Source organism: Ipomoea triloba, chromosome 12 (assembly GCF_003576645.1).
Source record: "Ipomoea triloba cultivar NCNSP0323 chromosome 12, ASM357664v1".
NCBI lineage: Eukaryota > Viridiplantae > Streptophyta > Magnoliopsida > Solanales > Convolvulaceae > Ipomoea > Ipomoea triloba.
This window is the reverse complement of record NC_044927.1, coordinates 544,924-616,238: the sequence shown is the minus strand read 5'-3', so window position 1 is coordinate 616,238 and position 71,315 is coordinate 544,924. Positions and strand designations below refer to the sequence as shown.

General features: G+C 34.4%; 10 protein-coding genes across 10 annotated transcripts in view; 4 read left to right on the top strand and 6 right to left on the bottom strand.

Annotated features, from left to right (window-relative positions):
- Positions 1-5,486: 5,486 nt before the first annotated feature.
- Positions 5,487-7,109, bottom strand: LOC115997934. The gene has a single exon (XM_031237358.1). The coding sequence runs from the start codon at positions 6,855-6,857 to the stop codon at positions 5,718-5,720; it is 1,140 nt and encodes a 379-aa protein (XP_031093218.1). The 5' UTR covers positions 6,858-7,109; the 3' UTR covers positions 5,487-5,717.
- Positions 7,110-19,367: 12,258 nt separating this feature from the next.
- LOC115997901 (protein SCO1 homolog 2, mitochondrial) lies at positions 19,368-22,185 on the top strand. The gene is made up of 7 exons (XM_031237319.1): positions 19,368-19,569; positions 20,493-20,595; positions 20,740-20,818; positions 21,048-21,248; positions 21,354-21,443; positions 21,568-21,700; positions 21,775-22,185. The coding sequence occupies exons 1-7, from the start codon at positions 19,499-19,501 to the stop codon at positions 21,893-21,895; spliced, it is 798 nt and encodes a 265-aa protein (XP_031093179.1). The 5' UTR covers positions 19,368-19,498; the 3' UTR covers positions 21,896-22,185.
- Positions 22,186-24,091: 1,906 nt separating this feature from the next.
- LOC115997900 (TPR repeat-containing thioredoxin TTL4-like) lies at positions 24,092-28,088 on the top strand. Its single transcript, XM_031237318.1, has 5 exons — positions 24,092-24,996; positions 25,452-25,754; positions 26,100-26,295; positions 26,438-26,944; positions 27,626-28,088. The coding sequence occupies exons 1-5, from the start codon at positions 24,404-24,406 to the stop codon at positions 27,779-27,781; spliced, it is 1,755 nt and encodes a 584-aa protein (XP_031093178.1). The 5' UTR covers positions 24,092-24,403; the 3' UTR covers positions 27,782-28,088.
- A 112-nt stretch (positions 28,089-28,200) lies between these two features.
- Positions 28,201-29,844, top strand: LOC116000202 (TPR repeat-containing thioredoxin TTL4-like). Its single transcript, XM_031240234.1, has 2 exons — positions 28,201-28,700; positions 29,382-29,844. The coding sequence occupies exons 1-2, from the start codon at positions 28,221-28,223 to the stop codon at positions 29,535-29,537; spliced, it is 636 nt and encodes a 211-aa protein (XP_031096094.1). The 5' UTR covers positions 28,201-28,220; the 3' UTR covers positions 29,538-29,844.
- A 684-nt stretch (positions 29,845-30,528) lies between these two features.
- LOC115999976 lies at positions 30,529-32,768 on the bottom strand. Its single transcript, XM_031239959.1, has 2 exons — positions 31,902-32,768; positions 30,529-30,996 (listed from the first exon to the last, which is right to left on the bottom strand). Exons 1-2 carry the CDS (start codon positions 32,475-32,477, stop codon positions 30,934-30,936), a joined length of 639 nt encoding a protein of 212 aa, XP_031095819.1. The 5' UTR covers positions 32,478-32,768; the 3' UTR covers positions 30,529-30,933.
- Positions 32,769-32,907: 139 nt separating this feature from the next.
- LOC115999977 (PLAT domain-containing protein 3-like) lies at positions 32,908-33,864 on the bottom strand. The gene is made up of 2 exons (XM_031239960.1): positions 33,655-33,864; positions 32,908-33,579 (listed from the first exon to the last, which is right to left on the bottom strand). The coding sequence occupies exons 1-2, from the start codon at positions 33,733-33,735 to the stop codon at positions 33,109-33,111; spliced, it is 552 nt and encodes a 183-aa protein (XP_031095820.1). The 5' UTR covers positions 33,736-33,864; the 3' UTR covers positions 32,908-33,108.
- A 1,303-nt stretch (positions 33,865-35,167) lies between these two features.
- Positions 35,168-36,212, bottom strand: LOC115998389 (PLAT domain-containing protein 3-like). Its single transcript, XM_031237960.1, has 2 exons — positions 36,041-36,212; positions 35,168-35,961 (listed from the first exon to the last, which is right to left on the bottom strand). The coding sequence occupies exons 1-2, from the start codon at positions 36,119-36,121 to the stop codon at positions 35,482-35,484; spliced, it is 561 nt and encodes a 186-aa protein (XP_031093820.1). The 5' UTR covers positions 36,122-36,212; the 3' UTR covers positions 35,168-35,481.
- Positions 36,213-41,299: 5,087 nt separating this feature from the next.
- LOC116000394 (probable trehalose-phosphate phosphatase H) lies at positions 41,300-44,060 on the bottom strand. The gene is made up of 8 exons (XM_031240474.1): positions 43,834-44,060; positions 43,490-43,740; positions 42,885-43,190; positions 42,630-42,791; positions 42,369-42,516; positions 42,198-42,268; positions 42,002-42,094; positions 41,300-41,784 (listed from the first exon to the last, which is right to left on the bottom strand). The coding sequence occupies exons 2-8, from the start codon at positions 43,724-43,726 to the stop codon at positions 41,686-41,688; spliced, it is 1,116 nt and encodes a 371-aa protein (XP_031096334.1). The 5' UTR covers positions 43,727-43,740; positions 43,834-44,060; the 3' UTR covers positions 41,300-41,685.
- Positions 44,061-66,082: 22,022 nt separating this feature from the next.
- On the bottom strand, positions 66,083-67,872 carry LOC115998735. The gene has a single exon (XM_031238382.1). The coding sequence runs from the start codon at positions 67,660-67,662 to the stop codon at positions 66,355-66,357; it is 1,308 nt and encodes a 435-aa protein (XP_031094242.1). The 5' UTR covers positions 67,663-67,872; the 3' UTR covers positions 66,083-66,354.
- Positions 67,873-69,913: 2,041 nt separating this feature from the next.
- LOC115998716 (acyl-coenzyme A oxidase 2, peroxisomal-like) overlaps positions 69,914-71,315 on the top strand; it is a 4,670-nt gene continuing 3,268 nt past the window's right edge. Inside the window, exons 1-2 of the mRNA XM_031238356.1 lie at positions 69,914-70,491; positions 71,144-71,259. Coding sequence (XP_031094216.1) covers positions 70,019-70,491; positions 71,144-71,259 — 589 coding nt within the window. The 5' untranslated portion in view covers positions 69,914-70,018. The remainder of the gene's footprint in view (positions 70,492-71,143; positions 71,260-71,315) is intronic.

The following is a 71,315-nucleotide window of genomic DNA, read 5'->3' as shown; positions in this document are numbered from 1 at the left end:
AACTCATTGTTTGAAGAACAAAAATTATATTATAGTGTCATTCGATATGATATAACTTTTTTTCTTTTACAAAAACTTTTACCATATGATTAAATTTGTGAATTTTAAATACTTTTACCATTCACCATCTTTTGGGGCACGTAGGATGTCGTTTTGCCATTATGATAAATGGTTGTCACTCAATTATAGGTGTTTTGCATTTGTACTATAATAATGTTTATAGAGAAACGATAAAACAATTGTTTTTCGTTTTAGGCCCACGGTTTGTATGGACCATTTTATACCCTCCTGAGGATAGTGACCCTCCAAATTGGCATGACATTGAAGACCATTTGAAGTCCAAAACAGATTTCCTATAATTTATAAATTTTTATTTAAAAAAAAACAATATTTGAATAAAAAAGTTCCATACAAGGAAAAAAAAACACAAACATAAGCTACATAAATCTAGATGATTTCGAGCCAACAAGATCATAATAACGTAACGAACCCTACCATTCGAAGGGGTCACGAAAACATGCATCTTTTTACAGATATAAGCGAATTCCGTACCTATTGGTATTTTGGATTTGAGTCAATTAGTTACCTATTCTGATTTACCTCCTTTTGATCCGACTAGCTGTTGATGATTGTTATGATGTTATAGGACTATATTTCTTGATATTAAAATTTTAGTTTTATCCTGTTGAGTGTTATAATATTTTTTTTAAATGTACCCAAAAAAAAATCATGAGTGGGCTTACAATTGTACCCATTATTACTTCATTCTGGGCTTTGGTCCATCACAAAGCCCATATACCCAAAATGGGCTTGTAGGATCAGTCCCATTAAAATAATTGAATGCCTATAAATTTGTAATTTAAATCAATTAATAAAAGAAAACTATTAATTAAGAAATAAACAGAGAAACCTTTTTTTTTTCCTTTTTTTGATTAGTTTACCCAAAATTGCCTTCTTTTTTTTTTTCCTTTTTTAAATTAATTAAAAAAAAATTAATTTAATCTTTATTAGCTCCATTAATTTTCCACCTCATACTTTCCATTTAGATTCTCCAAAACACATGGTCCCATTTGAATAATAATAAAAACAAAATACTATTGAAAAACATGGATGAATAGTATCCAGTGTAGTGTTTATCCCTGTTTTCAACTTTTGGAGAAATAAAAGAGAAGGAAAAAAAGTTGTAAAATTTTCCTTTTTTAAACTTTAGCATTATTCATTAATGATCCGAAAGCCATTTGAATTCAAAAATGGGAGACAAATAAAGTTACCCAAACCTTGCATTGGCAGCTGTAGAGTAAATATTACAACTTTTTGTCACTTCCTATAAGATATGTATGTCCCCCCCAAGGAATGATTAGCAAGACTACAAGTGATACAAACATGAAGCCCACAGGTCAACTTCACTTTTGCTTGTGTTTAAAAATGCAAATTCATGCCCAAAAAGTGTAGGTAAAGTAGTGTATATAATTCTCAAATCAAAGATCATGAATTCATCAATTTTTGTTAACACTGTTTTAGTCGAGCCTGTCGCACAAAGTCTTCCTAGTGCAATTTACTTTCCTATGTAGTTTGTGAGTTATTATGCAGGAGGGGGGTTAGTTTACCAAACAGTTTCTTAGTCGAGCCCTTTACATAGTTATTATGCGGTTTATCTTACATGTGTAGTTTGCGGGTTATTACACATGAACGGGCCGGGTTCACCTAACACCTACCCTCTAAGTTAAGCCCATTAGACATGGTCTTTCTAGTGCGGGTTATCTATCATGTGTGGTTTGGTTTCCGAGCCAAAAAAAATGAAAATTCATATATGGATCAAAATCATGCATTTTTTGGAGTTGAGAGTGTGAGTAGTAAATAATCTATCTTGTGTGCAAGTTGTATTCAAAAAAAAAATCTTGTGTGCAAGTCTTTAAGAAAGTAGCTAGATCCAAGGTAGGGGACCATGTTCCTATATATTGGTGCCTTTATGGGCAAAGTTTGCTTTTCTTTTTTGCTCAAACAACATACATGTTTGATACTACCCCACCTCCCACCATTGCAACATTTAGGATCCTATACTATATCCATTGTTTGGGGATGGCTGGCTATATAACCCTAGCTTTAATTTGTGATGTGCATTTCACTTATTTATTGATTTATTTATTTTTACTTTCATGCATTTATAGTATTTGAGTGATGATTGAGTCTTTGTGCCATTTTCTACACAGTAATATTTGTTTGGAATCGAGTTGACGCTATCAAAACTCGTTTGAGAAAGCTCCTTTAAAATTTGTTGAGTTGCTAACAAAATGTATGTTATGATTATAAATATTCATGCACAAAATGAGAAATGATGCATGTTATTAATTGAGTTATGACTTATATTATTGACTTATAAAGCTGAGTTTTATTTTATAAACTAAATAGAGTTTTGATTGATTACCTTCAATTCGTATCATACACACGACCATATTCTTTACGTACTTTCTTAACTTACAATAAAACATCTTGTTTTTTTTTTCTAGAAATATTAAGTTCTTTTAAATTGCCCTTAACCCTTCAAAATTTTCATTGTCGTACTTGCATTGTGTTAGTTAACTATCCCAATTTGTATAAGAGTTTATATATAAAGTATAAACTCTTATAATAATAACCAAAACCCTAATTAATATAATATTTAATTATAATTCTAGATCGAAATAACACTGCACTCAGTATCCAATAACACTACATATATTCATGATGAAGTTGTAACACATAATTGAAGCAGATAAAAAAAATGATGTAGGGTTAAAGGTGGTGATCAAGAAAGAATTGGCATATATGTATTATTGGTGAGAGTTTGAGACAAGCATCACGCTTAGGTACAGGTGATCCAGTTAGGGGGACAATGCCCATCATTACTATCAACCCAACATTCATTTCACTATTTATGGGCCCTATATATAAGGTTACGAGAAAATACGCAGTCACTATTTGAAGGTATACTCGTGTATAATAGTATTCAAATCATATATCTAATAAGAATGTATGCTGAGTAAGTGTAATATCCCACAATTCACACGGGAGAGACAAACCATGTAATTACTGTATAATTACTTCGAGCAGTTCGAGGATATGCACTAAGTAAACATTGTTCTTATGTATTAACCCGCAAACCACATATGAAAAATAAATTGTACTACAAAGATCTTGTATGGCGTGCTTGACATAAAAGGTATTGATAAGAATGAAATACAAGACATTCTGATACGAGAATCAAGTTAAACCAGTATGGAAACCCTTTTTGTGACTCTCTCTAAACAACTGCTATGTCACAAGAATTTAAATAAAGGGATAAAAAAACATAATTTTTCCCTAAAATCCTCTGGGCTTTTTACTAAAGCCACCAATTTGCAAAATCCCATGTCAAATCATCTTTCAAAAGATTTATAGCTTATATAGTAGCTTCATTGTTCAAATCGAAAAGCAAAAAAACAAAACAAAAACAAACAAAATAAGAAGCAATATCCTAGTTGCATATAATGCAAAGTCGTTTGTTAAATGATTTTGATTGATGCATTGTTGGATGTGAAATAAAATAAAATTTTATGTTCTTTAATGGGGAAAATTTTGTAATATTATTTTATTCTTTAGTTTAAAGCGTGGTAAAAAAGAAATACAATGTATGTTAAAAAAACATGAATAAACAGTATCATTGGTTGGATGTGAAATTAGATAAAATTTTGAGTCGATTTAGTGCGGAAAAAATTATAATATTATTTTATTCTTTAAATAAAAAAAATTGTTTCTCTAAAAAAGAAATATAGTGTACACTAAAGAAAATGTGTGAACAATAATCATGAGTATTGTTTACCCGTTTTCTACCTTATTTTTCCAGGTTAGAGGTTCGACTCTTGTAAATGATACATTATATTAAAGAAGTTTGAGTCAAATATTCTTACGAATAATCAATGCGATATGTTTTCTTTTTTAAATCTTTAAATAGGTGACTGAGTGAGTGAATTAACTGCAAATTTTTCTAGTCATAAGTATTGAGTTTATCCAGTCCAGTTAACATTATCAAATTAGTTGCAGATTTTTCTAGTCATTTAACAATAAAATAAAATCTGAAATATATCTAATTATTAAGGTTAAGTTATGGACGGAATCCGTCAAACAAACGTTATAGCAAGGCGGACGTGACGAATTCCGTAATTCCAAAGAATTTAAAGGTCAATTATTTAAGTGCTGTGAATTTTAGTTGGAGCCGTTGGAAACGCCGCTAATCACTCCCATATTTCTTCTGAAAATATGTTAATTATATGTAACAAAAAATTACAATAAAATAAAATAATTAATGTGTGACCCTATTCTAAACTTTTTACAACTAATATTTGATTAGACTCAACAATCGTATCTCGCAAAACAGTATTATTTTATTTCAACGTCGTTATCTAAAATAGTAAATATTGAGACAATTATTTGTTAAGTCATCAATTTTAATAATAACTTAATTTGAGTTATTTAAAATTTGAATTAACTATTAAATATAATCAACATTGTTGGAGAAATTACCATTGAGTTGGGTTAGACTCGACAATTGACCTATGAACTCGACAGAATTAATGATAGAAAATTGTTTAAGGCAAAGTGAGATGAATAGTCTAGTTCGCAGCTCGACCATATGCACCGAAACATATTAAGCGATCAAATGATGTCAGAGTTAATAATGCCATCGAATTTTGCATTGATGCTATATTAAAAATAAGGGAAATGACAGTTTTAGTCATCCAGTTGTGACCAAAATGTAAATTTAATTATTTGAATTGTAGTATCTGTCCATAGTTGAATTGTAGATTTAGTTCATAAGTTATTATCAAAGTGATAGATTTGGTTAAGGAATTAATCTTCTATTGATATCTCATTTCTCAATTAATAAAGCGGTTGGTTTGGTCCCGGGGGATTCACGTTCGCGATTTTGATAATAATAAAAATACTAACTTGGCATCACAAATAATTGAGAGAGTAAATTTACACCATGGTCATATCCAAATGACAAAATTTGCTATTTTTTCAAAATAAAATTTCAAAATTCTGCCAATGACCTTATAGTCCAGTGGCATCAAATCCTTCTCTTTATACGGGAGGACGGACTCTTGTGCTTCAATAGTAACAGAGTTAGTAGTATTCAAAAAAAAAAATTTCCAAAACTCTAAAAGGTGAGACAAAGAGTATTTAACAAAAGAAACCAGACAAAACCAAAAGATAAGCAACTTTAGTGCATTTATATTAATGATAAAATGTGTATATGTTTGTAAATTTCATTATACTAAAACAATAACTTAAAAATTTAAAATTAAAAAAAATATTAAACAAATTCATTTGACAAGTAAAATTTATTTCATAATAATGAAACGATATATTCTGTCACAGTTAAAAGTATGAGCAGATAGTTAGACTACACATGTATTATTTATGGTGGAAATCATTTAGTGATGATAATTAAGGAGACAAAACATAAATATACTACCTAGTACTAGGTATGTATTAACAATATATTTACAAATAATTATTGATGATGAAAGTATAATTATTTAGGTTTAATAATTTTGATGAAAGTTATTATGGTTAAAAAGAAGAGAAAATGATGGAGAAGCGCAATGATTTGTTTCCCATGTTTGATCGCAGCAATCATCATTGTTATTACTGTAATATTGTTTTGGATGCACAAACTTTCCACCGCGCAATCATTTCTACTCTGAAGAACAAATCCATGATTCCACCATACCTTCACCTCTGCTAGCTCCGACGACGTTTTCCGGGGACTTGTAGCCGTGAAAATTGGAGGAAGTTGCCGGTATGTTGAGTTTTCCGATCGCCGCCGGGGAAGTGAAGGAGAATATGTTGTTGCTGGAGGATGACTGGAGTTGCCGGGATGTGGATGAGTTTTCCGGTCGAAATCCGCCGCCGTCAAAGCTGGTGGGTGTGGTTTCGCTCCGCCGGGACATAGATGCGTCGCTGGGGGAGATGAGGCTGGGGAGTGCGGTGTTTGATGAGGCAAATGTGTCCATGAAACCTCCTATTTTAATCTGCGAGGTGTTCGATGAAATGCCGAGGAGAGTCTGCGAGGTGTTCGATGAAATGCCGAGGAGAGTTGAGGGGGTAATGCTTGAACCGGAAGAGATATTGTTGTTAGTGGTGGAAGAAGGTAAAACGTCAACCAAAGGAGACGGCGGAGGAAACGCCGGGTGGAGCGGTTGGATTTTCTGAGGAAATGGGCGGCGGAGATACGGCGGAGATGGGCGGATATTGTCGGCGAAGTGGGCGGCGCCGCCGGATCTCATGGCGGAGGGGGAGGCTAAGGTTCTGGAGAACGGCAAGGACGACGTGAAAGGCGGCGATGGAATCCCGGTGAATTCCTGAACCATAGCTCGGAAATTGGAGGTGTCTGTGGTGAGCACGGTGGTCGGAGCTCGTCGCGAAGCTCTCGACCGTTTCTTCGGGTTACGTACAACGTGCGGTTGATCACACGCTCCCCCACTCGCCGCCGTAGCACCACTAAATGAAACCGGAGCTGATTGGGCGGCCAAAGCGCCGCCGGAGACTAACATGGGGTTGATTTCAGGTCTTAGGGTTTTAGGCCATACTACGGGCGGGGTTGAGTTGTGTTCCGCGGGAAGCGGCGGAAGAGGCGGTTCAAACAGTTTAGACGAAAACAAAGGATTATACATGGCGGCGGAATGCGGCGGTTGTGGGTGGTGGGAAATGCAATCCACGACGACATGATGACGTGGCTGAGCTAGCAAAGCCGAAATGGAATCTCCGCCCCGTGAATCGTACTCATCATCGCCGCCACTTGATGACTGTAAACTCCCACTCTTTCCAGAATCCATATCTCTCTCTCTGAACTGCGATGAATTGAAGAGAGAGATTTAAAGCTGCGATCTTTTTGCTGATCTTCGCCGGAAGTGTTGATGAAAGGAGCTAAGCAAGGTAGGTTTTTTTTTTCACGAGAATTGAAGGAAGGAAGGGAGAAAGGAGAAGGGAGAGAGGGGGGTTATATTATCTTAAAGCAAAGCAAAGCAAAGATGAATCTCTACAAGAGAGGCGGCTTCAACAGTTCCACCCAAAAGATCAGGGTGGGGTCGCCATGAAAGACTCTTTGAGGGAGAGAGATAGAGAGAGAGAGAAATTGGCAAGTTGTCAAAATCAGAGTGAGATTGATAGTGTTCTTTGTGATTAAGATTTACAACGTTAAAATGTAAAAATAAATAAATTTAAAAATAACGACATTTTTTTTTGCGAGAGAAAATAAATAAACGGGCAATTAGATATTTAGATACATGAATTTAGAACAAATGATACAAACTCAGTCGGCACGGAGGAGTGGGCAAAATTCCTCCGGCAATCTATCTGAAAGTGGGCAAAAATGATTTTATGATAAATTTTAGGATTATTTTCATAAATAATAGAGTTTTAAGGCATAATTTTTTATTTATTTTTTTAAAAAATGTTTTAGGGTCTAGCGAGAAAAAAAAATGCATGCTAATTAAGCAATTGGCAATAATGTTGAAATATAAATTTATATTCATGGTTTTGAACAAAAAAAAAAAAAAACTTTATTATTATAGCTTGATATATATAAGTTATTTTTATTTATTGTGTGCATCTATGTGTATTCTACACAAATAATTACTTTTTTTTTTAAATGTGAAATAAGCAAGTAAGAACTTAATATTTTATAGGAAATATGACATTTTATTTTTTCCAAGTCATAAGAAAATATTACTTTTTATTTTTTTAATTATACCGTATTTACTTTTTGCCCATCAATCGTTTGTATAATAACTATTTTTTCTCATAAATTATTTGTGACGTGATTTAATCTAATCATTATAAAATTTAGAGGTGAAAAACTCACTCTACAAATAATTGATTTTACAAATAATTGATTAACAAAAAATGATAACAAGTACGAAGTATAATTTAGAGATGAAAACTGTTATATTCCCATAACTCATAGATAGAAAGTGTCATTTCCATATTTTAGAGCAAGTAGCTTAGTATGTAAAATTTGAACATAATACTTTTTTTCATTACTGAGATGTCATATTGAATTATCTATGTTTTTTTATTAGCTAAATATTTTTGCCACCTAAAATATATATTTACTATTTTTATGAAATTAAATTATATAATTGAAATTGAAAGAGTAAGAATTTTATAATTAATAAATATAAAATTGAAAGAGTAAGACTTTTATAATTACTTAAGAATTTGAATTTGAATTTGATATCACGATAGTAAAAATACGCAAACAAATATAGTCCATAATAATTAAAATCAAATTTAATGGTACGATATAGAAGTGTTCAATAAAATGTGAATATGTGATATAAATTATTTGTGACTGTTAGTCAAATATGTTCTTTGAACGCCAAAAAAATGGAGTACATACCAATATATTTAAAAAAAAAAAAACTTATATTAATAACCATAGGAAAAGTATACTTGTGAAATTGACTGGTCAAAGCATACATCTTCCTCGAACTTACTAAATGTATATATACATATAAATTTTTTTGAAACACATATATTATAAATTTAGTACAAATATTTAACACAAATAGTATCATCCTAATTTAGGCGAATATTCACGATAAATAAAAAAAAATTGCATTAAATTTGGATTTCATTTATAAAGGAGTTAATCCTATAATATAATATAAAACCATGCAACACATTGGTTGTTGTGTTTGGTTTTTTTTTTTTTAAGGAAAGGAAAAATCGCAGCTATTACCTGAAAGTGTGTGTTGGATAAATCTTGCTTCTATATGCACTAGATAAATCATACTCATGTATAAGAGGTTGTAGCAAAACCACGTACACACAATAAAAGTAATCTGCACTAGGAAAGTTTTATGTGACGGACTCAACTGAGAAGGTATTAGCAAAAATCGAATTCATGACCTTCTGTTATGCGATTCATGCTTCATCTACTTGATCACCTATTTCGAAACTTCTTGGATGGATTTTTACGACTTTAGCAGGAAGAGAGGGAGAAAATGAAAAAGAAAAAAAAAAAAAGGTGGTTGCCATCCTCCCAACACTTTTTCTTACTTATGTAATTTGTTTTTTTTTTTTCTTTTGAAAAATCTAGACAAAAAGACTATTAACAAAAGAACCTCACAAATGTCTCTCCTTTTCCTCTCTTTGTTCACATGGAAAAAATATCATGAAAAATTCTAAAATTTTATACCAATGATAGATGTTGCTCTAAGCTAAGGGTTACTTATTTTGATGAGTTCAATTCTTTTAAATTATTTTTAAAATGTTTTGTGTGCGTGTGTGTGTAAAGATAATATTTAGTGTTTTTTAATATATAATTTAAAATTTTAAAAAGTTAATTAGAATGATCAAAATAGAGAAAACTATAAAGAGTATTGATTAAGATTCACCACATCTTTGACCATGTCAGGAACTCTGAGAAAGGGTGGGAAAATAAGCAGGGTGATGATTGAGAAGCTACACTGAATTGTATGTGAAAAATATTATGACAAGTCCCTAGCATCCACTATAGTGGTGTTTGTGAGTTTTTGTCATTTTTGTGTGTGTGTATAATGGATTAATGGAGAGTGTATAGAAGAGTAGTTCTTGTAAATGAGAGTTTCTGTGAATGAAAAAAAAGGGTAACGATATTTTGTGATAAATTGGTACATTTCATTGTTGTACGTTCTGTAATATTATTGATGCGTTTTTACACATATAATGGTACGATCGCACGATAAGGCATGATCGCATTTGAGCTGACAGACACACACATATAGACATATGCACATGCGTCACAAATGTTGCACTCATTTACTAAGAGTTTTACTTTTCTAGAGTATACTTATCAATTTCCTTACAACCTCACTTTCATGGCTTCGTGATACCTCATGTCACTACATTTTTTTCAAACATTTTTTTTCATAAACAAATTCCAAATTCTTTTTAGGAGCTATCAAGAATTAATTTTACATACTTTTTCTGATTATGTACTCGCCAATTTCCTTTAAACATCACTTTCATGGCTTCAAGTTGTCTCATCTCAATTTTTTTTTTCCATAAACATACTTAAAATTCTTTTTGAACGATATTGAAATTATGTGCTTTTTTAGAGTATATATATACTTATCAATTTCCTTTAAACCTAACTTATTCAACTATTTCAAGTGTTTCATCTCACTATTTTATCCATAAACCTAACAAACTTCAAATTCTTTTTTGTGCTTGGTTTGGAAAGTTTTAAAACATCAATAATAATTATATATATGAAACTTTGTCTACAATATTGATATTAATTTTTGTTATATAAGATGTATACTATCAGATATAAATAATGCTCGATACAATTAGCTATACTAAACATGTTGTCACTGTATCATGTATTATATATAATATATGCACCATAGAAAATTAAAAAAAAAATAATTAATAGTATATTTAAATTAATGAAATTCCACTATTTTAATCAATAATCTCTCGGTTGAGCCCATCGCACAAGGTCTTCCTAATGCGATTTACATCTCTTGTGTGATTTACAGACTATTACACATGAGTAAAATTTACTAAGTGCATATTCGAATAGTGATCGAAAATTTTCCGGCCTCGGCGTAAAAGGAAAAAGAAAAACTTAACTATTTATTAGTTTGTGTATAGACTGAATTTAAATGACTAAATTTTTAGAAACTAAAAGATAACGATTACATTTATAATTTGAGAATAATTAATTGATTAAAAGTGCATGTATAAATATAAATCTTGATATATTTGAACAAGAAGCTAGCTAAGGTGAAAAGTTAATACTATCCTTAAACATTGTATGCTTAGGAACACGCATATATGACATAGATATGAAGTCAATACTATCCTTAAATATTGTACGCTTAGGAACACGCATATATGACATAGATATGATGTGTTTCCTAATACATGTCACATGCATGCACAGGAAGTAAAATAATAATAGTTATTGCTACCTACTTTATACATAAAATATTTGAAAAGGGATATACACATACTCTTTCTCTATAATCAAGATCAGATGAGAATTAGTAGCCTTGTGATAATGTGTGAATTATTAATTTGATATGTCTGGCCATCTAACTAGAAATGATCAATAGCTAAAAATTAAAAAAAAATTTCATAACATTTTTGTAATTAAGATGTTGTATTTAGAAAAGTTGGTTCACGAATAACTGAAGTGCATTCAAAATCTATAAAATTGCCCTCACGGGATTGCATTATTAGTTATCAAAGCATGCATGCACTATCAAATGTTTTCAAATGCAGTTATAATTACATAAATGTTTATATATATATATATATATATATATATATATATATATATATATATATATATATGTGAGACCATATTGGATTACCTAAACAAGACTTGATGGAAGATGTTGCTTGCTCTTCTAAAACTGCTCCAATGGTGCAACTGTATACATGTACGTGGCTGCTTTCTAGTCATCATATATCCATTTCATTAGTCATTACCTCACTAATTGTATATTAATTGTAATCAATGAGCTCTAAATAATTTGATGATTGGTGAGATACTTCTAACTTTTATATTATTATATATGTTTTAGGTCCATTTTAAAAAGAAAACATATTATTTCACAATAATAAATGGATGGTTCCCAATCTTAATTATTAAATCACTTTTGATATCTCAATTCACATAATTAGTTCACATATAAACATAATGTTGTTGTATCTTTATTAGAGATTCAATTATTTTGTTGCTCCGATCTAACCCTAAATTGCGCTTGTATGCTAGTGTCACATCAACGTTAAATCCATATCGAATCCTCGAACCTTATACTTTGCGAGTACTAACAACAAGCTCTTCAACTTATTTTGATGAGTTGATTGATCAGTTAAGTTATATCTTTGGGCATTTTATAATTTTTTTATAGAGTATATATATAATTGATACATCACGACCGTAAAATATATAATGATTGATCATAATGTTATAATTATCGGATCGGAAAATGATTACAAATAATATATATATTAGGTAGTGATGGAGAGGGTGATTGTACGTTGTAGCTGGTCCGGTGTCGTCCGGCCATCATTTTCATTGATACTACACATCACATAAAGCGTGCAGCGAGCATGGGCAAATTTTCACCTCATTTCCAGCTATTATTGTGCCATCTATCATACTTTCTAGCACAGAAAAAGTATTGTTGATTGGCACGGACAATTCAGTTGATATATACACGAGTGACAGATTATATTACATGTCCAGATCATATTCTTAGAGTCAAAGTGTAAAGTAATATTTAATGTGGTGCACTTAAGAGGTCGCAAATTCACACAAATTTACCTTTTCACTATTCTATCGAGCTAAGTTGTGGGGTCTGGATTTGCACCATATAGTACAGGAAAAAGTATTAAAGAAAAGGAATCATAGAACATGGCTGCTTGCCAGCCAAAATTTTCCTATTTTAAGTAATGTTTGCCTGCTCTCGTGTGGTTTCTCTGTTCCTTATTTTCTGCGTGTATCATGCTATCACCCCCCCCCCCCCCCCCCCCCCCTCTCCATACGTGCAGTGTATGGTGTTAGCTTTGTTAGATGCATTCGATTGTATTGCGGTTTGATGCATTGGTTAGGAAGTGGACGGCGAAAATGTTTTATTGGTGTGTGGCCGGGGAGGTGTATGATTTGGAGATGCATACCCCCAAGTAAACTAACTATGTTCATGTGTAATAACCTATAAATCACACAGATCAGAAGATCAGAAGAAAATCACGATAGGAAAACCCTAGTATACATATGTTACACGCACTTACCATTCCGGCCTTTCAGGATGAAGGGATGGTGTTATTGATTATTTTAATGAAGCGAAATACAATTCCAGTTACAAAAAGATACAAAGGTTTTAATTAGGTCGTGAAGTGTACTAAAGTCTAAAGATGTTAGCCACTTTAAAGCCCGTGACCTATAGTGCATGACATTATTTGTAGTACTATTTATATATAGAGTTAGGGCAGGAACACATGTTGGATATTCGCTAATGACAAGGTAGACATGGCAAAGATCAGTGACTCAGGTTAGTCCTGACACGTTTGTGGCCGTGGCATGACCTTCAAGATAGTGATATGATGCTTCCACAATGGGAAGTTAACCTCGGAAGTCAACTTCTCAATATGGGAGGTCGAGAGTCGTATTTAAGAACTAATTGAACTAGTCTATATAAAGATAATTGACACTTATAACCAATGTTATAAAAATCGACCTAGGCGCTAGGCGCCCCTAGGCCGAGGCGAAAAGGGGTGTAGACGATTTGTAGTTGGTTGGCCACCTAGGCTACCGAGTCAACTGAAACTTTTTTTTTTTAATTATTTTTTTCGCTCAAAACTACGTTGTTTTGAGCAGACTTTTTAAAATAATAATTATGCGTCCGACTAGCGTCTAGCACCTTCTACAACATTGCTTATAACATCCGACATTTTTACTATTCAATAATGTATAATTTTTCTAATCATACACCACGTACATTCCTTTAATTGTTCCCAAAATAGGAGTGTTTCATTCTTGGAAAACCATTCAAAAATAGAAAATATATGGGACAGGAGGAATTGAAGCAATCTGAAAATTGCAAGTAGCTTAGGTGGTTGCATTAACACGCAACCATTATTATTATTAGCTAATTAATCATAATTATTTGATGTAATTATGGAAGCTACTTTTTCCTTTCTTGCGTGATATCACTACTCTCTTGCATGTACTGTGTATGATCATATGATTAGACATCACCTTAGCATGCACGGTAAGTCGGGAACCCCCTTAACCACAATAATAATAATAATAATAATAATAATAATAATTATTATTATTATTATTATTATTATTATTATTAGTAAAAATAATTAGAATATTATTTAATGAAATGGACCATTGTTTGTTTATTTGTTATCAACAGTCAGTTATAATGTTTATAAGTAAGACAACTGAATCGATGAAATTACGTAATTCTAATTTGAAGATATGTGTTACGTTATTTAAATTATTTAAACTAAGATTTAAAAGTAGTGTAAAATGATATATATAACGTTATTAAGTTAAAATTTCGATCTTTTGCAATGTATCTCTCAAACATATTTGTTACAAATATAAGTTCAGAATAAATTACACCTAGATATATAGTTATGAGTTGACCAAGATAGGTTAATTGATCCGTTGATCTTTTGTATGCTAACAGTACAGTTAGTCAAGAGTGGTCGAGGTTTAGATGGATGTTAAATAGGTAATTAAGGTGTGAATCTATTATATACTGTATAACATGTATTGAGCATGTTTGGGCAATTTAATGGAGAAGCGAGAGGATATTGGAAGCTTGATAGTTATCTAGACGTGTATAGTTTAAAAACAAGCTATAAGAATGATTAATGAAGTTGTATAAATTTCAAATCAAAAGATAAAGTATGTCGGGGTTTGACATCTTCGTTCACTTGAAGATCTTATTATTTGTATTTTTTAAAATAACATTTGTACACTATTTATATAATTGACAAAAAGGGAAGGATAATGACAAAGGATTCCACGCCTAGTGCCTTAATTAAATTGTCTAGTTTTATTATCTTTTCACATTAATCATATATTGAATACTATTGTTTTCATATCATCAGGTCCGCGTTAAGCTTATAACAGAGAATGATAATAGTTTAAAATGTAACCAATTCAATAAATAAAAGTATTATTATTTTTTTAAAATGGACAAAAATCAACAAATTAAAATTTCGAAATGATTCCAATCAAATCAAACACATAGCCAAATAACTATAAGAAAAAGGAACATATACCTAAATAATTACAAGACCATAACATGAGGGAGCCATGCATTATCTTTGTTTCCCCTCCCTTTGGCTGTGATAAACTTGTAAGTAATGATCAAATAGGAGCTGTGAGCGAACGTCTTATGTTGGAGACAGAGTAGGCTGTGTTGTGTGGTATACCACAGCCTGGGTTCCCCCCTCCCTTCTGTATTTCAAAAAAAAAAAAATTACAAGACCATGATTGCCCAATGTACATGGTAAGATAATGAAATGTGCACTGGTAGACGAGTGTTATGTTCATTGAAATGGCAAGTGTTGTAACGTAGGGTTTGGGTCAGAGAACATGTGGTCAGGTGCTGTGCAAATGGGACAGAATTTTTTTAGATGATGGCAAAAACACGAAAACACTTATAAATTATATATAAAATATAAATTTCACTAAAAAGATCAAATACAATGAAATTGACTAAGAAAAGAATTAACAAGAATTGAACTCGTATATAAGAATATTATTCCACTCACTTGTCCAACCAGAACAAATAGGGCAGAATTGGGAGATTAGTGCAAATTAAAATTCAAAAAGTTTAAATGTCAAATGTCGGACCAAATAATAAATATATGGATTTTTCATGGGATCATTACAGCTGGCCTTTGGTTTGAGCAAGGTTGAATACAGTGACACCTGTTTTCAGCTATTTTTTAACTGGTCAAAATAGGTAGACAAATAATTTTTTTTTTAAATTTTTATAATGATTTTTTTGTCTCTATATATGAGAAATGTTACGGGATAATGATGGGATAATGTCTCCATTTCATTTAGTACAAATTCCAAAAAGTATTGCATTCACCTTTTAAAAATAAAATAAAAAATTATTACGGGATAATGATGGGATAATGTCTCCATTTCATTTAGTACAAATTCCAAAAAGTATTGCATTCACCTTTTAAAAATAAAATAAAAAATTAAATAATAAAAATCACGTAATAAAAGTAAAATATGTTAGGAAAATCTTATACAATGGTCTGGCTCGTGACCTTTCAAGTATAAGAATTATGTTCTACTCATTCAGTCATCCCTTTTAAAAAATAATATTGCAATTTTGAATCATTAACATGTTAATAGAGGCTTGAATGCTTTAAAACTTCACATAACAATTTTGTTCCTATCTACTATACTAATAAGAGCCAAAGAGAGTTAGGCCTAAAATGGGTAGAAAAAATGGCGGTCAAATTATTTAATCAAATGGATGGTTCAGATGAATTATTTAATCAAATAGATGGTTAGGATAATTCAGATTAATATTATTAATAGAGATTACCTAATTTAACCTTACTTTTATGATTATCCGTTAAGTTTTCCGTTAAATATTCTCTTCTCCGTTAATATTCCGTTAACTTTTAACTTACCCATTAATTTCTATAAGAAAGATCTTAGGTTCGAACCTCATCTCAATCAAATTTGACGTAATTAAGTTTCTCACACTATTTACTCTTATTAAATTAAATAAATTAGTAGTTATAACAAAAAATGATGCATATGTATTTCTTTAATTTAGAATTATGTGTCTACAATACCTTTATTTGAAAAAATTATTCATTATCAAAAAATTAAATTAAATAAGAGAAATAATTTCATTAGTTATATTGTCTTTATTTTCTCTCATGCAAAGATTCTTTGCATTCAAATTTATCAATTGATATTCATTACATTATCCATTATCTTATTTTTACAGTATCTTGTAATTAAATATCAAAGTTATAGTACAAAATAATGTTATATATTTATTTACCAAGTATTTTATTAATACTATGAAAAAAAATTTAAAATAATTTGAAGCTAATTATATTAACTACTTGGGGATTGGTTGACCAAGAGAGTACTCAAATAACCCAACAAATTTAAGCGGAATCGCTCTATTTTACTATTATTGAATTAAATAAATTTGTAGTTACACCAAAAAATGATACATATGTATTTTTTAATACCATGAAAAAAATAAAAAAGAATAGTTTGAAACAAATCATATTAACTACTTGGGAAATTTGTTGACAATGAAAGTACTCAAATAACCCATTACCCAGCAAATTGAAGCGAGAAAGTACATTTTAATATCTTTGGAATATATAATATTTTAAATTTTCAAATTTTTATTAATTTATTTAATTTTTTTTCTTAAACTAGGGATTTCTTTATCCACAATAACTCATTCAATAATAATGATTGAACCAAATGAACCCCAAGCAGAACACCTAAAGGAAAGTCCATAGCTCCTATATCATAATCTCATTGCATGACGTTGTCATCTATGCTACCAACAATAACTGAATTGCACACACTACCAACAAAAAGGAAGAAAACAAATAGTAAAGATGAAGACAATGACAATGTTACTCAAAAGAGAATTAAGAACACTTAGAAAAATTCAAATGAAAAGTAGTATTTATTTAGACTATCATTTTTAGACCAAATATTTAGACTATCGATTTTACAAGGTTGCAAACATTTATTTTAGTAATAATTATAATGAATTTTCTATATTATCTTGGATTCATATACTTTGAGTTAGATATTTAAATAAAAAAATTCGACATTCAATTACCCCAACTTCTCCTATAAAATCCTGCATTGATATACTTTCAAATATTTATTTAAATATAAACATTGGGCATTAACCTATACGCGCATTGCGCGTATAAAACTAGTATTATTAATAAGTTCTGATGGAAAAATACACCATGCATCAACCTTGAAGAATAATTTCGGTAAACACGTTGGGGACCGTACTTGGGCGAACCCGATATGATCTGATCCGATCTGGATCTGACTCATATACATAAGCTCCTGACTACATTATGGTTGGAAAATGTTTCCCCTAGTTGTATACCTGTAGCTCAAGCATACTTAATTTGGTGTGTTCAATGTTCCCTATTTACATCCATAGATTTTAACATAATGTCAAAAATAAAAAATTATTACACGTATTTCTATTTTACTCTATACTCTTTAACGTGCCGATACTTAACTTTAAAAAGAGATATGCTCTCTTCTTCTTTTTTTAACCAACACATGTCATGTAAGGATAAAGAGATACTTTTAGGAGTACAAGTAATGTTTTCCTGCCATTTTTTTTTAAAGGATTTAGAGCATCCTTATCAGTTGGAGTTTTTTCTCTAATTCCAACATCCACCTCATCATCCACTATCTCACTCAATCACAAAAACTCTTATCCACATTAGTTTAAAGTTTTTTCTCAATTTTTTGTGGACCCACCATTTTCTATCATATATTTTAATTATTTCTTTATTTATTTGAATTATAAATTTATATATAAAAATTAATTAAAATAAACATTCCTACATTTAATTAAAATGATAATTACAAACATTTAAATTAATTTTTGTTGTTGCTTTTTTATTTTAATCATTTTAAATTTTAATTATAATTAAATCATTTAAAAGTTAATTCAAAAATATTAAATTTGATATTTCATAAAAAAAATTGAAATGAAAATAATAAAACAATCAAATACAAACAAATTAAATGAAAAAAATAAAAGTAGAAGAATAGCGTGAAACAAAACAGAACAGAAATTAATCAAAAGAAAAAAAGAAGCAAACCAGCTGGAGAGAGAAGAGCAATCTACCCCACTTTCTGACATGATCTCCATTTTTGCAGAAGTTCATTTTTTCAAATAATCCACCACCACATCAGTTTATTGAATCATTTACATAGATCATCATTGACATTATCTCCCCAATCTCCACAGATGGAGATGCTCTTAGACGAGTTCAAAGTAAAACTGATTTGATGTGAAATACAAAGGTTTAAATTGGAGAACCATATAGCTGTAAACCACAAGAGAATGTTTGGGTACTTGGATTTTATGTAAGAACATGTGACATGCCCATAAACATATCATTCGACATATGTCCATATCAAATGTTAAGCCCAAAGTCCATCAAAGATACATCAAATGTGTTGCAATTTGTAAAAGCCCAAAATTTCGGTTAACGGTTATTGGACGATTAACCGTAAATTTACTCACTCATAATTACACATGAGAAGAGTTTACTTAAAATAATATATTTTAATTAAAAGGTATTATAATATTACCTTAGACGGTTTTGTATAAGATCTACTACGTATTTATTTGTGAGGGTCATATGTGAGTTCATTCCTTTGATTTATGAGAAAGTTTGCGGCCAGTACAGTATTATCCGAAAATTTATACAGTATAAAACACGTCTTTTGATCTTAATAAGACAAGTATCACGTAAAAATAGATCAGACTAGATTGTCTAGAGTTAACATGTTAAAATTTTTTTTTTAAAAAAAAGTTAATAAATAATTTCAATTTAAATTTAAATTTAAAAATTTGTGATTACTAATTTAATTATCCGACCAATTTCACTAGGTTATACCCAAAAAACTCATTCTAATTTCTACTAGAATGTCAACAAAATTTAACAACGTTGGTGGAACATCTTGAACTTGTGAGAACGGCATCGTTTCATGCTCTTTTTATTTTTATTTTTATTTTTCTTGGGTAGAACGAAAGCAAAACCATGTCGCTGAATCTCAATTGCTTCCTTAATCTGCTGATAAACCCTGTTCTTCTCTACTGGAGAAGATGATATATAGCGCTCAATTTTATCTCTCATAATTTTAAATTAAATTTACAGAAGCGCAGAAAAAATGCGAACTTTAAGAATCCTCTCGTCTTACTTGAAGAATCGTCCCGCAGGCTTCTTCAATCCCCTCAAGCGGTAACACCCTTTGAATCTGTAGATACATAAGTTTATGTCCCTTGCATACCCACCAAGAAAATTTGGGCTATTTCATACTGGTTTTGGTGCTAATTTTGTTGAAATTTTATTGTGCTGAGCTTGATTGCTAGGGTGATTGATGGATGCATTATGAGCAGAATGCTATTCTATGTATTAGGGCTGCTGGGTATTGCTTGTAGTTGTATCTATGGAGAGCTACACCCTTCATTATTGTAGTTGACATTTGATCTTTGATTCAATTCCTTTGTTCTGTATGTCCATTTCCCTTTTTAGGGGTTAAATGAACTTTGATTAAGCTCAATGCTCAGTTAGTTTTCAAGGTTCATTCCACTTTCAGGTGCTGCAAGTTCAACTCACCAATCAGAGCATTGAAAGTTTGGAACTTTATTGTTATTTTTTATTTTTTGAGTGATGAGGGAAATCCGTAGTTACTACCAAGAGTGTGAATTGGGTAAACTCCGCCTTGTTATCCTAACATCAAAAGACCACAATGGGGTAAATTAGCCTAAGTTTTTTATAGCTGACCGACTCAAACCAAGAAGGCCAAAGACCGTTCCTATTGGGAGTCTAACTTGTAACATTGTGGTTACCAAATCAATAGTCTGACCAACTTGGTTGGGTGCACTCTTATGGTGATATGCATCTTTAGTAGCATGAAGGGTTGATTACTTGGTCAAGCTAAGGTGTAAGAATTGGTCTAGTTTTATGGTTCGTGAGAATCTTGTGAGTTTACATATTGAATTTGTTGCTATCTCTTTGAAGATGCGTATTTCTGATAGTCTGAACTTAACATTCTAATGCTAGTCATTGAAGGTCCTTCTTTTGTTAGGAGAGCTGACAATATGAAAATTTTATTATGTTCATTTTGAAATAAGATTATTGTGTATGTATGGCCAATCCAGGAGGTTTCACTCTACCTGCTACATGAGGTCAGGCGATCGGAGAAATGTTCCTGTGGAGAGAAGTGCTCCTGTGGTAGCGGCCTCGTGGAGATCGTATATACTTGTATGGTTCTTTTAATTTCATCCCCTTTTTTGACGCTCACACACACATATCAATGCTCTTTTGTTTACTCTAGTGCTGTGTGAGTTCAAGTGTTTTGGTTCTTCTTTTCTTAAGACTCTTTTCATCTTGATTTTGCTTTTGCAGCCCGGAGCTGTTCTAGGCGGGTTTGGTGGATTGGTGCTTTTCCTTCATTATAATGATGAAAGGAGGGCAATTCCTAAAGGTGCTTTTTGATAAGGCCATTTCATGGTTGCGATTTCTAAAATGGAATATGATACGGAGTATTATTCAACTCAGATACAAAATTTCAATTTGGAATTTGTCAGCATCTTTACATGTTTAGGTTTTAGACATGAAAGAACTCTTTTTGAACATACTGTTGGATGTTATATTGTAAGTTAGACACTAGCGGGATGACATTTTGTAATCTGGTGCTTTCTTCGTCTGATCAGGTCAGGGTGTGAAGTTTGAAAGAAGTTCAATTCAAGGGCCGATTATTGGTGGCCCTTTCAGTTTAATTGGCACGGATGGCCGATTCGTAACAGAACAAAACTTTCTGGGAAATTGGGTTCTTCTCTACTTCGGTTATACTTCGTCTCCCGATGTTGGGCCAGCCGAAGTCCAGAAGATGTCTAAGACAATCAATATACTAGGTAATGTTCACCCGCTTCAAAGTTAAACTTCAAGGTCGGTCCTTTTTCTTTCTTTTCTAAGTTCAATTTCTAATTTCTCCATTCGTATTTACCCTTGTTAACAAGGATCAAAGCAAGATTGTAAGATTCTTCCCGTATTTGTCTCAATCGATCCTCAACGTGATAACCCCTCCCATCTCCGTGCTTATATCAGAGGTGAGATTTTTACTTTTTGCAGCGTTAATGGAAATGAAAAGAGAGAGTGTGGGATCAAGTGATATCATTCTCACATTGGTATTTAATTTCTCCATAATGTCGTGTGTTTCCAACGTTTATCCAGAGATCGACCCAAGCATAGTAGGATTAACTGGGCATGTTACGGCTGTGAGGCAGATGGCACAAGAATATCGAGTGTTCTTTCGGAAGGTTGACGAGGAAGGAGGCGATTATCTCGTTGAATCTTCTGACAACATGTGAGTTTCCCACTAAATCTCGACTTCTTGAAACTTAATTCACAGAATAACGTGTTGTGATCCCGATATATTAGGTACTTGATGAATCCCAACATGGAAGTAGTCAGATCTTTCGGGGTGGAGTACGACGCAGAGGATCTCGCTGAGGCGATCGAAAGAGAGGTGAAGAAAGCTGGAAATCGTCACTCGGGATAGATCATTAACCGGGTAATACTACAGTTCAGTTCTATGTCAACACAACATTTTTTTCTCCTAGTGCACCACTCAATGTTAGCAATAGCACTTCTTAGTTCTTAATCATACAAGGGCAAAGAGAAATTTAAGATTAAACTCAAGTTTTCCGAGTTCGTGTTAACATTCACTTGTGATTATTTGTGTATTAGCGAATTCTTTTTCCCATGTAACTCTCGTTTGATGCAACGACTAAATACTCGCCAATCATATTCTGATCGAGCCAAATTTTCAAAGGCTAAAATTTTTACGTCTCTTCCATGTTGAAGCTTGTAATGTTCTATTTACTTTGATTTACGGGAAAGCCCACAGGCACTACATGAAGGTGAAACTCGCCATTGAAGCATATCCTAAGAGGCTAGGAAGTGGTCAAGATAAGAAAGTGAAAAACAATTGTAGTAGTTAGAGTTGTACCAATCATAGTAAAATTTTGACATTTTATATGATAGTGTTTGAAGAGGACAAGTTATTAGATTATTTAGATAGGATCTTGTCAAATGTAGATTACTATTAATGTTATTGTTTGTGGTTTACACTTTCATTGTTGGTTTGTTCTTGACTTAAAGGTCATGACTGAAGACAACAACAATTTATATCATGAATCAGGGTTTACATATCATTATGAACTATGGATTGAAATAATGAGTATTGAATAAGCCATGAGAGTACAATGAACAGCGTGCCTGCATTAAGTGTGCACTGAATTGTTATGTGGCGGATATTGGTTTTAGTTGTTAGGTTACGATTGACCTCACCCAATGAACTGAAAAATAAGCAAACTTTAATTTTCAGCAAATTCAAGTTGACTTTTAAGTTTTGTTGGCTCACGCATGCCGTGCATTTAAAATTGTTTATTGGAAGAATTGTATTTTTATTTTTTGGCTCTCAATTATTCTTTGTTAGTCATTTCAGTCCATAACATTTTACCATTATAATATACTTCTAAGTTCATATCTTTTTTAAAAAGTTATGTGAGTATATTATAATGACAAAAAGTTAGGAACAAAAATAACTAGTATGGAATAATTAAAGGATTAAAAGTACATTTTCTCTCGATATCAAACCTGATATTATGTGGCTTCCAACGTAGTGATCTAGTGGTTGGCAAGTTATTCGAAGATTGGACTCTCAAAGTTGGATTGGATTTTTTATGCGCATAAGTGTAGCAAGGTATTGAGAGATTGAGCTCTTAGAGTTCGATTAGACTTTTTATGCGCAGAAGTGTACAATTTGGTGTTGAGTTTTGAAATTATATAAACTCAATTTATCTTTTCATGAAAATTGAGACGGATTTATAATGTCTAAGAATTAATTCGGTGAATCTGAAAACTTGGATTATTAAAAAAATGATACTCCGTATTAGGTTTGAATATAAATATATTTTGAGAAAGGCATGGAAAAAGTAAGTTAAAAACCAGCTGGAAGCCATACGTGGGTTTCTCAAAGCACTTACGTGAAGCCCTCATCTGTGTTTTCTTACCTGAAAAAATTTGAAAATCAAAGATTCTCTCCAACACCAAATCATTAGCTAAGAATGGATTATGTCCCACCTCCCTAATTTCCCTCCTCTCAAAATATATTGAGACCCTCCTTTCACCCTTGACTTGGTCTCTTCATTTCCCATACACCCAAACACACACACACACACACACAAATCCAACAAGAACAAGAAAGATGAAATTTTGATGGCCCCCACAACACCCTTTTGAAAAGCAAAGTAATAAAAGGAATATAAAAGTCTTAAAATCTTTTCTGTCTGTATTTATACAAAAAAAATAACAGTTTTAATACATCAATGGTTGACGTAAGCATTATTGACCTTTCAATTTTTAATAAGGTAGACGTCTTGTTCCCTCTCCACGGAAAGCTGTTAAAGTTTGCTACTTTTACACTGCACGTGCAAAGTGTCTGATTGTCAATATAGAGATGAAATTGTAATTTTTAATTTTAAACCATTAAAACCTATGGAAAAACTAAAACCGTCAAAACAGTAACCTCTCAAAAAGAAAAACCAACCCCTCCATCTTGTGAAAATGATAGGGTTAAGATTTGTAATGCAAGTAATTTAGGGTATATTGTTTTCCTTTTATTTTATATATATATATATATTTTTATTTTTTTTTTCACACCATTTTCTTTGTTTCTTGATTGGGCATACAATTAGCCACTCCAAGACTTTTCACATCTCCCTTGGGGGGTGGAGACAAAATTGTCCATTCCCTACAACTCATCTCCTTCCACCTCTGTCTATTTTCAACAACATGAATTGAACAAGTCATTGTACATTAAAAACAATAATTGATTGCTGTTGTTCATTCGTAGGAATGGTTTGTTGTTTCTTTTGTGCATAAGAAGCTTCCTTTTCCTCTATAGTCGTTTTCATACAAATCTGATTTCCATGCAACCAATTTGAAAGCATTCCCATTATTTCCTCTCTGTTTCTTGATTTTCCGACAAAGAGGCCGGAGAGATATGGCGGGTGGGTCGCCGGAAAAAATGGCGGGTTGCGGCCTATTTAATGCGGTTTTCGGCCGCCGGAGCGTTCCCCGGAGATCAACCTCCACCGGCTCACTCCCCGTCGATAAGGACCACCACCATTGCCCCACCAATCTCGCCAGAGCTCCGAGCACCCCGAGCCTTGCCCGTTTCCGGGGAAGCTCCGACGAGCGGTCCATATTGGAAATCGCCACCCCGGACGGCGAGTTTCCGGTGAAAAATCCCCGTCCTGCCCCTAGGGCGTCACAGAACCAGAAAACACAACAACAAAGAGGTCACAACAATGGCAATAAGAATAATCCGGGAAGAAAGGCGGCCGAGGAAATCTCCGACGAGCTGGAAACCATGCTTGCCGATCACCAAGGAACAAAGGGCGAAACCAAATTGCTCCGAGCCTCGTCCAACAACTTCATGCTGTATGGAAATCTGGGCAATTTACGACAACCTGGGAACAACAATAATCCGGTCGAAAACGTCGTTGATCATCTCCCAAGAACCGCCAAGGAAGAACAACAAAAAACTCGGAACGGGAAATACGCGACAAGCGTGATGGGAAACGTGGTGAAAATGTAATGTTTTTCCTATTATTATTATTATTATTAAGAAAAAATGGTCAAATAAGCCCTAAACTTTACCCCTGTCCATTGTTTTGCTATTAAGATGGAAATGTGACGTTCTCCGAAGGCAACTAGAAATGTAGCATTCTTCAAGAGAAGGAGACCATATCCGTTTTTGATCACTTTTCCGGATAAAAGTGACTTTTTTGGTTGCCTTTTCCTGGAAGGCAGTTCTGGCTCAGCCAGTTCAAGCCGATCGCTAGAGCTTAAATGACCGTTATTACAAGTCATTTATAGATTCTTGAGTTTTATTATGTCAATTTGACATGTTAAAGGGTTTAATTAATTTTTTAAAAGTTTAGATGTCTAATTGTAAAGTTTAGTATTCTATTGGACCCTTTTTCCTTATTATTATAACATTAGGATATGTTATGATAATATTAGTCTAACAAAAATCATGAAAACAGGAACGGAGAGAAGGCTGCGGCTGAGCCGTCTCTGTGCAGAGCCATTTCGACGAGAATGGATCCTGAGCAGTTGAAGATTTTGGGCAATGAAGATTACAAGAACGGAAGATTCGCAGAAGCTTTGGCTTTGTACGATGCCGCCATCTCCATTGATCCAAACAAGGCCTCTTATCGCAGCAACAAAAGCGCTGCACTTTCCGCTCTGGGAAGGCTTCTTGAAGCTGTTTTTGAATGCAGAGAAGCCATTCGCATTGAACCCTCTTATCACAGAGCTCACAACCGTCTCGCAACTCTTTATGTCAGGTAATTATCTACCTAGGTTGTACATTAGATAAATTTCATCTTGTGATTGTGATTCTAACTGACAAAGAACTATAAAGAGGTAAATCAACCTTAATTGCACATAGTTAACTGGGGACTGGGGTGTATAGGGATAAAACAGACTAGATTGTCATTGCGTTGTGACCCTAACCAGCAAAGAATCAGAATGAGGTAAACCAATCTAAAATGACGAGTGTATACAGAGTAAGCCAATCTAATTGTCCATAACTAACTGATTCAAATCATCAAGAAGGTTAATAGTTTGCTCCAACTGATATAGAGTAAGTTATTAAACTAACAATCTGACCAATTTAGTTATGATTGCAGGTTAGGAGAGGCAGAAAAGGCTATGTATCATTATAAACAAGCAGGGCATGAAGCTGATCCTGATGTTATAACCAAAGCAAAAAATCTTCAACTTCATCTCAATCGGTGCACTGAGGCCAAAAAGCACAGAGATTGGAACACACTCTTGAAAGAATCCGACCTGGCCATATCGGCTGGGGCGGATTCTGCACCACAGGTTTCGAGATTCAAACTCGAGATCTTTTCCTTTCCCTAATACCAATATTATATTATTACATAGTATTTATGTTTGGGTCACTTTTTTTTTTTTTTTTTTTTTTTTTNTTTTTTTTTTTTTTTTTTTTTTTTTTCCTTGAAAGATATTTGGTTTGAAAGCGGAGTCATTGATGAAGCTGCATAGGTTCGAGGAAGCCGATGAAGCCATGAAAAAAGGTCCGAATTTTGACGTTGATGAATGCACAAAATTTCTGGGGCCGATTGGGAATGCGAGTTTGCTAATCGTACAAGCTCAAGTCGACATGGGCGCCGGCAGGGTGGAGGAGGCGGCGGCGGCGGCGCAGAGAGCGAGCCAGCTGGACGCGAACAGCAAGGAGGTGGGCACGGTGGCGCGTAGAACACGGGCCGTGGCGGCGGCTAGATTAAACGGTAATGAATTGTTTAAGGCGGGAAGGTTTTCAGAGGCGAGTGTGGCTTATGGAGAAGGACTGGAACATGATCCCTATAATGCCGTCTTGTTGTGCAACCGCGCTGCCTGCCGGACGAAATTGGGACAGTACGAGAAAGCGTTGGAGGATTGCAACGCCGCCGTCAACCTCCGGCCGTCGTTCACCAAGGCTAGGTTAAGGAGATCCGACTGTCTCTTTAAGGTACTAATAACATTATATTTCTGCATAAATACATATCAAATAACAATTCAATAATCATGCCCCTAACTAAGTTCGTCAAGACTATTGATTCGGTAATCATAATATCACAACTTATAAGTTTGAATCCTAGTGAAAGATCAGAAATTAATTGGGCTTATTGATTTGAGCAGGTTAGCTATTGTGATAATGATGTACTGTTAAAGTCATAACACTGGATTTTTCAATCATAAATCAATTGAATTTCTTGATTAGAGCATGTTAGCTATTATGATAATGACTGTACTGTTAAGGGCACAATTCGGAATTTTCCGATCAGAAATCAATTGAACTTCTTGATTTGAGCATGCTAGCTATTGTGATAATGACTGTTAGGGTTTCGCCCCGTGCAACATCTGGTAGTAAGGGTTAGGTTCAACTAAATTGGTCAGACTATAGACTTGGTAACCACAATGTTACAAGTTTATCTTTCGGTGAGAAAGATCTATTCGCCTTTTTGGTTTGAATCCGTCAGTCATGAACAACTTATATATGTGGGTATACCTTCTTGTGGTCGTTTACCTCCTAAGATCACAAAATATGATTTACCCAATGCACCATCTCACATAGCGACGGTTGATTTTTCTTCACACCCAAAATAATAATAATAATAACAATAATCTTCAATCAAACTTTGTTAAACAGATGGGAAAATGGGAAGCATGCATGCAAGAATGCGAGGTGTTGATGAAAGAGACACCAGACAATGAAGAGATTGGGAAGATGATGAAGGAAGCTCAGCTTCTGCTTAGAAAACACCATGAAAATGGTAGCAGAGAGGGCGAGAGATCTAAGTGTTGAAGAAGACTGGAAGTTCGTTGTTGATTCTTGCAGGGAAAAGGACAAACTGGAGCAGAAAGATGGGGACGACGACAGAGGAATAAGAATGGATTCCTGGAATGGAATGAAGCAGTAATCAAGAATTGCAGTGTCATTGTTCATGTTGTGGTGCTTCATTTTCTTAGATTGAGATGGTTTGGCTAAATCCCAGGGGAGGTTTAGTGATGAGTTCTTGTTTGTATTGGATGATTTGTTAAACAAATTTTGTGGTGAATATGAATTTAAATTAACCAAATTATATAATACAATATCATTTTTGGTAAACATACACTATATTACCAAAGTCACCGAAAACATTCTAAAGTGTTACTCAATATAGAATTGTGATGAAATACGTNTTTTTTTTTTTTTTTTTTTTTTTTTTCCTTGAAAGATATTTGGTTTGAAAGCGGAGTCATTGATGAAGCTGCATAGGTTCGAGGAAGCCGATGAAGCCATGAAAAAAGGTCCGAATTTTGACGTTGATGAATGCACAAAATTTCTGGGGCCGATTGGGAATGCGAGTTTGCTAATCGTACAAGCTCAAGTCGACATGGGCGCCGGCAGGGTGGAGGAGGCGGCGGCGGCGGCGCAGAGAGCGAGCCAGCTGGACGCGAACAGCAAGGAGGTGGGCACGGTGGCGCGTAGAACACGGGCCGTGGCGGCGGCTAGATTAAACGGTAATGAATTGTTTAAGGCGGGAAGGTTTTCAGAGGCGAGTGTGGCTTATGGAGAAGGACTGGAACATGATCCCTATAATGCCGTCTTGTTGTGCAACCGCGCTGCCTGCCGGACGAAATTGGGACAGTACGAGAAAGCGTTGGAGGATTGCAACGCCGCCGTCAACCTCCGGCCGTCGTTCACCAAGGCTAGGTTAAGGAGATCCGACTGTCTCTTTAAGGTACTAATAACATTATATTTCTGCATAAATACATATCAAATAACAATTCAATAATCATGCCCCTAACTAAGTTCGTCAAGACTATTGATTCGGTAATCATAATATCACAACTTATAAGTTTGAATCCTAGTGAAAGATCAGAAATTAATTGGGCTTATTGATTTGAGCAGGTTAGCTATTGTGATAATGATGTACTGTTAAAGTCATAACACTGGATTTTTCAATCATAAATCAATTGAATTTCTTGATTAGAGCATGTTAGCTATTATGATAATGACTGTACTGTTAAGGGCACAATTCGGAATTTTCCGATCAGAAATCAATTGAACTTCTTGATTTGAGCATGCTAGCTATTGTGATAATGACTGTTAGGGTTTCGCCCCGTGCAACATCTGGTAGTAAGGGTTAGGTTCAACTAAATTGGTCAGACTATAGACTTGGTAACCACAATGTTACAAGTTTATCTTTCGGTGAGAAAGATCTATTCGCCTTTTTGGTTTGAATCCGTCAGTCATGAACAACTTATATATGTGGGTATACCTTCTTGTGGTCGTTTACCTCCTAAGATCACAAAATATGATTTACCCAATGCACCATCTCACATAGCGACGGTTGATTTTTCTTCACACCCAAAATAATAATAATAATAACAATAATCTTCAATCAAACTTTGTTAAACAGATGGGAAAATGGGAAGCATGCATGCAAGAATGCGAGGTGTTGATGAAAGAGACACCAGACAATGAAGAGATTGGGAAGATGATGAAGGAAGCTCAGCTTCTGCTTAGAAAACACCATGAAAATGGTAGCAGAGAGGGCGAGAGATCTAAGTGTTGAAGAAGACTGGAAGTTCGTTGTTGATTCTTGCAGGGAAAAGGACAAACTGGAGCAGAAAGATGGGGACGACGACAGAGGAATAAGAATGGATTCCTGGAATGGAATGAAGCAGTAATCAAGAATTGCAGTGTCATTGTTCATGTTGTGGTGCTTCATTTTCTTAGATTGAGATGGTTTGGCTAAATCCCAGGGGAGGTTTAGTGATGAGTTCTTGTTTGTATTGGATGATTTGTTAAACAAATTTTGTGGTGAATATGAATTTAAATTAACCAAATTATATAATACAATATCATTTTTGGTAAACATACACTATATTACCAAAGTCACCGAAAACATTCTAAAGTGTTACTCAATATAGAATTGTGATGAAATACGTTTATTTATGAAAATATTATCCATTTTTCTTCTTCCAAATACTATGACATTCTCGACTTTATTATTAGTGTTGTCAATTCTCTCCCAGAGTTACCATCTATGCACCTAGGCAAAAATGGTGATATATTAATTGATTTTATATGGCAACATAATTAGCTTATCAGGAAGTGTAAGCAAATAGATAGAGTATGATTCTTATATTAGGAGGGCACATATTTTATTTTTATCAACACATTTTTAGATACTGTAATTTATCTCTCTTATATAATTTGATTTGTACGAAATAAATTACTACACAAAATAAAATTTACTCAGTGTTCATTTGGTGATATATCAACAGAGTAGTCTATGTAGCATAGAGGCCCCTATGATAGAATTTGTCAATTATTAAGTTAAAGGCATGACAAATTATTGGCAAAGTTACTTTTTTGCAGAGCAAAAACAGCACTTTATAATTGAAAATACTTTCCGTCTTAAGTTTCAATTAAAAATTTAAATTGATAGTAACCGTTCATATTTATATATTTATATATATTATGGGTGACAGTTGTGTAATAACAATGATAACCTTTTGAGCCCTGAAGCTGGCAAAAATGGATAATGGCAAATGATCAGAAAGACAAAGAAGATAGGTAAATTAACTTCATTACTACTCAAGTTCAATTTGCTATACAGAAATACCATTCAAATTTTCTTCCTTTACACAAACAAAATATGACTTCAGGAGATCAGACTGAGTACAATGTTACTTACATACTAAGATATCAACTGTACATTATCAACAACACCTAAAACCAGTTTCCGGTTACCTTTGTGTTTCCCTCTTAGGTTAAAAAAAAAAAAAAAAAAAAAACTGCCAACCATGAACAAAGCAAATGGAGATGCATCAGCGCAGGTGAAAGCTGCAACGCGATGAGTCAGTAACATGTCGATTCTCCATTCTTCAAAGCACTCGGGGTAGAAGGAAAGTTCCCAAAGTACCCCACCGAGGCACTTAACGCTTTACTCTTCCTGCAACAAGTTAGGAAACAGCTCTCCCCGCGTCCTCTTGATAATGCTGCTTCAGCTCCTTCCCTGATTTAGTCTGTAACGCAACAAAAAACCACAACCAACTTCACTACAACCGAATTCTTGCTCTTAAGGAGATGATGAAACAAAAGCAACAAGATTGATGCAAAACACAGAATTCCACTCGAGCGAAAGAAACAACACAATTGAATGGGAGAACAAAAGAGTTATATATGCAATGTGTATTAGTTCATCAAATGTCAACTCCGCTACTCTGAATTACATAGTTGGAGAACTCGAAAAAGCACAATCATGCAAACTCTGCAGCCCAGATGAAGATAAGTGTTGGCTATGATGAACATTGGCAGAATATACTGATTAAAACCTTCACATTCCACTCAGTTTACTGACAAAATATTACCATCCATCAGTTTCACCATCAACAAGAGAGACTTAAACAGGGCAAACCCAACTAAATTGGCCAGGCTATTGACGTGGTAATCACAACGTTACAAGTTCGACTCACAAAAGGGGCCGCATATTGGTCTTTTTTTAGTTTGAGCCGGTCAGCTATGAATAACTTAGGTTAGTTTATCTCCTTGTAATCTTTTACAAGTTAAGATCATAAGGTGGGTTTAGACAAGTTTTCCTCATCATCAATAAAAGCAAGAGAGGTAAAACAATGAATTACATGTAAAAACATAGTAAAAGATCCAAACTTTTTTTTTTTTTTTTTTTTTTACAGTACTTGAGACTATAATGTTTCCTGCAAAAACAACAGAGAAATGCAAATGCAGGCACAGTAAAAAGTTAAAAACTTTGTATGATAAGATAAAGATTTTGCAATGGGATTAACACTGAACATAAATTGGTGGCCATTATCATGGATAATTATCCTCATTTCCAGCACGAAATCATGAAATTCTTTCAGGTAGAGGAAATTAAGAATAAAATTGGAGAGCTAGAGAGCTGTAATCGAACCTCGATTATCCGAAAAAGATCTTCGATTGATACGAGGTCTCCTGAAGACCAAGAAGGCGCCTCGTCGTTATCTAGGAAGGTGCAAACACGCGGCGTCTCGAAAAAGGAGAGCGAGAATTGTTTGTTAACTACGCCGACATCGAAATAAATCAAACCGGAGCTAGGGATGTCGACCCGAATGGACTTGGCGGGGAGCCAAAGGAAAAGCTCCTGGGCGGCGACGCCGGAGAGGTCGGAGATCTGGCCGTAGCTTAGGGTTCCGGACACGGTGACGTCATACCAGACAGGGGTCTCGAACTCGGCGGCGCAGGAGTGGGAGAGGCGGAGCTCGAAGCGGCCGGAGACGTTGTCGAGGTAAAAGTCGAGAATGCCCTCCGGAAACAGCCCCATGGGAAGGGCGTAGGCGGAAAGGAGCTGGTAGACTGACGGCGGCGCCGCCGTCGAGGTTTCGTTGAGGTTCGCCGGAGGAAAAGATTGTGCTTTTACGAAGAAGAAGAAGAACATTATGGAGAGAATACAAATTCTGGGGATTTTTATGGAGGAATTGAAATCATGTAACAATGAACCCATAATCATATCGTCTTTTGCCGGATTTCAAAGGATTGGAAAATGGGAATCGATTCGCGTTAGGGTTTTCAAAGTTTCTTCCTTTTTGCTTTGGGCATGGAGAAGATGATATGCTAACCGCCAAACGGTTATTTCATTTCTATTTCTTTCGTTTTCTCTGTCGGGTTCACATTTGACTTCATTACCTTATTGCTTCAAACAAAATAGGGAAATTGCTTTTTTCGTTACGAAAATTGTAAAATTCAATCTCTAAGTGTAACTTATATTTATTTTTTTATTCTAAATTATTATTAATATTGTATATTTTATTCTTAGAGATTGTGAGTTCGAGTTTTAGTAAAGACGATAATAACTCTTTGTGCTTCAGTATATTGAGAAAGCAGACTTTTAATTATAAACTTATCTCATCAAAATAGAACAACAACAACAACTACTCCAATTTGTGAAAGATAAATCTCATACTTATTCAGGGAGACATTCGTTATTTTACCATATCAAATCACCTATAGATATGGAAAGACATTGGGCCTTATATACTCCCAAGGCCCATATCAAGCCCTATCTATAAGCCCAGTAGGCAATAGAACACATTGATACACTCATACAATAAATAATGGGCCACTCTACAGCCCAACAACGCTCAAATCTCAGCGATTATTTGGGAAGAAATCTTCTCACCGTCGCCGGCGGCGAGCCGGGAGCGAACGGAGTAACAGTTATCCACGATAGCAGTGAGCGTGTACGGCGACGTGTCGGTGGCGAGCCACTGCTCGACGGTGAAGAGCTGCTGACTGCAGGCCTGATGGACGCCGGTGACGGTGACCTCGACGTAGTTACAGTACCAGCCGTGATTTTTGCCGGATCCATCGGAGGTTAGGTTCATGTAACAGATCGGAGAGCTCAAGCAGGGACCGCGGCCGCTGAAAATGTCAAGATTACCCCTCTCGAAGTAGTCGTAGCCCTCGCCCATAAGCCCGCCCCACGCCTCCAGGTCGTTGATCCGTACGCCGTAACCGTCGGAGTCGTAGAGAGTCAAGGTGATGATCGAGTCCGTTCCGGCCTTCAAAATCGATCCGGTCCGGACGTACGCCGTGTAAACGCAATCTGGATCCTACAATTCCCCAATCTATCACTGTTCACGCAAAACGGAGATTAATCGACCGGAAAAGGGAGAAAGGAAACTTACCGATCCGGAGATCGAAGAGACGGCGAAGCAGAATAAGAAGACGAGGCCGAAGCAGAGCGAGTTGACCTTGCCTATTGCCATGGCGGATTTACTTTGCTCTGTGTAGTGGTAGACTGGTAGGTATGATAATAACTTAGAAATGATATTTTTAGATGGTGATGTTAGTTGAATGAATGATTAGAGATAGTGTTAATGTTATGGGAAAATAATAAATGCACCGTTGACAAGTGGCAAGTACCTATTTTTTGGGCGGAGAAACAATATCTAGCCGACTAGCCCTAGGCTCCCATACTCCAATCCCACAGAGATAGAAAAAAGGAATTAACTCACATTTGGAAATGAGTGTCTGACCCGTACAAGAAGTCACCCTGATAAAAATGGAAACTCCCACATTGTTGTTGCATCATTAAATGTAATATTTGGCTTGTTATTAACCAAAGTTTTTTTTTTTTTTTAAAAGCGTTATTAACGAGTTAATTCCAATTTTGGTCATAGATTTATAGGTGGTAGTCCACTTTTAGTCCTTTTTTATTAAAACATCCACATTTGGTCCTAGTATTATTATGGCATGACCATTTTTGGTCCTTCGTCAACAAAATCATTGAAATGACGTTAAATACAAGTGCATTTTGATCTTTTGTTTAATAAAGTGGGTTGATCCGCTGTACTTTTATGTTTACTTTTTTTAAAAAAATCCTTATTTGAAGATCGAAATGCACTTGTATTTATGCGAATTTAAACAATTTTATTGATAAAGGACCAAAAATAGTCATGTCATAATAATACTAGGACCAAAATGAGATTTTTTGAAAAAAATGGACTAAAAATGGAATGACACCTATAAATCTAGGACTAAAAATAGAATTAACTCCGTTATTAACCAAAGTTATCAAGTGAAAGTTATATACTTTTTAAGCCTTACCGACAGTATCTGTATAGTATAGTCTTTTAGTTTGACTTATTAATTAATTCATGCTCATTACTTTGCTAGTCGCTGCAAGTGTTTGATTTGAAACAAATCAATGACTAAACAATGGTGTCAAAGACCTTCTGGTCTAGTGGCACCCGGTTGCACCTCTACATGAGAGGGTTGAGTTGGTTGAACCCCCACATGGGAAGGGTGAGTTTTACCTTCATCAGTGTGAGAAATTAGCTATGAACAGATACTACATTGTAACATAGTCAATAATACTAAAAAAAAAAGAAGAGAAGTATGAATTTGATACTGATGAGAATACCAATATACATGCATTTGGATGTTTGTCAGCCGGTTAAAGAACACTCTATGTGATTTACCTTTTCCATTCGTCTTTGGGTAGAACCTGTGTAGGGAAGATAAATCAAAAAATATATCTCAATCGCAATGCAAATCAGTGCTTGAAGCTTAATAATTGACATCGTAAATTTTTGTTATGATTATGAAATTATGATAAAAACTTTGAAAATATTACTTTTACTAAATTGATCGCGAGTAGAGATGATATGCTTGGCGGAGAGATCAATAACATGAATGTCCAAATCGAAATCACCAAAGTACATCGAAAATTATATAAATTGATTGTAACAAAATTTACTTCATATGTCGGCACATAGTTTTTCCTCAAAAAAAAAATAATAATAATAAAATAAAATGTCGGCACATAGTGGCGGACTGCACGTGAGTGTTCCTTCATGACAGGACCACGTTTTTCACGACCAATATTAATAAACAACGCAATGATTACGCGGCCTTGGGCCTTGTTTGCTCCCAAGGCCCATATTGTGCCCTACTATAGCCCAAAATCAAAAGCCCATTACAACATCGATACAGGGAAACAAATCGTCTTCTCAAACCACGGCAATTACAGGGGAAGAAATCGTCGTCTTCTCACCGTCGACGGCGGCTAGCCGGGAGCGATCATAGTAACAGTTGTCTACGACCGCGGTGAGCGAGTAGGGCGACGCGTCAGTGGCGAGCCACTGCTCGACGGTGAAGAGCTGCTGGTTGCAGGCCTGGTGGACGCCGGTAACGGTGACCTCGACGTAGTTACAGTACCAGCCGTGGTGCGGTCCGGTTCCGTCGGAGGTGAGGTTCATGGAGCAGATCGGAGAACTCAAGCAGGGGCCGCGGCCGCTGAAAATGTCGAGATTACCCCTCTCGAAGTAGTCGTAGCCCTCGCCCATAAGCCCGCCCCACGCCTCCAGGTTGTTGATCCGTACACCGTAACCGTCGGCATCGTAGAGAGTCAAACTGATGATCGAGTCCGTTCCGCCCTTCCAAACGGTTCCGGTTCGGATGTACGCCGTGTAGACGCAATCTGCATCATCCTACAGATCTCCGATCTGTCACTGTTGCTTCACGCTAAACGGAGATTAATCAAATTGACCGGAAAAGGAAGGAACTTACCGATCCGGATATGGAAGAGACGGCGGAGCAGAGTGAGAAGAAGAGGACGAAGCAGAGACGGTTGAGCTTGCCCATTTCCATGGCGGATTTCGTCTCCTTTGTGTAGCGTGGCGGACTGGTAGGTATGAATGTATGATTAGAACTGTGCGATAGATTATTATGGGAAAATTTTAAATGCAGCGTTGAGCCGTTGACAAGTGGCAACAGCATATTCTTCTACGTATTCAGGAATTCCTTAGCCTTATTGGCCGGTAATGAATTAATTAAGTGAATAAATTTATGATAAAGACGTAATGTTACATTTTTAATGCTTTTGGTAAATAACGAGAGACTAGGCCTCGGTTTAGTGGATCCTTCAAGTGGCAGTTTCACTCGTGTATGCCAGAATAAGCTTAACCAAATATTTCAGGGTGCTCTAAGAATGTTACGTTATTTCCTAATTTCCAATCTGTCCCATATATGTTGACAGGAAAATCAAGTTCCAATCACAATATTAGAGTTTAGCTCCACAATGATCTCATGATGGAGTTGTAAATCCTCCATAGGCATCATAATTTTGATACCAAATTGAAGCATGTGATCCATGTTGAATTACATATTTATATTTATATATTATTTATTTATGGCGAACGAGAGTGACAAGGTTTGATACAAATAAATGAGTAATGAATAATGATGATACCCATACACGGCCAGGAACAGCTGGGCGCTTATATGCATTACGAATGCATTGTTTCAATATTTGGGCCTTCCAGTCCAGGCCTATTTCCCATGCTCCATCTTTTAGATTGGACAATTATAACCGTGGAGTCCACATCGCAAGATAAACAATTAATAATTGTTCATTTTTAATGTTAAAATGAAAAAAATTTTAAAATATTATATTAAAAATGAACATATATATTAGTAATCTAACTTGCAATGGTTGGTTTAAATTGATATTTCATTCACACGAGTGTTTTCACTAATGGGCCGATGGCCCACTAACCACACATTTAGTTTTAGCTCCAGACCATCTCATATCAGGCCAAGCCCGCTGGTTAAGCGGGGGCGAGCTAAAATGTCCACCAAAATATCAAAAGTTGCTCCGCTTTTTTTGCGGGACGGGACGGGACGGGCTAAGCCCATTTTGACGGTCTAATTACGCATAACTTTTTTTTGGAATGTCCACGGACTAATCCCCGCTCGCACCGGACCGGCCCAACTAAGGGGCAAAATACTGGCCATATTGGTCGTACTAAGCCACTCACGCCAACCAAGCTGGTTATTACGCATAACCTTTAATTTAACCGGGTTATCACCCAAAGAATATATTATATAGCTGTCAAAAGTCAAGCTTATGGAAAATCTTGCAATAAGTCTCAACAGAAAATAATTTTCCTTAACAAACGACAAGGCAACAACCTCTACACCGGATTGTGTGAGGTCCAACCCCGACCACATGGAAATATAATTGCTCACACCTACTAATTCTGCCACTACATCCACAAAATTATAAAGAACACAAACATGGATAAAACAAGAAAAGAAATGGATGCAAATTAATTATCATTTTCATTCACAAACGACAATGCCAAAACTCTCAGCTCATTCAAACGTACGTGTCGAATGGCCGTGGTTCTGAGATGATCTATCCGACCAACCACTCAGAAGTCCTTCTCATTTTGTTCCCCAGAGTATTTGCATCTTGCTCTACATGTTCTTCCATGTGAGTTCAAACTTTTTTTGTGTGTATTTACATATAGAAAGATTTCAAAAGTTTGATATTTCATATTTACATGTCAAAGAAAGGAAATATGATCGAAACACTTAGACGTAGCTCAATTGGTATGGTTCTCGAGTAACAAATTGCATCAAAGGACGCATAATTAAATCATGGCAGTTATAGTGTGAAAGTTTCATCCACTTAGGGGTGACTCCTCCCACTTAATAGGCTACTAAGTGAGAGTGATTTAACCGATTTACAATTCTTGTAGAGTTAAGATGTGAGTTTCGAGACAATAAATTTTACTTTTTAGACACACAAGAAAGGAAATAAGAATCAATTTTAGAAAAAAATAATTTTTTTTCACCTATATGATATGGTCAAAATAGTAATGAATTGAACTTAACCTCCTTTTGTTTTGTTTAAAAAAAAGTAATAAAAATCATTCAACTAAAACTATTATATTTTTGTTAAAGATCATAATATGTATCACGTCTTACATGTGTTTTTTGTATTCACTTGTAGATGGATAATATTTTTCACTTTTGTAATAATGAGATTTTTTTGGTCACTTTAGTATTTTAACAGTCTTTTAACTATTCTTTTCTCTGAAAAATTATTTGTGACAACTAGTGAGAACGGACACGCATTTGATTCGGCCATTGCAATTATTGAGGGAGTTGATTTGATATATTGGCATGGTTGAATTAAGTGACAAAAAAGTGTACTTTCTCAAGTTCTTTCTTGAGTTATTCACTACATACATCTCATCAATAATTGAAGTTAGGAATAAACCAATAAAAAAGAAAATTAATAGGCAGCAATTATAGGTGAGTATATATCAAGTGGAGTCCATCTCTCCACGTTCGAGGGAACCGAGGTTGGCAATTAATTAACCTTAATTATATTAGCAGCAGCTTACATTGGTGGCACGTTGTTGTTCTCATTCGCCAACCCATGTGGTTTTCTTCAACCAAAGACGAAACACAATCCTTTGTAAGTGGGATTCCAACTCCTCTTTCCAACCATGGATTCCCTACATCCTTGTGGTGTGTTTCCCTTTCCCACACCTAACCAAAACTAAAGTTTGACAAATCATGCTACCTTATTAGCTTCTTTGTTTTCTTCCTCAATTCATATTAAAAACCAAACTAAAGTTGACTAATTAGGAACAACTTGGGTTTGAGATTCTTCAAATCTAAGTACCCCAATGGCCAAGTTGTAATCTCTCTTCACCCTTCTTTAGTTTGTGGACAGTTTTCAATAGCGATGGATAGATAGATAGATAGATAGATCCATTTAGATGTAAGAGTATTGATAACGAATCGATTTGATTATAATAGTTTGAACGAATCAAAAGCAGTTACGGTTGAAATTGTTGGTGAGAGATCTCAAAAGCAAGTTGAGATCCACGTATTGTTAATACAAGATAGCTTGCTCTACCTAGGATGGGCCATGGGTCACGAGCCCCGCCTTGCCTATATAGTCGAATAGTTTTCCAGTATCGCTTACGAAACGCGCCAAGCCAAACCTCAAAACTCCGACTAGTTGCTAAGAGGAGGATTCGATCGGTCAGGCTAGGGTGTCATTGATCAGCTACGCTTTTAAACCCCATTCATCATATAACTTTTGATAAATAGTAGACGTTTGATCTTGATAATTAGTTATGCTGCACATCTAGCTTTGTTGTGAAGGTTGGCAAGTGTTGGAGCTTATTCTTTTGACGATCTTCTTGACGTACAAAAATTAAAATTAGATTCTTGAGTTGGGTTTGATTTAATTTCTAACTAGAATTTGACCCTAAGGTCAAAGGTTACAATTCAAAGTCTTTATTTAATAGAATTTGACATGGATTCGCCAAGACATTGCGTAATGTTAAAAAAAAAAGAGAGAGAGAGACTTCAACCAGTAACTAGTATAGACTTCTTCGATACTATTTGAGAAATCAGAGAAAAATCTTGATCTAAATTATTATTATTATTATTATTATTATTATTATTATTATTATTATTATTATTATTATGTTGCTTTCATATATTAAGACATAATTGTCACAATCGAGTCAAATTCAAAGAGAAAAGAATATTATTTTCGTACATTTGTTAGTTGTTACGTGTATTTTACTGTTGAATAACATGCTTACAGCTAGGATGTTGATTAAACTAATTGTCTAGATCCATGTAATTAATTACATACTATATTAATAATTTCATGAAAAGAATCAACAACAATTTTTATATTGATGGTGGTTATGTCTTGTTGGAATCATGGAATGTCAGTCAAGTACTAATGCAATTAATATATCTTTGTTGCTTTCTTACCCACAAAGCTAGATTAGTGGTTTAATTAAGAGTTCTATACTTCTATTACATGTATTTTCTATTTTTACTATTTTATTTTTACTTTCTGATATGACAATTAATAATTAATTATTTTTATCTTAATGAAAATGTTAACATTAAAAATTAGTTATCTTTATCTTAATGAAAATGTTAACATTAAAATTGTGTGAGACGAAGTAAGAATTGGGAGGAGTAATATTTTTCGTGGTTTAGGAGTATATTGATTGTACATTAACCAATTAAATAACCCTACGAAGAAATGTTTCCTAAGTACTAAAAACATTATATAATTCGTGTTTTGTTGTCTGACAACAAGGATGCTTGTAGATCCGCAGCATACAATAGAGGAGGTAAAGTATTCTTGAAAACACAAATACAAATCTTAATTAGCTAATTAGCCGCAAGTAATTATTTAATTTGATTTTTAAAAAAAAGTTTAGATTTAAATCTTGTTAATAACGTATCCGATATTAGAAAGAGTATATTTCTTATGAGATTATACAAAAGAGTTAATTCTATTTTATGTCTTTCGACTATTATATTATACGTTTCAACTTTAATATACAAACGAGTATATTAATTAGGGTATAATGTAATTAGTAGCTTTTCTCCTTTAGCATAAAAGGTTGCCCGATCGAAATAATCGGTCTGGACATTAAGGTTGGGAGTTCCAACCTGGGTTTAGGGTAGATTGTGTAATCAATAACCATAAATGAATGCGTTCATTATCTATCGGCTTAGGTTGGATCGAAACCAGATCGGATCGGATGTGTTCAGAAAATGTTCTTTATGATATACAGAGTATAAACAGGTATATGGTTATATGCTCGAGTGATATCTCCTATCAGACGGGAAGTAGTAAACTTCTAGCTTAATATTTAGCCATCACATTATTAATAGTTCAACTGCTAAATTTCTAAAACTAACAAATAATACGAAATCGGGTGTAAACCTTTTCTTAATAATGAATATTAACGAATCATTTTTAAATAAGATTGATAAAAAGTTCACTTTCTCAAATTCAAAGAACCAAAGAATTAGGAGTTAGGACAGTATTCAGTAGTGTCATTGTCTACTAACATTAGTTGCCATTATTGTTTGCTTTTGAGATAGTTTTTGTTATGAACTACAATATAAATATCATCATCATTATATTCCATTAGGCAATAATACACTTTAGTTTGCAAGTTGCAATAAATGTTGGCCGAGAAATTATAGTAAAAACCATAGATTAACATTCTTTCCCTTTTCTTGAAAAAGACAAGCACAACTTGCCATCCACTTGGACAAGATTGCCTGCTGAAATTACAACTTGCTCCCTTGTGTAGAGCTTGTTGGGTAGTGAATGTACAGGGCCTTTACAGTCCAGATAAAAAGAAAAGGCCTCTATTGCCATTTGCCAACACTAAATCAATTACCTCCTATAACTAGGAAACCCGCAATTGTTACCCGAAGATCAGATATGAATAAACCTCATTTTGTAACATTAACCAGTCGTAGGGAGGTAAATCAACCTATCTTATCTATACCCTACTGGCTCAAATAAGAAGGCAATAGTACTAAATTAATTACTAGGTACTAATAAAGGTATCTTAGTTTTATAATGCTTTTATCTCCTCCAGTTGTCTTCTCAGCCTGGACTGCCTCCTTAGGGACAACCTTTTCCACTCCACTAAACGTCGCAAGAAAACCATAACCTGAAACAAAAAAGTTAGTCACACGGTTAGGAACATGACAACATGAAACATGGGTGTTTTCAATGACCAGAAAGGGACATAAAAAATGTGATTTGCTTGACAATTTCACCTAACTAAGTAATCTTTGACTGAGCCGTCAAGAACCAATAATAAGATATTATCTTGTATAGTAAAACAAAACATACATAAAACTAATTTTTAAGTAGGGCATGGTTACCTCAGATGGTTCTTGTAAAGAGTATGAGGCCTGAGTGTCTTTTGGAAGTTTGGAGACTAGGATGCCAAATCCTTGTCCAATTTCTCTCAAGACCTAATAAAAAATTACTCAAGGATTAGCTAGTATACTAAAAAGATTATGATTTTTGGAAAGAATATAATATAGGTGAAAATGGGTATAGTAGTATAGTACATACCTTAAACGCATCCTCGTCGGTTCTGTCATCTCCGATGTACACCGGAAAAACATCGGTGGAGTTAGCGTAGCCTGAAAAACAAGATTCAAACAAACACTACCCAAATTTAGGATCTTGACAACGTTGAAGGATTCGGCAAAAACACTACTTTTAACTGGATCAACGACTTACCCAGGGACTCAAGCAAAAACTCAAGAGCTTTCCCTTTGTCCCATTCAATGATGGGACGAATTTCCAACACTTTCCTTCCTTGGGTTAATCGAAGTTTGGGATATTCTTTCAGCACAGACCGCACTTGTTGAGCCAACTCCCCCCATTTCTGCAACGTGCATCACAAAACATCATTAGAACACTACACTAAATTCATCAGTTTTTTTTGGACTGGCAAAAAAAACTCGCAATCACTATTTAAGGTAGAGTGGTATGTTTTACCAGTTCATCTACGCAGCGAAAGTGCACGGAGACGCAGAATTTGTTGTTCTCCACCTTAACGCCGGGAGTGGAACTGGTTTGTTGGAGGAGGGTTTTGTAAACCTTGTCGATCATGGGAAGAAACTCGCTGGCGGGTTGGAAAAGAACATCTTCCTCGGCACCCTATTAGAAAAAAAACATTATTAATTATTATCAGAAACATGATTCCCAGAAAATGAGGATATTAAGGTTTGGATTCGAAGCAGCTTTACTTACTTTCTTGTATTTGGAGCCTCTTGAAGGGCCTTTAATATCCATGCCATGGCTGCCGGCGTAGTAGAGCTCCGCCAGGCGAACGAAGCTGTAAACTTTGTCTCTGCAACGGCCGCTGACGATGGCCGTGGGGAAATACGTGGCCAGCTTTCTAACCGTTGATCTCATCGGATCCGACATGAAGGCGGAATCGGGGTCGTCCACGATTGGGGAGAGCGTGCCGTCGTAGTCAAGAAACATGACGATGTTTTTTCCCTTTGATGCCTTGATGATCTGCTCGAACATGTCTAGAGCTGAGGGATGGTGCATCTGTTTCATCGCACATGCAGAGAGAGTAAGAGAGGGTCATTTTAGTAATTTTAAGTTTCCCGGCCGCCGGAATTGGGGCCGGAGAGACAGGTTAATTACTTGCACACAAAAGAAGAAACCCAACAGAATATAAAAAAAGTAAGTCATGCTTGCTATTGTCTCTAAGCTCTCACACTATAAATTGTTACCTACAATTTTTATGGAGTTGAACACAGAAGTTAATTTATGGTATTTTTTCTGAAATTTCATTTATGTGATCAGTTGAGCTGTGCATGCGGGCAAGTTAGTTAGTTACTTACCATCCATGTTTGATGGTCGTCGGAGAGAGGGGTGGATTTTTGAGTTGGAGAAGAAGCTCTCATTGAGTCAACCCACGAGCTGACCTTAGCGCCGCCATTGACGTCGAGGTTCTGGAGGAGCTCCTTGCTGGATGTAATATCGAAGTTAATATACCCGCCGGGGACGATCGGCGGTTTATGCCCGGCCGCCGGAAACCGGTTGGAATTTGACACCGCCATCACATTGTTCCTCGTCATTTTCGTTTACCAACCTACAAAAAAACCGTCAAACAAAACATTTAACAACCACCCAAAGAATCTCCCTTCCTCCATAAATCGAGAAAACATCAAAAAAAAATCCAAACCTCGTAAACAGACAAAATTCTGGCGTTCAAGAAAAAGCAAACGAAACAGATCAGAATGCTCTGTTCCCCTCAAAAAGGACTGAGAAAATGGGGTTTTGTTCTATTTCCCAAAACAAAAAGAACCAAACTGTAATACCCAATAGGCTTGCTTCTAATGCTTCTCCAAAGACACAGAGATTTTGAGAGAGAGAAAGAGAGAGAGAGAGAGACAGAGATGGTGGGAGAGAGACGAGGTTGTTTGGTTGATTTTATAGTTGTAAACCGGACACTAACTGACGAGGAAAAAGGAAAATAATTCCCTCCTTCCTTTCTAACTTCCGGATGTGGGGCCCTAGGGGGGAGTGTAGGACCCACACACAGCATCCTGGAGAGGCTCCACGGCTTCACCACGAATAATGTCCCCACCCCCCACCATAAATAACTTTTATTTGCCTATTGGGAGGCATCCTATCATTTTCCTTTTAATTTTCCCTTCCTACCAAGTACACATCCCAAGCTACTTTGATGTAAATTGTTGTCGTATATTGTCTAGTGAGAAGAAAAATTTGATGAGAGTGTGAACGAAATAATTTTTTCCCTCTAATAGTTTGCAAGCTAAATATATCATACTGAGAAGATCTTTTTCCTGTGTAATAGCTTACAAGTTAAGACATCGTATTGATCGAGAAAGTCTTTTTTTTCGTGTAATAGTTTGCAAGCTAAGTACAACGTAATGAGAAAGTCTTTTTTCCGTGTAATAGTTTGCAAGTTAATTAAGTACATCGTACTAAGAAGGTATTTTTCCCGTGTAATAGTTTGCAAGATAAGTACATCGTACTGAGAAGGTTTGGTTTGGTTGGCTCAACTGAGGACAGTTGGACTGTTGATAAAATATGCTTATGTGTAATAGCTAGCTTATAGATCAAATAAATTGCACTAGAAAGACTATGTGTGAGTGGCTCGACCGTATGTCGTTGTTACCCGTATCTCCGTCCCTACAATCGCCACAAAATCGAGTACCGCTCTGCACCTTGTGTCTTTTTAGGTTACCCAGTTACTTATAGGGGATATCGGTGCATGGACCTTAACACTGGTAAAGTCTATACCTGTCGCCATGTTCGTTTTGATGAAAATGTTTTCCCTTTTCAGGAATCCTTGCAGGAGCTACCTTCTACCTCATCTGCAAATACACCTTGGGCAACTGCTCCTATACGCACCACCACTACTACTATACCGCAGTCAGTGCCTGCAGTTTTGGATTCTCTTGGTTCACAGACTGATTCATCCAGGACTCAAACTGACTCCTGTTCGTCATCTCCTTCTGAGACTCAACCACCTGTTACACCTGGTGTAGCTAAAAAGGCTGCGGCTCCCGTTCACGCTATGCGCACGCGCAAAAAGACGAAGGGAACCGGTGAGCAATTCTACGTCTTACATACCACGACTGATCCAACTTGTTATACACAAGCAGTAAAACACTCTCACTGGAGAGATGCAATGGATCAAGAATTTAATGCATTGCTGCATAACAACACCTGGAAATTAATACCAGCAACACCCGTTATGAATATAATTGGTTGCAAGTGGGTATACCGCACCAAACGAAAAGCAGATCGTACCATTGAACGATATAAGGCCCGGTTGTCGCAAAAGGCTTTAATCAGGTGGCCGGGGAGGATTTTTTTGACACTTTCAGTCCAGTAGTCAAACCAACAACGGTTAGACTCTTATTTTCACTTGCTGTTTCGCATTCATGGGTTCTCCGACAGTTAGATGTTCATAATGCTTTCTTAAACGGACATTTATCTGAGACTGTGTATATGAAACAACCCCCGGGGTATGAAGATCCTCTACATCCTGGCCACATTTGTCAGCTACAACGATCCCTATATGGTTTGAAGCAAGCACCCCGTGCCTGGTTCAAACGACTACACGATTACTTGTTATCTGCAGGTTTTGCATCCTCCAAAACCGATGTCTCCTTATTTCACTATGCTACCGGTGATTCTCGGGTTTATCTACTCGTCTATGTCGATGATATCATCATGATGGGTAATGATGCACCGTTAGTTAACTCGCTACTTCTCCGACTCAGTAACGTTTTTAAGATCCGGGATCTCGGCACACCTGGATTCTTCCTTGGGATAGAGACTCTGCAGTACAATGGGGGATTTCTGCTGTCACAGAAGAGGTATATGAACGACATTCTTGTTCGGGCAGGCATGACTGATTGCAAACCACTAGCAACACCGGCAGCCGTCACTTCATCCACCACTTCTTCATCTGAACTCTTTGATAATCCGACACAGTATCGCCGGATTGTAGGCGCACTGCAGTATCTCACTATTACTCGGCCGGACTTATCCTTTTCTGTCAATCGTCTCTGCCAATTTATGCATTCACCCACAACAGAACACTGGGGGTTACTAAAGAGGGTTTTGCGTTATGTTAAAGGGACTCTTGAAATGGGTCTGTGTATTGCACCGTCGTCTCACTTCACCTTGCATGGTTATTCTGACTCGGACTGGGCTGGCTGTCCGGTCGACAGGAAGTCCACCAGTGGCTATGCGGTGTTCTACGGCTCCAATTTGATTTCATGGGTCTCTCGCAAGCAGCGCACAGTTGCTCGCTCATCCACAGAAGCCGAGTACAAGGGTTTAGCTGATCTAGCCGCTGAGGTCACTTGGGTTGTTTCCTTGCTTCGTGAGTTACGTCTACACTCAGGCCAGCCTGCTACTCTTTGGTGTGACAACTTAGGCGCTACATACATGGCTGCTAATCCGTTTTTTCATGCCCGAACCAAACACGTTGAGGTCGATTACCATTTTGTTCGAGACAAGGTTTCTTCGGGTGAATTCGTCGTCAATTTTGTGTCCACTCAAGATCAGGTCGCTGATATCTTCACAAAGCCTCTGTCTGCGCAGCGTTTCAATTCTCTCCGTGCCAAGCTCAATGTTATTTCCCTACAACCTTGTGCTTGAGGGGGCGTATTAGTCATGTTATATTTTATATTATATAGTTGTATTAGTTTATCAGTTTATTATGTATTCCTAGTCAATAGCCAGTACCAATAGGATAGGAGAGTTTTATGCTAACTCTCATATAGGTATTGTAACGCTTCTGTAATTCAATAATTCAATTCAATCCTAAGTTCATCGACCGAAGGATTGTTGACAATATAATCATTATATGAGAGTGTACACTAGTAAACTTCGTTCATGTGTAATAACTCGTAAACTGAATTGGGAAGACCCCGTGCGACTAGCTCGACTGAGGGACTATTTGCAATCACTATCTAAGAGTGTATATTAAGAAACTTGGCTCCTGTGTAATAACTAACAAATTAGGTATGCAACTGGCTGAATAGAAAGACTATTGGCATAATCGAATTTGTAACCTAAAAAGGAAAAGGAAGAAGGATAGTTTAATTGCAATTTGGGGTTGTTTTGGTGAAAAGCAAAAGAGGGCATTTTGATCAAGTTGGACTAGCAGCAGCAGGAAAGGCCAAAACCAAAATGAATACCGCAGGTCTTCAAAAGAGGAAGGAGATAATTATAATGGGGGAGATAAGCCAATTGGAAGGCAGATCTACCAAGTGACCTTCCCAAATATGGAAATGGTCCCTAAATGTTGGGGAGGTTTTGATGAAAGGCCCCCTGAAATTTCATCTCCCTGTGAAACCAGTGGCTCTAAACCTACCATACAATATGATGAAGCAAAACCACCTGCCCCTTTCTATGTTCCCTACTTCCCATGTATCATTAGGGCAAACTCTTCCTGGTTAGATAGCATATATCTTCATATTGTTGACTCTGTTACAATGCAGTATCTCTTCATAACTAGCTTCTCAACCTACTCCACTGAGGCTTGAACCGACCCTTTCCATATGAGAGTACAACCGAGTTCCACTAGACCACAAAGTGTTGGCAGATAGCCTATATCTTGATCACACTTTAGTTGGTTAATTAATCCGAAGTAAGTTTAATAACTTGTCTGTTGTTCTGAATTATTATGGAATACTATATAGCGTTTTGAATATAATTCAATAATAAATTATACTTACTTTAATATAATTGTCGGCTTAAATCCAAATTTTACCTCCACATATTTAATCAAATATATCAAAAAAGAAAAAAACAAATCGAATACATATTCTTGAAGGTGAAAGGGAAGGGAATAAAATAAGCATAATGAGAAAAGAACCGTAGAGAAAGGATTTCTTGAACCCTAAAGTTACTAATGACCACAAAATCAGCTTGACCATATAGTTTCGCACAATTAATATGAGATTCTAGTGTGAACATTGAGTCAGCTTGTATTGAATATAATGTCCCACTTGCATATGCCATACAAATACATATACAATGACGGGTGTGAATGAAATAATGTGGCTCTCTTCCAGTTTAAGTAGAAGTTTTGAGTTTGAACCCCAAAAATATATCTACTTTAAAATTATTTTCTTCATGCCAGATAATGTACCATCTAAAATTTTAACTAAACAACTATGTATACAATTTTTGTACGAAATCTAATAGTAAGTGAGAGAGAGTTAACGAGAATTATGCTGCACCCAAACTCAATCACCATTTTATGACATGACCAAAGTTTTTTTTTTTCCTATATAATCTACATTATCTATATATATCCTCGTATTTTTTTTTTTAATAAACACTTTTTCAATCTTTACCAAGAAATATGATCTTCATATATTTGTACCTTAATTTAATGGCCTGATAAGATGAACTGCCCTGCTTCTGATACTCCCAAACCACTGGTTTTTGGGTTGTTAAAAAGTAATCTCCACCAAAGTATAAAGAAATCATTATTAATTAAAAAAGTATTTCGTAATCCCTTTTCTTTCAGCTTAATTATGTACTTCACCATTATTCCATTGTTAGTGGTAATTTTAAGTGTTCTTTCCACCTTGCTTAATATTATAATTATTGTCCCAAAAAAAAAAAATTTACTAAGTAGGTAGAGCATGATTCTCCTACCTAAACATTATTAGTTTGATTCTTGCCAACACACTCATAGTCGAACTTTTCGTATGAGGTCTTTCTAGTGCGATTTACCTCTCATGTATGATACTATAGATTGTAGGCTATTATGCAGGAGCAAAGTTTATCCAGTGCACATCCTCGGGTAGTGGTTGTAGGTTCCTTTGTCATCCAAAAAAAATCATTGTCTCACATTTTACAACTTATTATTATTATTATTATTATTATTATTATTATTATTATTATTATTATTATTATTTATGAAACTTTTAGTTTATTACAAAATGGGCACATAAATATTTTCGAACGAAATTTAGAGAGTTTTGAGTACAAAATGAGGTAATTCTATCATCTTAAAGTTTTTGTGTATCATAGATATTTTAAAATTGATTAATATAAAAAATAATTGTATATAGAGGCATATAAAATAAGAGTTGAGGGAATGCATACAAAAAAACAACAATAATTGGTAACATAGCATTAGATTATTCATTCATCAAAATAATCGAAATGGATTTGAAGTTAAAAGCTTGGGGAATATATGGGGAGGAAAAAAAGGAGCTTTTGTTAATACGAAGAAAAAACGTGTGCCGACGGTCCTAAAGTCATGAGAATCCTTTGCCAATTTTAACGTTAATTATTGGTTCATTAATTCCCCAAGAATCAACCTACAATATTCTAGCTACATGTCAAAAAGTCGGTGAATTTTTTTCTTTTAATAACAAGAGAAATTTGTAGTTATTATTTGAATATTTTTGTGTAATAGTTTGTAAATCATACAAAAAATAAATTACACAAGTAAAATTTTGTGAAAACTAATTCAACCGAGAGAGTCACATAAAAGAGGTAAAGATTAAAACAAAAACACCCAATTGAGCTAATTTAACCTTTTGAAAATATATGTATATTTGGTAGTTAAAGATGTTTATAATGTGTGTATACATACATACATACACTCACGTACACACACACACACATAATATATATATATATATATATATATATATATATAAAGATTATGGGGACGGGGGAGGAGGACAGATGCCCCATTGTGAATCTGTCACGATGTGTCATGGATTTAGCTGAAAGAGTGTGTTGGCATTTAATAAAATTAATTGTGACATTTTGATAAAATAAAATTATGTTTCATTTACTAGATCATTCTCTTTAGGGTATTGGTAAAACTTTTGTTCTCTCTAAAGGAATCGATCTTACATTCCTTTCATATACAAATTTAATTTCAAACATCTATTGATGATTGTCTTTGTTGGGAATCGTCCTAGAAGAAGGCCGAAAGGCTAAGCACAGCGGAAGATTAGTGCATCATTCATGACGAAGCGTCTCGTATTTGATGATAAAAAATTATTTATTTATTGTCTTGATTAAAATGATTGATAAATTTACAAGAAAAATAATATTTGTTGTTTTTTTTTTAAATTGTAATTCATAATGTTAACCTCTAAACATAATAATTATTTTCTATATTCATTAATTAATTTTGAATCAGCTGATTTTAACACATTAAAAAAGTTATTATGATTTTTACAATCAATTAATTAATTTGAAATTTTAAAAGATATTTAATTAATTACGTATATTTTTTGAACTCAAGAATCAAATTCTGCATATATGATCAAAGTGGTATGTCCAACAAAAAACAAAAAAAAAAACAAATAAACAAGCAACCAAGTGGACTTGATTTCTTTTAGGATACACATGAAATGATTAAGAATCAAATTTATGATATTCTAATCTAAAGTTTTTGTTGGGTGTCACCCCACTATAGGGTCTTGGACAAGTTCAATATGCTTATGATTGAATTTATATAATTAATGAAGCTAAGGAAAATTTTGAGGGCACAAAGAAATCACGTGAACAAAGTATTGATGATAATTAATTAAGAGATTTTCACTAATCTCTCTTTTTAAATTTTTAATGCTAATGTGAAACCGACAGTGGTCGAGTTCATGCATGGTTAGTTTGGTGCATCTTTAAGACCACATGGTCTGTTAATAAAGATGTCGTTTGATTAGCACCAATTATGAATGAAACCTAAGAACCAAGATATATAACACCAACACCCTACTCATTCAAAGTGCTTATGTTATAATTTTGTACAAGTCAAATTAAATTATTTCGATTCCACATGTGAGTTGTTTATTAACTTTCTTGGTTTGTTTGCAACTTACGCTAGTTTATATCTTTGTAGTCCTTTGTTGGTCTTTTTGGTTTAAGCCAGTCAACTATAGACAACATAAACTGATTTATTTTTTTGTTATCTTGTATCTAGATAATCGTAAATTGTACTAAAAAAATCATATATAATAAATTTAACTGAGAGAGTATCAGCAATAATGAATAGGTTTTAAACTTTTGTATCATAGTAAAATACGGAGTAATACATAATTGCACTAAATGATTGCGAGAGTGATGTTGCGTGACAGCCAACTGCCAGAGCTACAACTATGGAACAATATATAAACAAAACGACAGTTTTCTAGTGTTTTGTGAGTTAGGTTTTTGTCATCATGAGACTTCTGATGGTAGGAAACACCTAAAACATTATCAAGTCCAAGGGACATGGGCTTTGTGAGTTAGGTTTTCTTGGCTGGTCTTGCTCATCATGAGACTTTTTTTGATGGTAGGCAAATATACCTAATTATCATGTCTTATATATACAATTTCGACTTCCCGTGAAAGTTTCGACAAATTTTACTATGAATTATGGTTGATTTATTTAACAGTGTAGACCATAAATAAGTATTATTCTAATTATACTTCAGTTTCATTTGATAATATTATTCTGTTTTTTAGTTTCATTTTCTACCCACATTAGTTTCATTATATATAGCAATGCCAGAGTATCATTTTAAAAAAATTGAATTAATTTATGAAAAAAATTACTTGAAATATTGATTATATTATTTATCGGTGAAAAATACATTATTGAAAATAATTAGTATAACGACTCAATTGCTCTTACATAATAAAGATATGTGAATTTTATATAGAAAGTCATATTATATATTTTCTCATAGTATGAAAAATAAAATATATAAAGAGATTAAGGAATTCGTTTTCCTGATTTTTTTAGAAAGAAAAAAAAAAGAGAGAAAATAGCGGTTTAGTCCATTAATTTTGCCTAAATTGTAGACTAAGAGGTATTCTCGTGTAATCAACATTATAATAAACTCAACATGCATTCACTTGAAATCATCAATGTGAAAAGCTTTTTTTTTTTTTTTTTTTTTGTATTTTATACTTAGAAAATTTTTAAAAATGACTAGTTTGTCATCTAATAATTTGACAAATCAAAATAATTTTTTAATGTTAACAAAATTTATTAGTAATTGATTGAAACAACCACTTTCAACATAATTAATAAGGAAAAGTTGTATAAAGCAAATTAAAATTTATTAATTGATTCTTACAAGTCAGGTAAATATGACTGGGAACTCTATTCTAGGTGAAATAATATGGTTGGGAGGTTAAATAAAGGTCCGACCATATGAGGTCGGGAAGATTAATGGAGGTAGTTGGTGATGGGGAAAGTAATCAAGGACCGATGATGAGCTCTTTTTTTTTTTTTTTTTTTGAGCTTCTCAAATCAGACATTACACATAAAACCATTCCTATTAATTGAATCATATTGTGGGTCTAGACTGCTACATCATAACACTATTTATTTTATATTAAGAATAAAATTATCTAATTTAATATATATTTATATGCTTTATACTAACATACATACCATAATAGCAACAAATCAAAACATACATCAAAAGCCCAAATGCCTCCATTATTGAGGAGCACTTGCTTTGCATCTCCATTTTTTTTTTCATTTATTTATATATTCTTTCTCCTTGAATTAATTGGTTGCAAAAATAATAAAAATAAAATAAAAGAATGAGACAAAAATGTATAGTAGATGATGAGATTCTTTGTTTTATGTTGATGAGATTGATTCAAGTATTGCTTTATAAAGAATCTACTTATCTCCAAGAGTAGGTGAAAATAGTTCAGAAAGGAGTTGTTAAGTGGACGAAACATAATTATTATATTTGAAAATCAAATGTTCGATTTTTGTCAATAACCTCTTAATTAAACACACCATACAAGATTTTTCTAGTACAATTTATATCTGATGTATTATTTACATACAGATTATTATATAAAAATACATACATTCAAATAGTGATAGCGAATGTAATTTTTTTTTAATAACCAATAAAAGAGTATGCCATAATGCAACAAACCAACATAACTGCCGGTCCAACGATGCCTTTGACACTTTCGGTTATGGATTGGAACCTTTAAGGAAGTGAGAGTGAAATGTCACACCATGTGTCCATTCCTCACACGATAGAAGTGTCGGATCCATAGGAAAAAAACCAGACATCCACGAAAACGATGCATAATGCCTACTACATCACACAATGTAATTAAATCACTCCACTTCCATCAATTGCATGATGATGATGACCTAGCCATGGATCCCAACATCATATTATTATTAAATTATTTTACTTTATAATATATGTTTTTTTTTCAATTAAATTTTTAATAAAATTTAAGAAAAATTGGTGTTAATTCATAATGCTAGTTTAATTCTTACGGAATTGGCAATCCTTGACATTAGTATTTCATTAAAACTTTTGTGCCAAATTTGAATTAGTCTTACCGTGATAGGGATACTGTTGAAAAAATAGCATTTTAAGTGGCTATTTTGTGATATAAGTATTTGTGACGTTCACTTCTGATTTGGGTAAAGTCAAAGTGAATTCAGATTCTTCAATTCGTAGTAAAATGAAGAGATTAATATATTGGATGCTCAAAATGGATAACAATGGATAGATGAGAAATTGATTCTCAATATTTGTGGGGTTCACTTCTGATTTGGCTTGTAAGTAGCCTTTATCCCACATTAGAAAAAGAAGGGGATTTGCACTACCACTATATATATCAGAACCGTTTAGAAAGAGGTTGAATTGTATAACGTAGAGACTTTCCCCATATACAGGGGTATAAGATAAAATTTTAAGGATAGTGTAGGCATCACATGACTCAAGCTTACCTTTTCTTTCTTCGATTTTGTTCTTGTATTTTCCGAAAAATAATTGCATTATTGATAATAGCTAAGAAATTAAACCTATACCATAGCCACAATTAAAAGGCTAAAAGCTAATGTCATTTGCCCTAAAATTTATACGATCAGATAAGTTAATATTCAATTCGTAGTATATTTACAATCAACAATATAGTTTTCATCTAACATAACTCTCCTTTACTGATAAAATCAGTTTATTATGAAGTATAATTCTTTAATTCCATTATTAATTAAAAGAGTTCAATCTTTTTCATTTTATTTTATTTTATTTATATAGCATATGATATTTTCATTATTGTATGTGCAAATAATCTCATGGACTCATGGATCTCGTCCACCGAGTATAAGTTTAATTTTTGTTTAATTATTTAAAAAAGAAAAGAATATTCACCTGAGGTAAAGGAAAATTTTAAAATAATAATAATCATAAAATAGAATAGCATATTTATGATATGGCGATGAGAAGATATGCGCTCCTTTGCAAAAAGTTGAGATATATATACTATAATAAATAAAATTTTGTATTTATATATATTATTATTATTTGATAGGGAATATACTTTCTTGCATGCATATATAATCCTTTAGTGATACAGAATAGAACCATTTTTTCATTTCTTATTTGCCCATTATCAAGTACTTTTTTTGTAACGAGAGAAATTTATAATCACTATCTGAGCTAGAGTGTCAAATGAGATGGTCTTGTTAAATCGAACTCATTACTTTTTAGTACCAGAATCATGTTCCATCAACTTGGTCACCCTTTTTAGGACTTTATCAAGTAATTTATTAATGTTTTTTTTTAAAAGTAATTTATTAATGTTATGATCATGTAAATCTACATATATATAAATATATATACAAGTTGTATTAATATATTATAAACTATATATAATAAATGCACGCCATGAATTTTTAATTTTTGGAAGTACATACAATATGCATGCGCAGTAAATGTCTTATAAAATATAAATAATGTAAATCTGCATGTTTAACAAGCCTAACTTTGACCAACTAACTCGATGTCTTTTATTTAAAAATTGAAAAAGAAAAAAAAAAGAGAGAAAAACTACAACAACACCAATAATATGGTACTTAAATCAATATCGTAATGATATATAATAGAGATTTGACTCAAATTTAAGTACTACATACTCTACTACGGAGTATTTATTGTGAAGTCGAGGTAGATTTGTATCAAAATAATACTATAAAGTGCAGAGTAATAATCAAATAAAAAATTTAAATGTCGTATGAGATGATGCATGCTGTCGAATAAAAATGAAAATAAATTGATAAAATGAGTAAATAAAATCAAATGAAGGTATTGAATTTTTTGAAACCTTATAAAGTGTTTAATTTATCAGCACTGTGCTGATTTGCATCGAATATAACTTGACATGCCTTTTGAATTGTACTTAGAGTAAATCAATAACATACTAATCAATAACGTGACCTAAATTTAAACAAATTAAAGACCTTTATTATTTCTTTAAACCATGGTTTTGTTTCTAATAGTACGATGATTATTAACCTCAATCGATACTCTTCTATATACAACAAGACGATAGCATGAGTGTTTCATAGTCAATAATGATTTGCCAAGATCAAACACTTGTGAGTATACCAAAAACTATTTCTAGTAACGAATATGCTATTTTATTTTCTTATATTGCATAGCAATTAATGCCATATTTCATTGTCATGATGTTAGACTCGAATACTCAACCTGTTCAAGTCATTGTACTGTAATAAAGCCGTTGTGACTTTATTAACCTCAAAACTTTACACGAGTGATGAATATGGTGATGTTTAAACCTTTGACTATAACATATTGAAAGCATGGATTAGGGGATTGGTTATCCTATAGGATTATTCCAAATCTATGGGAATCAGAATTTGGCTACTACAACATGGCAGGAAGAATATCTAATTAACGATTAGAATAGATAGATATCCAGGATTTGATCATGAAATGTCCAGGAAGTTACCCAACAAACACATCTAAATTATATTAAATAAAAATTACTTTAATAATATAATATATTATATTATTAATAAAATCTTTTTCATCCATATATATATCTTCTGATCTTTAAGGAAAAGGTAAATTAAAGATGTCTTTTAGGCTTTCAATCTGCATTGGTGAGTGCTTATCCTTCATTATCTGAGTCCATGTTAGCTCATCATCATGCATCATGCCCATAATCATCACCTTTCACTACTCTCATGGATAACTTAATCTCTTTATCCCTAGAGCTTGTTGGTGTTAATGTTTTTGGACAATAATTGTAATATATATTGTGTTTTTGTTGGCAATTTAACAAATATATTGATGGGTGGCGGCTTGAGGGTCGAGTCCAACATCATGCCATTGAAATGTTGCGCTAATTGTTAAGTAATTAAATATAAGGAAATAAAGTTACGCATTCGTTACTAACTATAATTTTTGGTGTAGTACTGGCATACAATAGTTATATATTAGAATCTAAATTCTAAAGTCCCAGCCATTGCTCGAATGTGCAATCTAGCTAGGTGAAACCTGCGTTGTGACCCTAGCCGGTAAAGGACCATAGGGAAGTAAAAATTAACCTAGGTTGTTCATCATTGACTGTACTAAACCCAGAAGACCAATTAACAGTTCCTATAGAGAATTTATCTGAGCTTAGAACAATGTGGTTACTAAACCAACTATAACTATGTTAAAGTATATATCCTTGCTAGTTAATGTACATGTTTTAAGTGTGTTAATTTTATGAAATATTTGATTATATTGTTGGGGTTATAATACTCAAGAAGTCCATGCCAATGATCGAACTACCAACCTTTCTGTTCTCATGGCTAAAGCACGCTCAAGGCCGGCCTTAGTAGCCTAGCCCAGGAAAGAACAAGACAAAAACCAATAGCAGCTCGTTGTCTCCCATAGTGAGAGGATCAAACCCTTGACATTTGGCTAAAGATGGATGAGTCTTTTTCACTCAACCACACCCTTCAGATTAGTGAGACTACTTATGCTATATTCATTGTATACTGATGAACATTCTCATACTGGCCTTCAGCCTCATTACAGCATACAATCATACATTATCGTTTTATTACTCATCGAGCATATTGAAGTTTTGAACTTAATGGCCTGTTTGGTTGGATGTAATTGAATTCCAATTACAACCTAATTCGTTGAGCCTCTCAACTACGCTGTTTGGTAGGAGGGAATTGCAATTCCACTTAATTGCAATTCCCTCCATTTGAGGAATCGGAATTCATATGGCTCCCTTATGAATTCCAATTCCGTGGAAAAAGGAAAACAATACGAAATTACAATATCACCCTTGATTATGATTATTATTACTATTACCAAGGACATTTTAGTTTTTTCATTTCAATTCCCATAAATTATATTCATGTCTACCAATTATATTCTTACTTTATTCTCCCCTTATTCTTTTCTCATTAAATTACAATTCATTTTTCTCATAATTCATTCATTCCCACAAAACGCACTGTAAGAATTAGTATCTGATCCGGTATCCTTAGGTCTAGACTCTAGAGTCCTAACATATATATATATATATATATCATAAAATATTGGCGTGGGCAGCCATTCAATTCAAGGATGGATGCATGAATGTTTACGTTGTAGGTAGCGCAAATTTGCATTGTAATTCCAATGAATATTATATTTTATAGGACCGCGTGCATCATTATGAGAGTGTATATGTGTTTTAGCCATCTTTTGATCCAAAAATCTCCAATCTATCCCAACTTTATTAGTTTGGCGATTACCAAAGGGAACAAAATATGGTGACGAGAAATGAAGTATTGATGGGGCCATCCCATAAGGCTCCAGGTCGGTATAATGCCTTCCACGTAACAGCCCCCCGCTATCAACGTCAAACTAACCACAGTTAAAGTATTAATGACGACGAAACAACCATTCAACCAACCCATATATGCCAGGCCACCAATATAATTGCATGCCCGACCAATCAGTCTTATCGGCGCTCGACACGTACGATGTCACGAGATGTCTCCGTGTCGATCGGCGCCGGCCGTTGCTGGCCTGGCTCCAGATATATATTCAGGACTCGATCAGCTCCAGTCGGCGTCTCCAAATGCGACCGCTATATGACAGACGGCGACGGCAGATCCTGACGCCGTTAAATCGGGTTATTAGCGGCTTTACAACTGCCTAAGGGTCAATTGACGCATCACATGTATATGTGGCTTTAGACTCCATATCAAATTTAGCTAGGGAGAACAAAATTATTATACGCACATATTCCATTTTGTATTAGGGCTCTTTGTAAATGACATGCAGTGATTCTTCCATATGGAATCAAGCCTTAGGGGAGATGTTGTATGTTAAATAATACGGAGTAATATAATAACAACTAGGAAATGTAATAATTTTGAGCGATTTGCAAATTGGACCGTCCATAATCTAGTTAAGTTGTGATAAATGATTTTTCAACCATCTTCTTTTTTTCGTGTAATGTTCTTTCGGATGATTTAAGTGATGATAATTAGTTGTTTGTCTAGAAAAAGAAAAGGATGAGTAAAAAGTTTCATTTCATTTTAGTTTAATTATACATATGACAAGAAGCTAAGTGGAGTTTAATGGTGAGTTGGAAAGGCAAAACTATGATCCAATTTTACCCAGCCAGCCGCAAAAAGGTTATCGGATAAAATGTTTACACGCAGTTGATAATTTACTTTTTATCTCTTGCAAGAATTGGCAGCATGCCCGCAGTGGGGTTCTCAAATCTCAATCAATCACAAAGTTTTACACTTTTTACTGTGAAGAATAGTAGTCATCAAGATAAGAAAAACAAAAAGGAAAAAGGCAAAGTAAGTAAAAACCTAGGAATAACATTATTAATTCACATGAAGACACCGAAGTGACCGAACAAGTAACAATATAAATATATAATATATATCTTTAATTTATGAGAATATATATATATATATATATATATATATATATATATATGTATATAATATAAAATGAAATTTGTCTTGTGATTTTAATCAGTAAAAGAGACCACAAGAATATAATCTAATTTAAGTTGTCTATGATTTTAAAATAAGATATCAAGTCATCCCCTCATTTCTAATTACGTTATAACGTAACATTATTTACTTATTGGTTACTTTATATTTGGACAACACAATTTACTTCATATTTAGACAACACCATCGAAATATAATTATCTAATTATGTACAACTAATATTTGGCATGCTCCTATGCCATCTTAGATAGCAATACTATCCTCTGGCTTTAGACGAATTGATATGACACTCAAGTCAAGATTTTAATTCTATTACAAAAATTAGTTTATAAATAGAATTTAATCCCAATTTATGTAGTAATCTACAATATCGTGTGGAGGTGATATTGGAAAGTATTCACCAGTCTTTTTGGTCTATTATATTAGCAGGCTTGCAAGGCCTCACCTAGCTCACCAAGTCAAATTGCACACCTCATTTCGATCTTTCATATCACTCTGAAGTCTAATATCTTAGGGCATTTAGACTTATCAATAATAACTAGTTTTATACGTGCATTACGCGAATGAGTTAATGCCCAATGTTTATATTTAAATAAATATTTGAAAGTATATCAATGCAAGATTATATAGGAGAAGTTTATATATGGGTAATTGAATGTCGAATTTTTTTTATTTAAATATCTAACTCAAAGTATATGAATCCAAGATAATATAGAAAATTCATTATAATTATTACTAAAATAAATGTTTGCAACCTTGTAAAATCGATAGTCTAAATATTTGGTCTAAAAATGATAGTCTAAATAAATACTACTTTTAATTTGAATTTTTCTAAGTGTTCTTAATTCTCTTTTGAGTAACATTGTCATTGTCTTCATTTTTACTATTTGTTCTCTTCATTTTTGTTGGTAGTGTGTTATTTGCAATTCGGTTATTGTTGGTAGCATAGATGACAATGTTATGCAATGAGATTATGATATAGAAGCTATGGACTTTCCTTTAGGTGTTCTGCTTGGGGTTCATTTGGTTAACCATTATTGTTGAATGAGTTATTGTGGATAAAGAAATCCCTAGTTTAAGAAAAAAGATTAAATAAATTAATAAAAATTTGAAAATTTAAAATATTATGTATTCGAAAGATATTAAAAGGTAGTTTCTCGTTTCAATTTGCTGGGTAATGGGTTATTTGAGTACTTTCATTGTCAACAAATCCCCCAAGTAATTAATATGATTGGTTTCAAACTATTCTTTTTTATTTTTTTTCATGGTATTATGTATCATGTTTTGGTGTAACTACTAATTTATTTAATTCAATAAGAGTAAAATAGAGTGATTCCGCTTCAATTTGTTGGGTTATTATTTGAGTACTCTCTTTTTCAACCAATCCCCAAGTAGTTAATATAATTAGCTTCAAATTATTTTAATTTTTTTCATAGTATTAATAAAATACTTGGAGTTTTCAAAAAAAAAAAATACTTGGTAAAATAAATATATAACATTATTTTGTACTATAACTTTGATATTTAATTACAAGATATTGTAAAAATAAGATAATGGACAATGTAATGAATATCAATTGATAAATTTGAATGTAAAGAATATTTGCATGAGAGAAAATAAAGACAATATAACTAATAAAATTATTTCTCTTATTTAATTTAATTTGTTGATAATGAATAATTTTTTCAAATAAAGGTATTGTAGACACATAATTCTAAATTAAAAAAATACATATGTATCATTTTTTGTTGTAGCTACTAATTTATTTAATTTAATAAGAGTAAAATAGGGTGAGAAACTTAATTATGTCAAATTTGATTGAGATGGGGTTCGAACCTAAGACCTTTCTTATAGAAATTAATGGGTAATTAAGTTTTTTTTTTTTTGAAAGTAATGGGTAAGTTAAAAGTTAACGGAATATTAACGGAGAAGAGAATATTTAACGGAAAACTTAACGGATAATCATAAAAGTAAGGTTAAATTAGGTAATTTCTATTAATAATATTAATCTGAATTATCTTAACCATCTATTTGATTAAATAATTCATCTTAACCATCCATTTGATTAAATAATTTGACCGCCATTTTTTCTACCCATTTTAGGCCTAACTCTCTTTGACTCTTATTAGTATAGTAGATGATAATAAAGAGGCGTGTTCAAATAAGAACAACCTTATAAAAAGTAAGATTGATCTAAATCATCCATTATAATTCATTAATAGTTAAAAATTTCAATAGAAAAAATACGAAGTCAATTTTATAATTTATGAAAGCTTTTAAGTTTTCAATATTTATAAAAATAACTTTTTTTTTCCCTTTATTTTTCAGCAGTCATATCCTCCGTCATTGATCTACCCAAATTAAATAAATTAACTATATCAATCGTCACTTTTTACATGGGAGTATATTCTTACATGAGCCATCCCATATTTTGAGATGATTCATGTAAGGACATGCGGGCGTCCATGTAAAGAGTGATAATTGGTCTAATCCATTCATTTGGGTAGATCAATGGTTGAGAAATTGCTAAAAATATGAGAAAAAATGATGGGGTTAATTTTATAAATATTACAAATTAAAAAATTAGCAATAATTATAAAATTGACTAAGTATTTTTTTTTAACTAAAACCCTCAACTACTGATGATCTCTAATGGATTATTTAGATCAATTATCACTTTTCATATTTTTATTTGACCCTATATATAGACACACAAAAAAGAAAAAGGAAAAAAAAAATCTTATATAGGGAGTAACTTGTTTAAATGTCGTTTCAAGGGAGCTTTCAAAAAAGAAAGAAACACTAGAGAGCCTTTTCCAATCTCTTTGCACCACCCACGTCTTAGATACCTCACATGGATGGCAAAACTAAAGTTGACACAAAATTATTGATCTATCTCATCTCATATATGGAGCTTTCAACATTTTATTGGTCTTCTAGGACTTACATAATGATATGTGTGTGTGTGTCTATATATATATATATATATATATATATATATATATATATATATAATCTTAATCATATGAGAACCACAACCATTAATCTGCAAAATCTGATGATGAGAAATCAAGTAAAAAATGAGCAGTGTCATTTTCATAAATATTACAAAGTTTTGTTTACTGTGGTGGTGGTGGGCTATCCCAATCATTTCATACGGAGAATCATGATACATGTAGCAGTATAGACCATAAAACAAAACAACGTTGTCGTAAACAATTGTATTGTACCATAGTCTACATAGCGTTGTATGAATCATGGTCCACTGTATAACAATTGTTTCATATATCCATCTCCAAGGGAGTGAGAGATAGATAATGTTTTTCAATAGATAATGTTTTCCATATGTAACCATGCACATAAATACAATAATAGAGAGCTAGCTAGATAATGTTTTCCAAATATATATATGCATGCATGCATGCACTTCAACTCATATACTTTGCCTAACATTCTGATTAACTGGCTATTACCCAAATTCTTCCAGCAAACGATGGCCAGACAACTCAGTTTCAGTCGAATCATGATCAACCATCTATCGTAAAGAACATTATTGTCTTTCTTTTTTCCCATGTCGGAAACCATATATTTTTAAAAAGCAGTGTTTTTTGGGGCATTATATTCTTCTTTTATATGTATGGAGCCACTCACCATAAGGCACTGAAGTGAATGAAAAATGATTCTTTTACATGAAAGATCACGGGTTTAATTCTTGTTAATACCTGGTCGGTCGAACACGTTGCACAAGATCATCTGATCTTAGTATGGATTCTACTAGGTGTACATCCTCAGAAAGTGAATCGTCACCCAAAAACAGTATTCTAGGGTAATATATATATATATTTTATGTATGCTTATGATATAGTATCTCATCACAACTGTACCCAAGTCGGTAGGATATGATTCTCGTATCTAAATGTCACCAATTTGATTACTGTTAACACATTCTTGGTCAACTCACTGACACAAGGTCTTCTTAGTGTGGGCAATCTATTTGGAGTTAGATTTACCAGTGTACATATTTAAGGAGTGACTTGTCACCCAAAAAAATAGTGTTTTGAAGCATGATTACCCTTCCGATCAAATTTGTTGTACATAATTTTTATAATGTGACTAATTTCCTCTCTAGTATGTTTTATATAAGTTATTACACAAAATTACAAAAACTAGAAGTTTATGAAGTGTACACATGTCACCCAAAAAAGAAATGTTTTGGGACATTATATTCTTCTATATGCGTGTGATGTGGTCAAGAGTCAAGACATTTGGTTGGACAAAGCCTCGTGCCAAAAGCTAAAACCCAAGGTGGTGAACATGGGAATTGGGTCAAAATAAGGATGATTCAACGTGGGAATTTGGTGTTTTTTGTTTTAATACTTTTTAGCGGATCGGAATTTGTTGGGATCTATACCTAACAATAACTAGTGGGATATATAGTTGAAGCTAAGGTTTTGAATGGGAATTATCGTACAAAATGTAGCAACCACACATTATTAAATTCTTCACACTTAAATTTAACAGCATACATCGTTGTTAGAATAATAAATCATGTCTCTTTCATATTCTTTTTTGCATTAAAAAAATTATTCCATTTTAGTTTACAAGTTAATTAACTCAATTTAAATGGACTTTCAAGAGCATATCACTATCTTAAACACATCTTAAAATTAAATGTATCAAAATCTAAAGTCGATCTTTAAAATTTTAATTAAATTTCATGTTGAATCGCATAAGAGGGCTAGTCATGGCTGCTACCAGCTATCGTTCAAACAATCATGGTACGTGTCCTATGGTGTTGGGTGGCTATCTTAGTTCAGAATGATAGTTTTTTTATTCCTTAACCTTTAAATTTTTAAAATTTTTGTACCAAGTTGTCTAATTCAAGTCATTGCGTGCCACATTAAATGTCAACGCATCACCACATTAGAATAATAACACACGTGGAAGCATAGTTAATACTAAATTAATGATAACTTATTGAATAAGTTAGATTATTGCATTATACTTTTTTTTTTAAAAAAAAAAATCAGTTTAACGATTCTTGATGGTGCTTTTCATACGAAATTTGGTAAAATAGCCTGTTGCCCATCAGAATCTAGACTTATATGGGCTAATTATATCAATTCATTTGAAAATGGTTGCCAACTTTGGGCTGGATTGGGCTACTTCTCTGTCTAACAATTGCGTACTAAAGAGACACATAAGATAGAAGATGTTCTAATACATCTTACTCTTAAATTTTATATATATGGTGGTTCACATGCGAAGGAACTCCTATGTAAAAATAGGGTGAGTTAGGAACCGTTGATCTAATCTAGATCAGTTACCTAAAATGAAGGTAAATTAAAAAAAAAATGCTTCCTGGCAATTGGCGTCAAATGATCTCCTCCTACTATTGTCGTTTTCTTCCTTATCTTCTTCTCCTGCTGTGAATTCAAACTTGTATTAGCATTACATTTTGGAAAGGAAGATGCTAGGTGTATTTCCAACGACTCAACGAGTATAAATTCTGGTGTACAAATTTTATTGGATAAAGTCATACACTTAAAGTTTCGAAGTTATGCACTTTAAATTTCAAAGTGATGAACCTTAAGTTTCGACTTGATGCGCCATAAGTTTTGATTTGAATTGATGCACCTTAAATTTCAAATGATGCACCTTATATTTTGAATTGATGTGCCTTAAGTTTCAATTTGAACCTATGCACCTTAATTAAGTTTTAAATTATGCACTAAATTACCACAATTTCAAGGCCTTTTTTGTTTTTTTTTTTTTGTTTTTGTTTTTAAATTTTTCATCATTCTAGACAGTTAATTTTGGCTAAATTAATGGTTTAGATTTCACTTTATTTTTATCTGAGAGCTCTTCCACATTTGATCTCTAAGTATGAGTATGGAGTCGAATTATTTGCAATCTTGTAGTTACTGAACAGCTGACTGCCTCACCAATGCTCTTGAGTTGTTGGTCAATATTAAGCTAAGCGTCTTGATCAATGTAAACTATTTTTGGACTATGAATTTGTAAGGATAATATTTTATATGCATATATATTTATCCCGAGGTGGAATATATGCAAATATGTATAACTAGCTAGAACCTCCATGAAATCTCTTGAGCCAGCAAACCGGCCAGATTCAATCAAAAGGGCATCTATCATTTGACTTGATTTAGAACAATATATTGCATCTTTCTACTTTTGATGATATATATATTAGGAATCTATATAAAGCAACCTTAGCCACCTCATCACATTGTGTAAATTAAAGAACAACTTGCTTGGTTAAGTTGGTTCTCCTTCCTTTTCCAGTTGACAAGTAAAACCCACAATAACTAATGAAACATGTGCATTAAGTAAACCAGCTACACTAAGAAGAAGTGTATATACAATGAGTCTCGTGACACTCCACTACTCGGTCACTCTTTAGGGGTCTTTTATCACTTTTTTCAAGATGATGATGATGACGAAGACAATGATGCAAGTCTTTATATATACCCATTAACAGTGGTTTTGGTTTCATGTTATGTGATCTGATCCGATGATGTTCCTTTGGATGATGATGATGATGAAGATAACTGCCGATCGATTTTACAAAAGCTGAAAGCAAGGGTGGGAGGATTAAATTATTATGCATAGAATCCTCATCAAGATAAGAAAGAGAAGAAAAAGCAGTGTGATATTTGGTTCTGCTTTTATGGATTCTTTTTTATTTATGATGGCCCAATGAAGATACATATATGGGGTTAATGGCTTTTTGAAAATTGTCTTTGCATGCATGGTTTTGCATCCCTACACGATCCCCTCATCTAAGCTTATCTTTCTCTTTGGGATGTAAGATCTATGGTGTGGGTTTTCTTTAATTTCTTCATATCCTTGATTGGATTTGGGAATTTGGGAAGATGCGATTTGCTTTAATTTGCTGAAAATATTGGAAACTAAGTTGACAAGAATAAATTATCTCACGAGGGATCTTGGATAATTATGACACTTTTTGGATCTTGGACAATTATGATGATTTTTTAGTGTCCAAGAACAATTAATCAGGACAGTCTACTGGAATAAAGAGTCAATAACTGATCTATTGAAGTACAAAGAGTCAATAACGGAAGTACAAAGAGTCAATAATAAGTTATCTACTGAAGTCTAAGAAGTCAATAACTGAAGCACAAAGTCAATATTTTCCAGAGGTTAAATTTAGTTCATATACAATGGTTACTCTTGATTGAAATTGAGTGCCTTTGCATGTGGAAAATCAACATACTATGAACAACATTAAGTACTATAGATGTATGGATTGGATCTCTGCAGATGTTAAAAATCTCATTGCAGATCGGATCCTCTCTTCATACTCATAACCTAATCAATCATGGACTACAGATTAAGAACACTAAACATTAATTACTTGAAAATGATTATACATAGTGTATGTAATCACAGCGCTTCCCAGTCGTGGATCTCAACGTACGGATGTTTCTGCAATATGAAATTCTCGAATTCATCACACGGCTCCAGGAAATCCAAGATCGTGATTTCGGACTCCGGTGAAGATGATGACAGTTGATCAGATGAAGCCGCTTCGATATCCTCACCACTATAAGAAATTCCAATTTCTTTTTGAGTATAGCATCCGATATTCTCACCACTATGAAACGTTAATTCTGTTTCGTTCCGAGTATAGTATTCAGTATACTCACCACCGTAAGAAGCTTCTGTTTCTTTCTGAGTGTAACATCCGTTATCCCCACCACCATAACAAACTTTGGTTTCTTTTTTAATATAGCATTCGGCATCCCCACCACTATAAGAAGCGGGTCCTGTTTCTGTCTGATTATAGCATCCCATATCCCCACCACTGTAAGAAGTGATTTCTGTTTCTTTTTGGTTATAGCGGCATCCCATACCTCCACCACTGTAAGAAGCGGGTTTTGTTTCTTTCTGGTTATAGTGGCACCCGGTATCCCCACCACTATAAGAAGCGGATTCTGTTTCTTTCCGGTTACAGTGGCACCCGGTATCCCCATTACTGTAAGAAGCCGGTTTTGCTTCTTTCTGATTATAGCGGCATCCACTGTAAGAAGCGGGTTCTGTTTCTTTCTGGTTATAGCTGCATTCGATATCCCCACCATGATAAGAAACGGGCTCTGTTTCTTTCTGGTTACGCCCGCATCCGGTATCTCCACCACTGGAAGCGGGTTCTGTTTTCATGGTGAAGAAACAAGGCTGCCCAGTTTTGGCCTGGTTCTGGGAAATAATGGCGTCCAGTTTGGCTTCAACGGAGGATGGGAGGGGGTTGAAGTTGTGGGAAAAGTGCAGCCGGAGATTGGGGAAATTCAGGGTGGCGTATTCTCCCCTGAGTTTATACGCCGCCTTGTCGTAAGCCATGGCAGCTTCTTCGGCGGTGTCGAAGGTTCCCAGCCAGAGCCTGGATCGGTTCTTGGGAAGTCTGATTTCTGCAACCCATTTTCCCCAATGCCGCTGCCGCACTCCCCGGTAAAGCTTCGCCTGCAGCTTCAATGGCGTCCCCGCCTGCTTCATCGCCACTGGTTTAGCACCCAAATAGGATGATAATGGAGACGCTAATTGGTAGTATTGAAGCTGGATTTGAAGGATCTGTGATGGAGTTAGTTGGTTTAGCCCAATCGGTCCTGTTTGGTTAAAACTCATACCAGATGACCAAGAAGAAGAAGATAATGATGATATGGACTGCCAAGAACGCAGAAAAGGTTCAATTTCTTTCATCAGTTCTTCTCACAAAGGATTTGAGAAAACTGCAGATTGTATATGCAAGACTACAACAGCAAAGAGATTCAGAAGAACAAAAAATTTGAAAGACAGAAGGATTTTACAGAGAGGAAAGGGGAAAAAAAGGAGGAGAGAAGAAGGAGGAAATTCTCTTCTTTAATGGTGACTTATGCCTGTTGCAACAATGTGGTGAGTCTGCAGATATATAGGCCCTAATGGCTTAGAAGTGAAATTAGTTAAGGTTGTCTGTAACTGACGAGTTCAAATTAAGAAAGGCAATAAACAACTCTTATCGAAATCGAACTTTTAACATTGTAGTTATGTCAATTGTCCGACTAACTTAAAGTTGTTCTGAATTATTGGATCTTGATGCACTATATGGTGTTGACCAACACCTTTTTTGATATTATTAAAAAAAAAAAAATCATGCTTATCCTTACCAACTTTAGTCTACTTTAATGCTTGTAAAGTTGGACTAATCTTGGTATTATTTGTAAGTTAAAATCCATATTTTAATCAGGTGGGAAATGCATGCGGACATGAAAGAAGTCAACTGTGTAATGGTTAGTGATGTTGTAGTATGAGTGTATGACCTGCCAAAAATTATTGTTGTTGTTGCTATATGAATCATTCTCCTAACAAACCAGAGGTTGTATATACCATTCAATCTGAGTTGACTTTGGGGAGTTAGATGGAGTCCACTCTCATATATATTTAATCAGGTTTAAATAAGAATTATGAAGTAGATCGAGCTGCCAAGTGCTAACTACTATGTACTGTGATGGTATCTCGGTTACCATTCCAAATGGTGGTCATAAATTCAAATCTCGGTGGGAGGTTTAGATTCTTAGGTTTGACTACGACAGTGCAATTTGAAAATGTTTGATAGTGCATTCACGGATAATAGTGCACTGTTATAGACCTTATTTCGGTGGTGGGGCTTAATTGAGTGCACTATTATAGATAAGTGCACTAAAATAGTCTATATAATGTGTGTGTAACTCTTAGTTGACTTATAAATATTTATGCACATAATGGAGCAGTTCATCCTATTTAAATACTGAATTATTTCATAACCCACTAAAGTCAAGATAATAAAGAATATAATCATAGGAAAGAAAAATAATAGAAAATGACAAAATCAAACTGAAGACAAAAACTGAAAAACAGCCATGTATGTAACAGTAATTGAGCATGATAAGCATAGGAAATATGTTTTATATGACAAGATGGGTGCCTTCACCTTCATATATTCATGTATATATGTTCCATTGAAGACAAAAACTGTAGAAAGAGAGAGCTCCATTGACTTTGCATCTTCCAACAAATAATAAGCTTTTATCCTCCCGAGACATAATTCAACTAGTCAATCAATCCAAAATAAATTTATAAACTTTGATCAGTTAACAAACTCATGGTGTATTGTTTATATTTTATCAAAGACTAAAAAAAAAAAAAGCATTTGAGGGCTACGATTTACGTTCTTCACTAATTTTCAAGGTACGAGTGGCCAACAAATTGAAAAGGGAGGTTAGCCTGCATTTAAGGGACGCAACTTACTACTTTCATCCGTCTTTTAGGCATGAATAGTAAGTTGACTTGCCCCAGAAAAACAAACTGAGGGATTCACTATTTTGAATTGACAAAAACTTATGTGAAGTCGTCTCATATATCCTTGTCCATAAGACGGACCGGGTCAAATCAATATGAAAATATAATAATTATACTAGAAAAATAGAACTGTCAAGGTAAACTGAAACCCGTAAATTGACTCGCACCTGTCCCGCGGTGAAGCGGATTAGAGCCACAAAAATATGATCCACGAAATAATGAGCCTAACGGGCTTGGCCCGTGAAAACCCGTGCGGGTTGCGAGCCAACCCGCAGGCCAATCCCTATTAAAAAAAATTAAATATACTTGTATATGTTGCACAGTATGGCAGCTTTCTGCCTTACTGTGTAATATATACATATATATAACATTTGGAAAATATTCTCTTTTTTTTTTTTTTTTAAATCGAGTGTTCTAGCAGGTTCATAAATCATAATTTGTTTCCGAATCAGAACCGCCCGGAACCGGACCATATTCCCCCCCTGATGAGTCGTTGTCGTTCAACTGCGCGCCGAAATAAATACGGAGGGTCCCACCAGCTATCTTCCAATGTCGTCTCTCCACGTGCGCAGCCTGTTTAAAGCCACGTCACTTATCGTTCCGTCTCAACTAACCTGCTGCTAATCTCTCCATTTCAACTAATCTAATCTAATTTGCCGTAAAATTCACTTCCTTCTTCTCCGATCGCTTCTCTACTTCTCTCTGTGGAACCATACAATCATTCCATACACTCTAATCTGTTATGGATCATCGGAAGATGACGTCGCGGCGCCTGAATCGCACGGCGGAGGATGAAAATCGGGAGGAGACGCAACTGATTAACCGCCGCATCCGACGGCTGTCAATGCACCTAACTCCGGCGACGTTTCCGGACCACTCCGTCCCCGGCCTGGAGATGCTGACGTGCGCCGCTAGGGCGAAGGTTCTGACGGTGAATTCCAAGGAGTTGTCGGTGTACCTGAGGGGGAAGCACAGGGACTTGCAGGAGAAGGTGTATGAGTACTTCAGTTCCAGGCCGGGCCTGCAAACGCCGCTGGAGATTCTGAAGGATGAGCACCGGGAATTGTGCATGAGACAGCTCTCTGGTTTGGTCCGGGAGGCCGGGGTAAGGCCGCTCAGGTACGTGGTGGAGGAGCCTAGTAAGTATTTCGCTATTGTGGAGGCTGTTGGGGCCGTTGACATATCTCTTGCCATCAAAATGGGTGTTCAGTACAGGTGAGATTTGCTCACTCTTATAGCACTTATATTGTTATGAAACTTCCCTGCTTTGGTGATCATACTTGTTAGAAAATATGGAGTTGGTTTGAGATAAGTATAATAGTACTGCTTTTTAATAACTACTTCATATTTTGTTTGCTTAGTACTACCTATGCCACATAGTTGTTGATCTATAGCTGTAGTGTTTGGTATAGTAGAGGATTGATACTGATTCCTTGTGTCTTTATAACCCGTATACATAGTGACTTAGCATATGATCAATGATAGCTTTTAAATCACTCGTTGCATTCCAGCTGCATAAGATATCCTTTTTGCAAATTCGTTATGCCTCAGATGTATGGATCATGCCAAATCAGGGTGTTTGGAGTTCTAGAAGCTTGTATTCAATACTGCTTTCTCATGCCTAACAGCTTGATTAGTGATTACTCATCTTCAAAAAAAAATTAAATCTTGGTGGAGAACAAGCTCCAAGTAGTTGTTTTATTCAAATGATGTGTGTGTGTGTGGGTGTGTGTGAATCATCCCACCAGGACAATGAGCCATTAAAGCTGTAATTTACTCCAAAGTTCAATTGGACATAGCATCTGTAATTTTTTTTGTCTTCCGTTTTTTTAGCGAAAATCCTTAGATGACTAGAGTTTCGCTGCAGTCTCTGGGGAGGCTCTATTCTCAATCTGGGAACTAAGAAACATTGGGACAAATACTTTGAAGGTATAGACAATCTGGAGTATACAGGTTGCTTTGCAATGACAGAACTTCATCATGGTAATGTTCTTCCTCTTGTCCAGTTTCAGCAATCTATTCTTTTTCTTCTTGAGTAT

Coding starts and splice junctions, on each gene's coding strand:
- LOC115998735 (XM_031238382.1), bottom strand. CDS start 67,662: ATGAAAGAAATTGAACCTTTTCTGCGTTCTTGGCAGTCCATATCATCA.
- LOC115997901 (XM_031237319.1), top strand. CDS start 19,499: ATGCGAACTTTAAGAATCCTCTCGTCTTACTTGAAGAATCGTCCCGCA. Junction 20,596..20,739: donor CGTGGAGATCGTATATACTT/GTATGGTTCTTT, acceptor TTGCTTTTGCAG/CCCGGAGCTGTTCTAGGCGG. Junction 21,444..21,567: donor TCTCCGTGCTTATATCAGAG/GTGAGATTTTTA, acceptor ACGTTTATCCAG/AGATCGACCCAAGCATAGTA.
- LOC115999977 (XM_031239960.1), bottom strand. CDS start 33,735: ATGGCAATAGGCAAGGTCAACTCGCTCTGCTTCGGCCTCGTCTTCTTA. Junction 33,580..33,654: donor TCTCTTCGATCTCCGGATCG/GTAAGTTTCCTT, acceptor GGGGAATTGTAG/GATCCAGATTGCGTTTACAC.
- LOC116000394 (XM_031240474.1), bottom strand. CDS start 43,726: ATGACGAGGAACAATGTGATGGCGGTGTCAAATTCCAACCGGTTTCCG. Junction 42,517..42,629: donor TTCGCTGCGTAGATGAACTG/GTAAAACATACC, acceptor TGCACGTTGCAG/AAATGGGGGGAGTTGGCTCA. Junction 42,269..42,368: donor GTTTTTGCTTGAGTCCCTGG/GTAAGTCGTTGA, acceptor CTTGTTTTTCAG/GCTACGCTAACTCCACCGAT.
- LOC115999976 (XM_031239959.1), bottom strand. CDS start 32,477: ATGATTATGGGTTCATTGTTACATGATTTCAATTCCTCCATAAAAATC. Junction 30,997..31,901: donor ATCTTTTTCGGATAATCGAG/GTTCGATTACAG, acceptor GTTGCGTTACAG/ACTAAATCAGGGAAGGAGCT.
- LOC116000202 (XM_031240234.1), top strand. CDS start 28,221: ATGAAGCTGCATAGGTTCGAGGAAGCCGATGAAGCCATGAAAAAAGGT. Junction 28,701..29,381: donor GATCCGACTGTCTCTTTAAG/GTACTAATAACA, acceptor TTTGTTAAACAG/ATGGGAAAATGGGAAGCATG.
- LOC115997934 (XM_031237358.1), bottom strand. CDS start 6,857: ATGGATTCTGGAAAGAGTGGGAGTTTACAGTCATCAAGTGGCGGCGAT.
- LOC115997900 (XM_031237318.1), top strand. CDS start 24,404: ATGGCGGGTGGGTCGCCGGAAAAAATGGCGGGTTGCGGCCTATTTAAT. Junction 24,997..25,451: donor ATGGGAAACGTGGTGAAAAT/GTAATGTTTTTC, acceptor TCATGAAAACAG/GAACGGAGAGAAGGCTGCGG. Junction 26,945..27,625: donor GATCCGACTGTCTCTTTAAG/GTACTAATAACA, acceptor TTTGTTAAACAG/ATGGGAAAATGGGAAGCATG.
- LOC115998389 (XM_031237960.1), bottom strand. CDS start 36,121: ATGGAAATGGGCAAGCTCAACCGTCTCTGCTTCGTCCTCTTCTTCTCA. Junction 35,962..36,040: donor TCTCTTCCATATCCGGATCG/GTAAGTTCCTTC, acceptor GGAGATCTGTAG/GATGATGCAGATTGCGTCTA.